This window comes from Anser anser (genome assembly GCF_964211835.1).
Source record: "Anser anser genome assembly, chromosome: 29".
NCBI lineage: Eukaryota > Metazoa > Chordata > Aves > Anseriformes > Anatidae > Anser > Anser anser.
The window spans coordinates 1,455,718-1,525,905 of NC_139750.1; the positions used below are offsets into that span (position 1 = coordinate 1,455,718).

Below are 70,188 nucleotides of genomic sequence, written 5' to 3' on the forward strand. Positions count from 1 at the left end.
GGCTGTGGGGCAAGACTGATTCCTGCATTGCCCACAGCAGAATCCCTGCTCACAGGGACACCCTCAGGCAGCATCAAGCAGAGCACATGAAAGCAATCTGCTAAAAATCTGCCTGAAAGGGGAAAATTTTTTTCAGGGGAGTTATATGAGAAATGGAAAAGTTTTTCTCAGGTATGTCTTCTTGTTTATTAAAGCTTTTTTTTTTTTTTTTTTTTTTTTCCCAGGTATGTTGACTTTATTAATGTTTTTTCCTCGTTGGGAAGGACCCCATGCCCAACATCAGCTCAGTGAGCGAGTTCCTCCTCCTGCCATTCGCAGATACACGCGAGCTGCAGCTTCTGCACTTTGGGCTCTTCCTGGGCATCTATATGGCTGCCTTCCTGGGCAACAGCCTCATCCTCACAGCCGTAGCCTGTGACTACCGCCTCCACACCCCCATGTACTTCTTCCTCCTCAATCTCACCCTCCTCGACCTGGGCACGATTACCACCACTTTCCCCAAAGCCATGGCCAATTCCCTCTGGGACAACAGGGCCATCTCCTATTCGGGATGTGCTGCCCAGGTCTTCTTTTTATTCTTCTTGCTTGGAGCAGAGTATTCCCTCCTCACTGTCATGGCCTACGACCGCTACGTTGCCATCTGCAAACCCCTGCACTACGGGAGTCTCCTGGGCAGCAGAGTTTGTGCCCAGATGGCAGCAGCTGCCTGTGGCCGTGGCTTTCTCAATGCTGTCCTGCACATGGCCAATACATTTTCCCTGCCCCTCTGCCAAGGCAATGCAGTGGACCAGTTCTTCTGTGAAATCCCCCAGATCCTCAAGCTCACTTGTTCACATGCCTACCTCAGGGAAGTTGGACTACTCGTCTTTAGTCTTTCTTTAACATTTGGTTGTTTTGTTTTCATTGTGGTGTCTTATGTGCAAATCTTCAAGGCCGTGCTGAGGATGCCCTCTGAGCAGGGCCGGTACAAAGCCTTTTCCATGTGCCTCCCTCACCTGGCCGTGGTCTCTCTCTTTGTGAGTACTGGCTTCTTTGCCTACCTGAAGCCACCCTCTATCTCCTCCCCATCCATGGACCTGCTGGTGTCATTTCTGTACTCGGTGGTGCCTCCAGCAGTGAACCCCCTCATCTATAGCATGAGGAACCAGGAACTGAAGAATGCAGTAAGGAAACTATTTGCATACATGCTTCTTCAGCATTGGTAATATGCCCATCATGTTAACAGTAGTAACAGGGTTTCTCACAAAATGTTAGGAAAATATTTTGAAATTGTCTTTATTATTACTTTTTCAAACATGTGATAGTATTATTTTTATTTAAAGAAGTTTCTTCTTATCCTCCTACCTGTTGATTTTTGTTTTGACCCAGTCGTCTGTGCTACTTTAAGAACCAATCTTCCTGTGCAGAGAAAGTCAATAAAGAAGCCATGAGAGGTTCACTGGTCTCAGGGCCTGTCTCTTCCCATCTCCTCTGCAGCAGGGGGAGCAACTCCAGCATGGAGGAGGGGCTCAGGGCCAAGAGCCCAGCTGCCACATTAGAAGAAGGTGGCCTTTGGGGCTGCCTCTCACTACTCGGTGGGGCAGTCTGCAGCTTCACTGACCTCCATTTCCTGTGGTATGGCTAGCCCCAGTCTGGGGGCTGCGGGGGAGGCCCAGAGCCTCCCTTGTCCCAGCAGCTGGGGTGCCTTGAGAGGGGATGGGACTGTGGTGGCCGTGCCCAGAGCCCTGCAGCAGCCTGCGGTGGGCACTGCCCTGGGGCCAGCCCAGCCTGGGCTGCTGGGCTGGGCTGGGCTGGGCTGTGTTGGGGAGAGGGCACAGAGGTGGGGAGAGGTGGGCAGGGGTTGGGCTGGGCTGGGCAGTGCCTGGCAGAGGGCAACAGCAGCATCAGGGAGCGGTGGGAGCATGCAGGGGAGGGCTCCCAGCAGGGCTTGGTGCTGCAGAGCCAGGGCTGGGGAAGGGGAGAGGAGGCCGCTCTGGGCCCTTGCTGGCCTGGGCAGAGCAGGAAGGGGGCCCAGGGCATTCGTCCCCTCACCGCAGCCTGCCAGGACCTGCAAGGCGGTCATGGAGTGTCCAGGGCCAGGCTCTGCCCCGTGGCCACGAGCCCTGCCTGCCCTCCTCCTGCCACGCTCTGTGGCAGCAGCAGAGGGGACCCCCAGACAGCCCCTGCATGGGGCTCTGCCACCCACCTCACCCCAGCCCTCTCTGGCACCCTCCTTGCTGCTCTCTGATGCACGCCAGGACCTCCCAGTGCGTGCTGATCAGCACATCTGCTGAGGCCCAGTGAGGCTGCTGCAGGGGCAGGGAGCTCAGCAGCGCCTTTGCAGCCCCCTGCCCTGGGCCTGCCTCTCCCCTTGCCCTCAGCCCCAGCCTTGTCTCTGCTGGCAGGAGCGCTCTTGGCATGCGCTTCCTGGCCTCCCCTCGCCTCCGGACTGCTGCTGCCCACTCAGGCTGCTGGCACAAATGTGTGCTCACAAGCAGCACCACCCCTTGGGCTGCTTCTCCTGGCCTCCCCCACCCCACTGCCTTGACTCCTTGTCTCTGCCGGGCCCCACCTTCCACACCCACATGTGTCCCTTGGCTGTCAGCTCCTTCTCCCCTGCCCCACAGGATGACAAAGATGGGGTGGGACGTATTACCGTTATGTGTGGAAGTGTTTTTGTAATCCGCATTGGTGATGGCACAAAAAGACAGTTCTTCACCAGTGATCTACATCCTTCTTCAGGTGAATTTTCAGGATCTATATTCATCACAGGAGAAGAAATACTGATGGTCACCTGTACTTGTATTGTCATCGCTTTGTCTACCAGGGGGTACTCCCTCATCTTCCAGGTACTTCCACCCATCTTGAATAAACAATCCCTGTTGAATGTCCTCTTTCCAGCTACCTGTCTGGACCTATGCACTTCCCATGGTTCTCCTGCGTTGCCCTCCCCTTACTCTGATCATTCAGACCGCTCTCACTGACCCAGTTGCTGCTTTGAGCTTCATTGAGTTCAAGCTTGCCCATCATTTAGCAGTCTGCCTAATTGTTTCTGTAGCAAGCTCCTCATCATTTCTCCTTGAATTAGGATCATACGGAATAATACTTATCTTAATACTTATAATTTCCTATCAATCAGTATAAAATACTAAATTTACAGTCATCCTTTTGGGAAGGTAAACCTCACTGGAGACATTCAAGATGAGGACCTTGTTTGCTGTTTGGAAAATTGCTGCATGTTTTCCTGTTGTTTGTTTTAAAATAAGGAAAACCCCTTCTGTGTCTGTGTGCAGCCAGGTCTCTAAGGAAAGCAGGTGGGAGCTGGTGCAAAGGGGCTGTAACATCCAGCTGCAGACTTCAGTGCAGAAGGCTGGTGTAAGGAAAAGTGATGCAAGTGCCATGTGGCCAATGAGAGAAATGTCAGGGTTGGGGTGGTGAGGAGCAAGGTTGTCCATGCACTGTCAGACCTCAAGAGTCTGCTTTTCCTCCCTATGGACATCTCCATAGGAGAAGCCCTGGATTAATATCAATTGAAGAAAGATGCTCAAAACTGAAATGCAACAAAATCCACGCTTTAAAATGAGAAAAGATTTTTATTAGGTGCTTTTTGAAATCTTCCTCCTTAACTACACCATGAAAGCTCTCCAATTAGCTATCCAAGTCTTGAAGACTTGATTAAAACTATGGAAGACATGTTTCCTTAAGTGTTTCTGCATTTTAATGAATTCCATGGTGAATTTTCGTGCTCAGTCTGTAAACCTCAGGTACTGAGAGGAGAATGATGCAATTGCTTGAGAAAGTAAAGTCAGAAGGAAAAGTTGAAGTGACTTGGAGTATTAATGGGCCCCACTGAGGGCTGTAGCCAAAGATTCTCCTCAGGGACTTGTTAGGGCAGATAATTGGAGGCCATGATTACAGACAGGCACTGTGCTGAGAAAACTCTGGGTTTGTTGTGGTGAAGTAAAAGGGCCAGGTCCTGACTCCAGCCACTGGGAGGGAAGATCCTGCACCCCCATGTCTGGCTCAGGGCTCTTCCTGTCGGTCTGTGGGATGTGGTGGGCAGTGTGATGCCATGAGAACAATGGCATGACACCTCCCTGCCTCTGCACAGGGTCTCAAGAAAATAATGAGGCCCCCTTGCAATGACTATATCTCATCTCCTCAGAAACTCTATGCAAGGGGACAAAAATGTCAGGGCTGTTGGGGCCTTCTCTTCTTGCCGGCACCCACCTCTTTGTCCCCTCCAGACTTCCCTATGCTGCCCCACACTTTGCCTTATTTCCTTGAAGGCTGCAGACACCCATCTCTGTTCACCACCATGTTTTCATGCCGGCATTTCTGTGGTTTCACCAATGTGTCGTCAACTCTCACCAGCTGTTCCCTGAAAAACAAAGCCATGTTCTGATCACAGACACTCTTTGGGTGACCTCTAGCACCACAGCACAACCCTTTGAGGGACATTTCTTCCTCTTCATGGCCAGTGTCAACCTTCCAATGTGCACTTTGCAGCAGTTTTTTTCTCTCCTGCTCTTTCCTACTACCAAAGAAAGCTCCATCAGGGTGGAAACCACTCCTAAAGTAGGCATCCCAACCCACTGGCCTTCTAGTGGCCTGTCAGCCAACCAGACAGAAGTCATCTCACCAGCATGTTCCAAACCATGGGCCTGCTGCTGGCCTTGCAGCTTCTTGTGTAGACACAACCAAGCCTTGCGCCGGCTGCTGTCCACTCATGTACTCAAGCAGAAGGGACAGGACAACCCATATTCAGGCCTTCTTTCTGTCTGGGTCCTCCTGGGCATGTAGGCAGAGGGGATCCCACAGTCAGCATGCTAACCACGTGCCTTCTGCTGGCCTAGCAGGGCCACTGGCAGATGTCAGCTGAAAAGCACAGATCCTAGGTAGAAGTGTGACCTGTCAGCTACTTCAGACAGAAGTGACCTCACAGTCCCTTTCCGTGACACGTTCCTGCTGCTGCCCTATCAACTGCAGAGAGAGATGTGACCTCACAGTCCCTTCCACAGTCACTTTCCTCCTGCTGGGGAATGAGATCCTGGGGTAGAGCTGAGCTCATCAGAGTATTTCCTCCCATCTCCTCCTTGTGACCTACAAGCTGCTTAGATCCATGGCCCTTCACGTTGACCTTCGAATGCCATGTGACTGCACAGCAATCTCACAGTTCCTGGCCTGCCCAAGGGGAAGAAGAACCTAAAGTTAAGGGTCAGGAAAAGGGTTAAAGGTGAGAAGGTTAATGCACAGGAAGACAGGCTTTGGATAATAGTTGTTCATGTATGGCGTTAGGGACTACGGCGAACCTTTCTGGGTGAGAGATTAAGCAGATGTTTAGCGGGAGGGCTTGGTGTTCTGTTTGTGGTGTCAGGTCTGTGGTTAGGGTAAGGGGAAGCTCGTTGGTTAAGGGTTTTCTTTAGGTCTGCAAGAAGACTAGGGTTAAACAGAGCATTTTAATGTTAGGGTTAACGGCAGAGATCAGGGTAAGCAAGAGAGTAAAGGTAATGGAAAGGGGTTATGGACTAATTTTGGCTTCAAGGGATATTGTGGTCAAAAGTTAGAGCAGTGGATTCCTGTCAGGGTGTGGAGTGGCGTTTAGATTTAGGTATTAACGTAACAGGTTAAAATAGGGTCAGGGCCTCACATGACTGCTTTAAGTCAGCTTTATGGTGGGATCAACATTACCTGAATATTCTTACCTCTCCAAAATCATTAGCTTCTGTTGTCCAAGCTCCTCTTTCCTCCCTCAAATCTCACATCTCTCCTGGCCACGCTCCTCCTGCCTTCCCCATATCAGTCATCTTCTTACGGGCAGCTTTTTGATGGCTTTCATGAACTCAGAGTATGTGTCTCACCTCTGTTGGCTGCTCTGTTCCTGAGAAAGAAGCAGCTCCTAAGCCAGCATGGAGAAGGACACAAAGGCTGTCGGAGCACCCTGCAGAATGTGCCCAGCAGCTCTGCAACACCACAAAAGTGCGCTTCCTGCCTACACGTTTTGGTTCCAGAATGGCTCCTATGGACCCAGGGTAACTTTTCCATGGCCTCATGAAGGCTTTGTGTTCCCCCAGGCATCTGGGAGGCAGTGGCCCCCTCTGTGTAGAAAACTGAAAGCAGCCCTGAAGGATGAATGAGGCAAAAGCTGAAACCTCTGACATGCCAACACCTGTGCAAGACCTCTTCCTCAATGGGGCCTACCAGGTACTTAGGGAGAGAGGATCTCACAAACTATGTGCAAAGCAGGTGCATCTGCTGGCCTGTCATGGAGACCAGCAGATGTGAGCCTAAAGGCACAGATCCCAGCCGGGATTCAAGGGATGACCTGTCAGCTACTTCAGAAAGAAGTCAACTCACAGGCTGTTTAACAGCCATTCGCTTCCTCCTGGACTTAGAGCTTCTGAGGCACCACTGCCCTCCTAATACCATACCTACAAAACACCCCCTTCTTGGGCCAGAATCTGCCCAGGTAGAAGTGAGCTGGTTGCGATCCTTCAAGCCCATGGCACTGCTGCTGGACTCCCAGCCTCTCTGATGCACAGCAGCCAGTTCTGTGTCACTCCTGTGAGGTGCTAGGGCAGGAGGGACCTTGCAGGCAATGTTCCAGCCCCGTGCCTGTTTGTGGTCTCTCAGCTCCTTGTGCACAGTGAAGATCATGCTCACATCCAGAAGCCATGTGCCTGAAGCTGGCCTAGAAGACATTCAAGGGAAGCGCTCTCCCAGCCCCAGCCCCAGCTGGCGGTGCTGCTCTGCAGAGCGAGGGGGCTGTGGTGCCCGGGCCACAGGGGCACTCTGCAGGGCTGTGCTGGTCAGGCTGGGAGGCAGACCCAGCTTATGGGGTCACTGCCATTGCCCCAGGGCTGCAAGGAATCACTCGCCAGACTCCTTTGCTGGGGCTGCTGCATGCCCTGGGGCTGCAGAGCTCTCCTCTGCCTGCTCACACCAGATTGAGCACCTGAGCTCTGGTCAGTCCACCTTGGACAGGCTCACACTCTGCGGTTGTCTCCCAGCCTCATATTGCCCCTGCAAATCACCTGGGCTCTCCTGGAAGATCCTGGATCCCTCCAGGACCAAAATAAATAAATAAATAAATAAATAAATAAATAGATAGATAGATAAAAATAAGGACAACATATTCCTCTGCGATCAGCGTCTTCATGTTCTGTGAAGCCCGAGTGTATGGCCACTAGCAACAAACAGGGAACTTGTGAACCAGCCCCAGATCCCTAAACTCCATGCTGGGACTCTGCTCTCACCACACCAAGCCCTTGTGGAAAGCAGCAAAGCACAGAGCCTCTTTGGAGTCTCTTCCTTGGACTTGTTCTTGACAGCAACTTTGCAGGAAGGCCTCAGCCTTCAGGCAGTGCCCGGAGGAGATCCCCTCTTAGGAGGGAAGTGCTGCAGCAAGTGGAGGCCAGCTGTGCCACTGCCGTGCCCACTGCCTGTCCCTGCCTGCAGTCCCAGCACAGCCCCACAGCAGCACTGGCACCAAGCTACAGGAGCAGCCGGGCCTGACCCCACCAGCAGGGCTCAGCAGGAGAGGGCGGCAGTGGCAAGAGAGCAGCTCTGCAGGCACCAAGTGCTGCTGCTCCCTGGCTGTGCTGCTGGGATGGGGCTCTTTTCCTCTTCACCCCTGCACATGGGGACTTCCCCTGCAGATCCAGACCAGGTCTCAGAGGAAGGACGTCAGACAAAGAAGGCAGTGCAGGCTCCTTTCTTTTGTTTATATTCACAGAGAGCCTGGCTCGTTGAGTGCAGAGACTTTGAACTACGCTCAACAAGTAGATACTGAAATGGAAATGGGATGAATAATACAATTTTAAACTGCAAAATGAGCCAAATTAAAAAAAAAAAAAAAGTTGAAATAAACATACACACACACACAGAATATTGACCATTCCTGTAATAATTGACATTACCACAGACTCACAGAATCCTCTAGGTTGGAAGACACCTCCAAGATCACCTAGTCCAACCTATGTCCTAACACTAACAAGTCCTACACTAAACTGTATCACTAAGCTCTGTATCTGAACGTCTTTTAAATACCTCCAGGGATGGTGACTCAACCACTTCCCCGGGCAGCCCATTCCAATGCCTAACAACACTTTCAGTAAAGAAGTTCTTCCTAAAATCCAACCTAAAACTCCCCTGGCACAAATTTCGCCCATTGCCCCTCATCCTGTCACCAGGCATGTGGGAGAACAGACCAACCCCCACCTCACTACAGCCTCCTTTAAGATATCTGTAGAGTGCAATAAGATCTCCCCTGAGCCTTCTCTTTTCCAGGCTGAACAGTAACAGCTCCCCCAGCCACTCCTCGTAAGACTTGTTCTCCAGACCCCTCAACAGCTTCGTTGCCCTTCTCTGGACATGCTCCAGACCTCGATGTCCTTCTTGTAGTGAGGGGCCTAAAACTGAACACAGTACTCGAGGGACAGCCTCACCAGAGCTGAGTACAGGGGGACAATCACCTCCCTAGACTTGCTGGCCACAATGTTTCTGATACAAGCCAGGATGCTGTTGGCCTTCTTGGCCACCTGAGCACACTGCTGGCTCATATTCAGCTGGCTATCAACCAATACTCCCAGGTCCTTCTCTGCCAGGCAGCTTTCCAACCACTCACCTCCCAGCCTGTAGCGCTGCTTGGGGTTGTTGCACCCCAGCTGCAGGACCCAGAACTTGGCCTTGTTGAACTTCATACAGTTGGCCTCAGCCCATCGCTCCAGCCTATGCAGATCTTCCTGCAGAGCCTTCCTACCCTCGAGCAGATCGACACATGCACTTAACTTGGTGTCGTCTGCAAACTTACTGAGGGTGCACTCAATCCCCTCATCCAGATCATTGATAAAGGTATTAAAAAGAACTGGCCCTAATACTGAGCCCTTGGGGACTTCACTAGTGACCGGCCTCCAACTGCTGGTCACTAGTGGAGTCCTCCATTCACAACACTTTGGGCCCAGCTACCCAGCCAGTTTCTAACCCAACGCGTGATGACACTCAAGAGAACCTGTTCAATAAGCTTCCCTGGTACTGCAGTCAAACTAACAGGCCTATCATTTCCCAGGTCCACCCTCAGGCCCTTCTTGTAGATTGGCATCACGTTTGCTAGCTGCCAGTTGACTGGGACCTCCCCTGATAGCCAGGACTGCGGATAAATGACAGAAAATGGCTTCGTCAGCTCTTCTGCCAGTCCTCTCAGTACCCTTCGGTGGTTTCCATCCATCCCCACTGATTTGCATACATCTAAGTGCTTTAGAAGGTCGCCAAACATTTCCTCTTGGATTATGAGGGCCACATTCTGCTCCCCATCCCCTTCCACCAGCTCAGGGGGCTGGGTAGCCAGAGAACAACTGCTCTTTCTCCTAAAAACTGAGGCAAAGAAGACATTAAGCACCTCAGCCTTCTCCTCATCTCTGGACACTAAGTTTCCCCTCGCATCCAGTCAAGGATGGAGATTCTCCTTTGTCCTCCTTTTTGTGGTTATGTGGTTATCCACGCCGGGTCATCTTTGGGCACGTGGAGACAGACTGCTCCTGAGCCATTAAGGTTTCCTTCTTCAAGAGTGCCCAGCCTTGCTGGACTACTCTGTCCTTCAGAACTGCCTCCCAAGGTGCCAACCAGTGTCCTGAACAGCTCAAAGTCTGCCCTCCAGAAGTCCAAGACAGCACTTTTACTGATCCCCCTCCTGACTTCTCCAAGAATAGAGAACTCTACCATTTCAGGGTCACTCTGCCCAAGACAGCTCCCGACCAGCACATCTCCCACCAGTCCCTCTCTGTTTGTGAACAGAAAGTCTAACTGGGCACTGTCCCGGTAGGTTCAGTAACCAGTTTTGTCAGGAAGCTATCTTCCACACTCTCCAGGAACCTCCTAGACTGCTTCTTCTGAGCCGTACTGTATTTCCAGCAGATACCTGGGAAGTTGAGGTGCCCCACGAGAACAAGTTCTGGCAATTGTGCAACTTCTGCCAGCTGCTTGTAGAACGCCTCATTTGTCTCTTCATCCTGGTGTGGTGGTCTATCGATAAGATAAGGCATTCCTTCTTGGCCTTCCCAATGACCCTAACCCATAAGGACTCAACATTATCATTCCCAGACTCGAGTTCTACAACATCAAAACACTCTCTAATATAGACAGCCACACCACCACCCGTTCTGTGCTGCCTGTCTCTTCTGAAGAGCCTACAGCCAGTCATTGCAGCACTCCAGTCATGGGAGTGGTCCCACCATGTTTCGGTGATGGCAACCAGGTCATAGCTTGCCTTTTATTTCTTTGCTATTGAACAATGGCTACAGTTATATTATATTGGACATGCATCAATAAAGTCTCTGTTTATGACCCAGAGGAATTCAGCATGTCAAATTTCACTCAAATGTCACTCTGGCATCTCCAATGTCACCTAGTGTCTGCATCTGAACAGCTCCCTCCTGGCCTCTGCGTCCATTCTGCGTCCATGTGCTGGGAGCTGAGACAAGCAGCTGACATACAGCTGCCTGATTTCTGCCCACCTGAACCAAAGCAAGAGGAATCCCAACTCCTGTGGGCTTCTGTGAGGCATGGGAGAGGCAGCTAAGCCCCCTTCCAACCTCTGGACTGCAAATAAAATATGAGATGCCTGGTTTGACTCAGCTGAAATCCTTCCCTCAGCAGGGGGAAAGAGATCCTGGGGTGGGTGTTCTGCCTGAAACCAGGACCTGGAAAGGTGATCCTTGGACATCATACCTCTTCTGAAATGAGGAAGGGCAGTGGTCCCTCTCCAGTGGAGTGAAGAAACATAAATGATTACTTCAGTCTGTTTCAAAGTTGATTCCCCTGGAGGCCCAGGGACTTGTCAAGAGCTCCCTGTGCTGCTGAGCTGGGACGGGCTCCTGGGCCCAAGGGGAGCTCCTGGCAAGCGGGCAGCGCTGCAGAGAGACAGCTCTGCCCAGGAGCAGCTCCTCTGCACAGCGCAGCAGGGCTGGGGGCACTGCGTGCAGGGGACAAGGGTGGCTGAGAGAAGGGAGGGAGATGTTAAAGGCAGTGTGGAGGGGGGCTGCTGAGAGCTCACTGCGGGAGAAATCTTCCCAGCACTGAACAGGGTAAGTCTCTGGCTGCAGGGCAGCATAGCTGTTGTTCCTGGTGCCATCTCCATATTTGCTGACAAATCCTGCAGCCTATGGGGATTTTTCAGAAGAACCCTCAGAGTTTCTTTGTATAAGAGGGGAGTGAAAACCTCCAGAGCAGGGATTACCTGCCAAAGCTGTCAGAGGGACAGGACATGAGGGTTTCTTCTTGTGGGTCTGGCTGCAGGCTGTGCAGCCGGGGTGCAGGCAGGGGTGCCCAGGGCTGTGGTGCAGAGCAGGGTCCCTGCTGTGCCCCAGGGGCTGTGTGCCGGGGCAGGGCCTCTGCCGCCTGCCAGGCTCAACACTCAGCAAGCCTGGGGAGCTGCCCTGGGTGCTGTGGGGAGAAACTGTGGGTGGAAGGAGCCCCCTGGCAGGGCAGGGCAGGGTCCTGGTGATGCCCAGAGGCTGGTGCCTGGGGCAGGCTGCTCACAGCTCCACAGCACCCTGAGGACAACATTGAGGGAGAAGACCAACTTGAAGAAGACCCTCTTGAGAGGGAAGACCAACGCCTACAGTACCTGAATGAAAAGCACTCTCTGGAGTACCTGCTTTCATTTTGCTACCATGGAGGACAGGAAGAACAAGGAAAATGGATCAGTCCTGTTGACCTTTACCATGTACCTAAAAGGCAGTACTGACCCTTCCAGAGAATGAGGTTGATTAACCTCGTCTCTGTGGCACTCTTAGGAAACCAAGACAAGAGCTCCAGGCAGGAGCATGTATTCTTCCCTGGAAGAGGCAGTGTGTCTTGTTGAGGATGTTTCAGTGAAATCTGGTTTAGGTTTTGCTCAGAAAACACTATCTAACTTGTCTCTTTCAATTCCTCCATGAACAGCCAAGCATACCCAGAGGCAGCAAATGTCCAACAGCAGCTTCCCCAACGAGTTCCTCCTCCTGCCATTCGCAGATACACGCGAGCTGCAGCTCCTGCACTTCGGGCTCTTCCTGGGCATCTACCTGGCTGCCCTCCTGGGCAACGGCCTCATCCTCACAGCCGTAGCCTGCGACCACCGCCTCCACACCCCCATGTACTTCTTCCTCCTCAACCTCGCCCTCCTCGACCTGGGCACTATTACCACCACTGTCCCCAAAGCCATGACCAACTCCCTTTGGGACACTATGGCCATTTCCTATGCAGGCTGTGCTACCCAGGTCTTTTTCTTTATTCTCTTTCTCACAGCAGAGTTTTGTCTTCTCACCATCATGGCCTATGACCGCTACATTGCCATCTGCAAACCCCTGCACTATGGGACAATAATGGACAGCAGAACTTGTGTCAACATGGCAGCAGCTGTCTGGGGCAGTACTTTTCTCTATGCTGTGCTGCACACTGCCAATACCTTTTCCCTCCCCCTCTGCCAAGGCAATGCCCTGGACCAGTTCTTCTGTGAAATTCCCCAGACCCTCAAGCTCTCCTGCTCAGATACCTTCCTCAGAGAAGTTGGTCTTGTTGTGGTTAGTGCCTGTTTATTATTTGCATGTTTTGTTTTCCTTGTGCTGTCCTATGTGCAGATCTTCAGGGCAGTGCTGAGGATCCCCTTGGAGCAGGGCCGGCACAAAGCCTTTTCCACGTGCCTCCCTCACCTGGCTGTTGTCTCCCTGTTCATCACCACTGCAATATTTTCCTACCTGAAGCCCCCCTCCATGTCCTCCTCATCCCTGAATCTTTTGCTGGCAGTTCTGTACTCGGTGATGCCTCCAACAGTGAACCCCCTCATCTACAGCATGAGGAACCAGGAGCTGAAGAATGCAGTGTGGAAACTGATGATGGGATGTTTTTCAGAAGCAGTAAACTGCCTGTCTTCTGCATATCATTCATAAAATAACTTAGTAAAGGCGAAGGCGTATTTCGTGTGCATTTTCATTTTCTTTTTGCTTTACTTAAATTGTGATATATTTTGTCTATGAAAAAATCCTGTTTCTTCCCCTTCGATTTCTCTATCTAATGTTTCATGTGACTCTGAGACTTGGTGTAAACAAGGTTCATTTAAAGGACATATAAAAGGATGGCTCCTGCAGTGACGAGTTTGCCTGGGATGCTTTCTTGGAGACCTGTGGTGGAGCTGCAGGGGGACTTGTCTGTGTGCAGAGGTGGAGGGAAAAAGATTCCTGGCACAGCAGCACTGCCAGGGAGCCAAACAGCTGGGTCTTTCCTAAGTCGCCCTCTTTCACCTCCCACGCTCTCCTTCAGAGCCCTTGTTTTACTGTGAGGACTGATTGCTCTTGTCACTTGCTCACCGTGCTGCTGTTTGGCAGTCCTGTGTCCACAGGCAGGGACAGGCCAGGGGCACTTCTCTAATACAGCTGGCTCCGTAGCAGCATCACCAGCATAAAAGGGGATCTGCTGAGGGCAGTGCCTGAAGGCTCAGCTCTTCTCCCAAAGCTGCTCTCATGGATATTGCAAAGAGATGGACTTGTCATGGCGGTATGGTCCCCCAGGAAAACAGCTGAATAAAGGAATGCTAGGCATTACGACTTTCACAGCAACAACTTCTCTGTAGAGTTCTCAACTTGTTCTGAAAATATATTTTCAGTTCTTTAATAATTTTTCCACACCAGAGTGGCCATTTTCTTCAGGATACCCTGGAGTTGCTAAAGGGTGCATGAGGAAGAATGAGTCTGGACATGTGGGAGGCCTTCTGAAGCATGAGCTGGTTGGCAGGCAGAGTACCTGAGGGATTGTGCAGGGCATCCCCTGCACCTGGTGCTAATTGGGGGTGGGGGGGAGAGGGGGGAGAGAGGATGCCTCCAGAGCACAACAGCTCCTTGTGGCCCTGTGGATGCTGGCTGCGAGGTCACCTGACAGGGTGACACATTTGGGGAGGTCACGGGAAAGCCAGAAGAATAAACATGGGTGACCTGGGGAAGAGAAGAGAATCTTGGCTAACAGAAGGAAAGATTTTGAAGAGGTGAGAAGGGTTCAGGTAAGGCTGATGCTTCTGCAACACTCACCGCGAAAATATTCATGTTATGTCCTGGCTATATTTCTAACCAGGAACCTGAAAAGTGGATTGAAGGAATCCACTTCTCTAATCTCCAGCCTCAAATCCTACTTTGCAGTCCAGCCCCATCCACATCACCTGTTTCCATTATTTTTAACCTATTGCTCTCGCTAATCCATATACCTTAATCCCTAGCATTAAATTGCCAGCCTTAACAACAACCCCCATGCCATAAAAAAGCATTTAATACATTCCTAACCAAAAATTTAGATGCTACCCTAAACCCTGGCTGGGTATCCAAAGCAGAACACCCAACTCTCTCTCTAAGACTCTACCCAGTCCCTAAACCTGGAACGCAAGATCTAATCCCTAAACTCGAACTTGAACAACTAATCCTCAAATCTCTCATTCCTACACTCCTATCATGTCAGTGATGGGTTTTGGCCCCATGAGGCTGGGAAGGGCTTAGGATGTCCTGCAGCAATCACTTGGTCTTGGAGGAGGCAGGTGAGGTGACATGGATCTGGTCAGGTCATAGGACTCAAGGAGGAGATGGGTGGGGATGCTCTGCTGAGGTCAGATGTGCCTCAGGACCTCAGAAGGCAGCAGGAGTCCCATGGCTGTGCAGGTGGGTGTCAGGGCACTTCTGCCTGAGGATCTGATAAGCCACCTCCAGGCACATGGCTGCTCTATGAGGGTGTCATGTTAGCTATCATAAGGAACTGGGGAACCACTGACATGCAAAGAGTGTAAATCTATTTCAAAGTCAATCCTGCCCTTGTACCTAATAGACCTTGTACATTGGTCTATCCTGTCCACCAGAGAAGCTGAAAGGCCATGAGAAGGTGCATGGGAGTGGGAGATCCCATCTTTCTGAAGTAGCTGCCAGGTCAGCCCTTGCCTCCTTGCTGGCAGATGGGCTTTTAGGCTCATATTTACCAGCATCTCTCACAGGCCAGCAGAAGGCACCTGGTTGGCATGGTGCTTGTGTGATGCCCTCTGCCCAAGTACCTGAAATGCCCATGAAATACTGGCGTTGACTGTGGGTTGTCAAGTCTCTTGTGCCTGAGTACATGACTGGGGAGCAGCAGGCATGTGGCTTAGTTGTTTCTTTCTGAGGAGCTGAAAGGTCAGCAGGAAGGACGCATGGCCTGGAAGATCATGGTGATGTTCCTTCTGTCTGGTCAGCTGACAGGCCCCAGGAAGGCTGATGGGTGTGGATGCCTGTGTGAAGGATGGTTTCTGAGATGTTGGAACTTTCCTTGCTCATGGGAAACAGCATGTGAGAGGAAACCTGACTCAAAGTGAAGCTTCGGTGATGGGGGGTGGATGTGAGAGGGAAGATAAGTGAGTGGAAGGGATGTGCAATATTGTGTCAGAGGACACCTGGAAGGAATCTATAATCAGTCCATGGGTTTGTGTTTCAGGGCACAGCTGGAGAGGATATAGACATCAATAAAGGCACAGCAATTCCCATGTGAGTGCCAGGTAGGAAAGCAAGATGGATGTTTGTAGCTTGCATGGTAAAAGGGAAAGGTGTGGGACAACACAGGACAGCCAGTGGTGGCAATGGACAAGGGCACTAGCAAGGCTAGACATAGCCAAGAAAGCCAAGGTCTTGTCCCCTGGGCTATGGCAGGTCTCTCTGCCATCAAGGCCTAGGAGGAGACATTGTTTTTTAACGAGATGATACAACTGGGGCCTCATCTCCTCTTTGCAACTCCTGACAGAGGCCAGGGGATGTCACACCACTGTCTTTCACTTGTCACTGCTAACCCCACGTGCCACTGCCTGAGGAAGAGCCCAGAGCCCCACATGAAGGACAGAACCGCTCTGCCCAGAGCTTCAAGCAAGGCTTGGCCTTTCTGCTTGATGAAACAAAGCCAGCATTTTCTCAGCCTCACAGCCACCTGCACAGAGCCTTGGCCTACCTGTAATCATGGCCTCCAATTACCTGCCCTAAGGAGTCCATGGGGCTTTGTCAGTAATGGCCCTCAGCAGGACCAATCAATGCTTTGAAGGACTTTGGGTTTGGCTTCTGACTTGGGTTTTCTGAGAGATTTCATCAGTCTCCTCTCAGGAGCTGATGTTGATAAACTTGTCTGCAACTACACCTTGGGGCTTATTAAGACACAGAAAGCCTTTCTTAAGACACAGAGTCTCTGAAAGAGGTCCGGACAGGTAGGAGAAGTTTGACACTGTACAGACAACCTTGCTCCTCACCTCCCAGTCTCGCACCATTTCTCTCATTGATCCCCTAGGACTTGCATCACTTCTCCTGACATCAGACTTCTCCAGTCAAGTCTGCAGTTGCACCTTGTAGTTCTCTGTCCCAACTCCCTCCTGCTTTCCTTAGAGAACAGGCTGCACACAGGTAGAGAAGGATGATTCTTAATTGCAAGCAAACTAATAAAGTATGAGAAAGCTTAATAATCAATAAAGCACACTCTCTTAAGTGTTTGCTAGTTCCATGATGTACCCAATGAAGCTCATCTCCCACAACTTATAACCATTTTTTTTATTTGTTTGTTTTTTGTTTTCCCTAGTCTGTAGACATGAAAGATTATGTAAAAATAAAGTTTAGGAGTTTCCTAAATATACTTCTAGTCTACATACAGAAATGGAAACTTTGGACTCCCTGAAACTCCAAGCAATGACTAGATCATGGAATAGTAGAATCAAAGAATGAAAGAATCTTGGAAAGGTTTGTGCTGGAACAGGACTCTAAGATCATCCAATCCAATCCCTCTGTCATGGGCAGGGGCATCTGTCACTACATCACGTTGTTCAAAGGCCCTTCCAACCTGACTTTGAACACTTCTAGTGATGGGGAATCCACAGCTTCTCTGGGAAATGTTCTAATGTCTAACTACTCTCACTGTAAAAGTATCTCCTTATATCCAATCTAAATCAGCTTTTACAGCTCAAAAGCATGACGCCTTGTCTTGTCACTACGGACCCTCATAAGGCTCTGGGGGGAACTCATTGCAGCTTTCTGTACTTGAAAGGGACTTATAAAAAAGATGGGGAACAACACTTTGCTCAATTGGATAATGACAGGACAAAGGGGAATGGCTTCAAACTAAAAGAGGGGAAATTTAGATTAGAGGTTAGGAGGAAATTCTCCACTCAGAGGGTGATGAGGCACTGGAACAGGTTGCCCAGAGAGCTTGTGTATGCCTTGTTCGTAGAGGTGTTCAAGACGAGGTTAGATGAGGCCCTGGGCAACCTGGTCTAATGGGTAGCATCCTTTCCTATTGCAGGGGGATTGGAACTAGATGAAACCCTTTCCAAACCAAGCCATTCTGTGATTGTATGAAAAGGCAGCAATAAGGCAGCAATAAGGCCTCCGTTATTGCTGAAGGCGCCTTCTCTAGGTTAAACAACCCCAACTCTCTCAGCTTTTCTTTGCATGGGAAATCTTCCAGCTCTCTGATCATTTTCATGGCCTTCCTCTTCAGCCACCCTAACAGCTCTATGTCTTTTTTTTTGCACTGGGGATCCCAGAACTGGATGCAGTACTGCTGGTGGGGACTCTCTAGGAAAGAGACAAATAAAGCAATCACCCCCCTCGACCTGCTGGTCTCTCTTCTTCTCATGCAATGCATGATGTTCGCTTTCTGGGCTGCAAGTGCACACTGCCAGCTGATAGCCAGATCTTTGTCTTTTGGAGTACACCAGTACAAGTCCCTCTCAGCAGGCAGTCTCACAATCTATTCATCCTCAAATTTATATGGAGAGTGGGGCTTTCCATTACCCATTACATTACAAGTGTAGCACCTTGCACTTGGCCTTGCTGAATTTCAGGAGTTTCTCATGAGTAAGCTTGTCAAGTGTGTCTAGGTCCCTGTGGATGGCATTCCTTCCCACTTGCATGTCAGCTGCACCACTCAGCCTGGTGTCAACTGAAAACTTGTTGAGGGTGTACTCAATCTCACTCTGCATGGTGGTAATGATGGTATTAATAGTAGGTCTCTGCATGAACCCTTAAGTGATACCACTCCTCACTGGTTTCCGCTTGGTTATTAAAACATTGAATATAACTCTTTGGATGAGGCCGTTTATTCAGTTCTTTTCTCCCTCTAACAGTCAGTCCACCAAACCTGTATTCCTCCAGTTTAATGGAGTATGTTGTAGGAGACCATATCAAAAGCCTTACACAAGTCCACGTAGATGGCATCGGTAGCTCTTCTCTTATCTGATGACGAACTTTAAAGAATGTAATAAAACCAAGGAAATCTTTTAGATATATAAACATATGTAATGCTTTTAATTATATATCTATTTCTTGCTATAACATCAAGGAGCACGCTTAAAATATAGAATAGTTTGCTCAGTGCCAGCTGGCAAAATCCTTCCTCCATGGAGAGAGGAGAATTGAAACACAGGGCTGTTTTAGCCCACTGGAGAGCACAATTTTAGTACTCTGTTTCCCAAATTTCAACAAACACAACCCATGCAGATCTTTGCTGGATGAACTCTTTGGCTGATGAGAATCTTTCTCTGGAGACACAAGATTTTTCTCTGGCCTGCAGCTCATCAGCCGAAGTTTCATCCAGATGAAGCAGCCAGGTGGGAGGCAAGAAGAGGAAAGGAGCTTCTCTCCATCCCCACCAGGGCAAATGGCCCAAATGAAACATGGACAAACAAGTTTCCAAAGCAGTGAGCTGATGCAGCCCACCGAGACCTTCTATGGCAATGCAATTATCTGGGATGGGTGGAGTCCAGCTGGAGGAGAGGTACCATGCAGATGAGAGTCTGTGAATAAAAATGGATGGGATAGCCTGGACAATGGTTTCTGGGGACATTTCTGGTGCCTCTGGGTATCTGAAACCTCTGCATGGATCAGAAGAGCATGACATAGGCCTTTAAGGTGACTGTCCCTCATTGACAGTGGCTGCAGGATGTAGAAAAGACAGGGACCGGGACAGCTGCTGTGCACTGCCTCCCAGAGTGCTGACAAAAGAGTGCTCCTCATCCCTGAGTATCACCACCAGGATAAGGAGTTCATGTATCAGGCTTGGATGTGAACCCCGTGCACCTACATTTCAGTGTGAGGCTCCTGAGACAGATCGGGATCCATATCTCTTGTCCTTAGCAGCAGCAGCACAAACAGCTGTGCCCATTGGGTCTCCCCATCCTGCATTTCCAGTCAGAGCAGAGGTAGCTTTTAAACTAAAAGAGGGTAGATTTAGATTGGATATTCAGAAGAAATTATTTTCTCTGAGGGTGGTGAGGCACTAGAACTGATTGATCAGAGGAGGTGTGGGTGCCCTACCCCTGGAATTCATCAAGGCCAGGTTGGATGGGGCTTTGAATAACCTGGTCTAGTGGAAGTTGTCCCTGCCTATAGCAGGGAAATTGGAAATAGATGATCTTTAAGGTCCCTTCAAACCCAAATCTTTTTGTTTTTGTGATTCTGTGATTGATGTGACTGACCAGACTTGTTTCCTATCAGTGCCTCCCATTCTTATTTTAACTCATTGCATGGGAAATGGTCTTTGATCAGATCCCCTCAGTGCTTAGCTGATTGTCAGGACTAAACCACAACATACTGCTGTTGGTGACTGGACTTGAGCTTTTGCTAAAACAATTACAGCTAATGGGTTAATCTCAACAAGTTTTCCAGATGAAGCCAGTGCAGAGATTTCCCTTTGCCAGTCTAGAGGCAAAGAGCAAGGAGGGGCACTTGGGGTCTAAGAGCAGCCCAAGTCCCAGGCTGAAATGTCCATGCAAACATGGAGTACTCCCCGTTTCTGAGCTTCCCATTTTACTGCCTAAATGGACCCATTCTGTCCTGGGACAGGTTCTGAGGGGACAATACAGCCCACAGAGAAACCACTTCACGGCTTCTAACCCATCATCTCCTCCTCCACCTTTACATTTTGAGGTGTTCTCTTTTTATAGTCATCTGCTCTGATCCTTTCTATGTCTAAACACATAGGGAAAGGTGAAGGGGAAAATTTCCATCTTTATTAAATAAATTTCTCTTGTGGTTTTTGTTTTAATTTTCTTTATGTTCCTGTTAGAGGAGTAGTTTGATTTACAGAAGAGAATAATTTACTAAAATAATCAGAGACTTGAGACTTGAGTAATGAGTTTCATCTACTTCATTCCTGGTGCCTGTGAGAACTTGTTCTCCCAAGGCTCCCCCAACAGTCAATGGAGACAAGAGAAAGTGCTCGTGGCTGGGTCGTCCCAGCCTAGAACTGCCATGCAAAATAAAGGTGAGGGATCTCTTTCAGATGCTCTTCTCTCTCTCAGCATTGACAGGATGGGAGTAAGGTAAATTGCTCAGCCTCCAGGATATGACTTTTAGACAACTGAAATATAAGCCTACACAATAGTACTTGGCACTTTGCTTTTTTTAGGCGCTTCCTCTTTGTACAACAAGGACCATCCTTAAACTTTTGAAGATGACAAGATTTTTCCAGCTCTCAGAAAAGTAAGGCATTTAGGTGAGGACATTTGATAGTAGGAGAGAAGAGCAACTGTTTGGAAACAACTGCATTTTGGTACAGAATGAGGTCAGATGAGATTGTGTGACAGATCCGTTTCCACTGACTTGGTGGGACCATATGAATTTTGGCCTTAATTAAGAGTACTAAAAAATGTAAGCCACACTTGGTCCCCATTTTCCCTCTTTCCTAAAGAAACAAGGGAAGATGACATAGAAGTAATCAGGGCATTACAAAAGATGTACTTGAAATTTTCTTATTTTGAAATCAAGCAAGGGATCCCCAGCTGTTGCTAGTCCAAAAGGGCAAGTACTGAAGAGGAGAGAGAATAACTTTCAATGTACATATTCGAATCGATGGTTTAGCACCTATGTTATAGAAGGTATTTGCGCAGTACGTGAGATTTCCTTTTGAAACATTGTTATGATGGATGTTTGCAATTGTTCTGAGTGAATGTGGACTTTCCCAGGAACAGGGTGCAATCACTAACAACCCCTTGTTAGCCCTGTGTTCTTGAGAAAGAACCATTTGTGGCTGATGGACAAAGTTGGAAAGAAGACAAGAAATTCCCAGAGTACTCTAGCTGATATGTGAAACAGGAAAGCCAGTCTCTCTCTGTTGTATGGGAAGCCTGCAAGCAAGGAAAGAGAGAAGGAAGGAGATAGCCTTCTGTCCAGACCATGAAATTACTGTACTTGGTTTTGCCATGTTTCTGCCTCAGCAGGATGAATGGAAATTGGGCATGGGAGTAGGCAATGGAACTGTCATTTCTGAATTCATCCTCTCAGGCTTCTCAGGGCTTGATCAAAGGCTACAGCTATTTCTCTGCCTGGTACTTCTACTCATGTACCTGACAATGGTGATGGGGAATGCAGCCATCATTTTCCTGGTGTGTGTGGATAACCACCTGCAAACCCCCATGTACTTTTTCATTGGCAATCTGGCATTCCTGGAAATCTGGTTTACGTCCTCCACAAGCACCAAACTGTTGGTGATTCTGAGCTCTGGCAGGAGAACAATCTCAGTAGGTGGCTGCTTTGCCCAGTCCTCTTTCTATTTTGCCCCGGGTGCTGCAGAGTTTGCTCTCCTTGTTGTCATATCCTTTGACCGTTACGTTGCCATCTGCCAGCCTTTGCGCTATGCTGCCATCATGAAACATTGGCTCTGCATCCACCTGGTTGCTGCTGTTTGGGTCACGGGCTTCACATTCTTGAGTTACCGCCTGGTGCTGCTCTCAAAGCTCACTTTCTGTGATTTGAACAAGACTCAGCATTTTTTTTGTGACAACACCCCCTTATTCCAACTTTCCTGCTCTGACACCAGCCTGCTTTGGAAAATAGACTCGATTTTCATGTTGTTTATCGTGCTGTCTTCCTTGTGTTTAACTCTGGCATCTTACACAAGCATCTTTCTCTGTATTCTACAAATGCCAGCAGCCTCTGGGAGGAAAAAAGCTTTTGCTACATGCTCTTCCCATCTCACCACCTTGGCCATTGCCTATGGAAGCTGCATTGCTCTCTACGCACGTCCCACAGGACATGTTTCTTTGGAGACCAACAGAAGTGTAGCTTTGCTGAACACTGTCCTGTACCCATTCTTAAACCCAATCATCTACAGTCTTAGAAACAAGGCTGTGATGCTGGCTCTGAAGGAAGTCATTGCCCGTGCAACAGCACAGCTTTTCCCCTAATCGTGATGCATTTCTGAAGAGCAATTTGAGTTCTCTCCTGCCATATCTTACGTAATACCACCATCACTGTTGTGGTTTAATCCGGCTGGCAGCTAAACACCACACAGCCGTTCACTCACCCTCCCCCCTCCTTCTCTGGGATGGGGGAGAGAAACGGGAAAGTGAAGCCTGTGAGTTGAGATAAAGACAGTTTATTAAGACAGGAATATAATAATAACAATAATAATAATAATAGTGATAATGATAATAGTATTAATAATAATAATGTGTAAGAAAACAAGTGATGCACAATGCAATTGCTCACCACCCGCTGACCGATCCCCAGCCTATCCCCGAGCAGCCGGCCCCCCCACCCCAGCCAGCCACCCCTTAATATTGTTTAGCATGACGTCAGATGGTATGGAATACCCCTTTGGCCAGTTTGGGTCAGCTGTCCTGGGTCCGTCCCCTCCCAGCTCCTGCTGCACCCCCAGCCTGCTCGCTGGCAGGACAGAGCGAGAAGCCGAAAAGTCCTTGGCCTGGTGTAAACACTGCTCTGCAACAATTAAAACATCAGCATGTTATCAGCGCTCTTCTCATCCTAATCCAAAACATAGCACCCTACCAGCTACTATGAGGAAAAATTAACTCTGTCCTAGCTGGAACCAGGACAATCACATATATGTGACCTCCACATGAAGATGCCTCTGGAGGTTTATGTTCCTTCTGGATTGTGTTAGGCTGCATGATAAGAAGCACATCTGCATGCAAAAGGAAGGCCCAGGGAAGCGGTGGCAGGACGAGTAATTCAGTTCATGCCCTGCCCTGGCTGCTTCCAGGCCCAGCACAGGAGAGCCCCCAGCTCAACAAGAGCCCATCTCCATGAGCCCAGAAGAGCACAAAGCACAATGGCAGGTGGGAACCCAAGTCACAGGCTCCTGCGGAACCAAGATCTTGTCCCAGCTCCTTCCAGGACTGCCTTGGGTAGACCACCACCCCAATGTCCAGGAAGGAAACCCATGAAGGTGAGCCACTGGCAGCAGCTCTCTGCATCACAATATACTAAGAGGGTTGCTGCCAAGGGCTGTAGGGACACATGGTGTGTGTACATGGGGCTGAGTGCAGCAACTGGACTAGAACCAGGGTGTCAGAGGGCCTGTTCAGATGCCCTCGAGTGGCGAGAATGGGAGCCAGGGACATGTCCTGGGGAGGCTGAGTGTCTGAGCCCAGCTGCTGGAGGGATCCACCTTGCACACACACACACACAAGCATGCACACATACACAAAACCACTTTACGTTTCCCACTAATGTGTCTCCGTCCTGCTCAGCCGGAGAGGCTTGTGTGTGTGCCTTCCAGGAGTATATGCTCTGCCCTGCTCGGGTTGAACCCAGGGACATGGAGCTGCAACAGCCTCAGCTCTCTCGGGCTGCCAGAGTGTGTGCCTGCTGGGCACAAAACCATCTCTGTATATGACATAGGTGCAGCAAGGCTGAAAAGAGTGGAAAGACAAAAGGGCAAGAGAAAACTGACCGAAGTGCACATTATTGCCAACACAGGTGAGATCTACTGCCAAAAAATAAATGGATTAAGAGGGAAAAGTACCAGGAAAAGAGAGAACCTGAATATTGAAGTGGAAGAGATCTGAGCCATGAAAACAGATTACTAATGTCAACTGTCCTGCTGTACAGGTCAAACCCAGGATGCTGAGAAACAGATAGGAACCCTGAAAGCACAGTATGAAAAAGATAGAAGGATATTAAAAACTAGAAAGGCACCGTATCTTCAAGCTTCAAAACTCTTGCAAAAGCTGGAGATATTCAATGCGGTGGTCAAAACCTTAAATTAAGATGGAAAACTGAAGGAAAAGAGACAGTTCAGGCTTAAGACTTGAATATAACTTTTAGAGCTCTTAAGAGAAGCGATCCCATCTCTCCTGCATAACTTCTGGAAAAGTACTCTAAAAGTATAATAAATTGGATCTCCTGTACAGGTTTGTATTGTGTTTTGTATTTGATTGTATTTTGTTTTAAGGCAAAAGTGATTTTCAGAAGGATTCGGATTATTCTCTTTGTTTCCTCAAAAACTTCTGCTCCTGTGTCATCTCACACTACGTTATCATCAATATAGTGCAGGTATTCAGGATCTTCCCCCTGTTCAGTGCAGTCTGGATCAGTCCATGGCAAATGGTAGAGCTGTGTTTCCACCCCTGGAACAGTCAATTCCAGGTGGATTGGATGGCCCTACAAGGTAAAGCAAACTCTCTCTTTCACTCTGATATCAAAGAGATTGAGAAAAAACACATTAGTGATATCACTCGTATCGTACTGCTTGGCTTTCTGTGATTCAAGTTCGTATGGAAGTTCTACCATGTCTGGCACTGCAGCACTCAGTGGTGGCATGATTTCATTCAGGCCATGATAGTCCACTGTTAGTCTCCACTCTCCCTCAGCCATTCACACTGGCCATATGGGACTATTAAAGGGTGAGCGAGTCTTGCTGCTGATCACCTGTTGTGATTTAACCCGGTCAGCAGCTAAACACCACACAGTCGTTCGCTCACCCACCCCCCTCCCTCTCTGGGATGGGGAAGAGAAACAGGAAAGTGAAGCCTATGGGTTGAGATAAAGACAGTTTATTAAGACAGGAAAATAATAATAATAATAGTACTAATAATAATAATGTGTACGAAACAAGTGATGCACAATGCAATTGCTCACCATCCGCTGACAGATGCCCAGCCTATCCCTGAGGAGTTGCCCCCCCACCCCAGCTAGCTACCCCTATATATTGTTTAGCTTGACGTCAGATGGTATGGAATACTCCTTTGGCCTGTTTGGGTCAGCTGTCCTGGGTGTGTCCCCTCCCAGCTCCTGCTGCACCCCTAGCTTGCCCGCTGGCAGGACAGAGCAAGAAGCTGAAAAGTCCTTGGCTTAGTGTAAGCACTGCTCTGCAACAATTAAAACATCGGCATGTTATCAGCACTCTTCTCATCCTAATCCAAAACATAGCACCCTACCAGCTACTAGGAGGAAAATTAACTCTATCTTAGCTGTAACCAGAACATCACCCCTTGGCTCTCCACTTCAATCAGCTCATGGATGGGAATCAGGGAATCTCAGTTAGTGAGATGTTGCCTCCAGTGCACCACTGGGGTAGCCATCAGTACCTGCTGTTCTTTGATCCTCATCAGCTCCACAAAGGAATGGTCCTGAGAGGGACCAGGTCAAGGTAGACAGCTATTTAATGTCCTCCATCTCCAAGGAAGATATGCCAAAAACCCACTGGAACCCTTTTGGATCTTTGAAGTACCCTCCCTCATCCTATTCCAAGGATGCATGGAGCCTCCAGGCCAGTCCCAATGGGGTCCTTTTGCCACTCCTTCCCAGTGAGACTCACTTCAGCCTCCAATACAGTTACCAGCTGGGAACCCCCTGTCACTCCAGAAATACAAATAGGTTCTGCCCCTTTATAGCTTGATGCCGTTAGGATACACTTTGCACTGGTGTCCATTAGAGCCTTATACTCTTGTGGATCTGATGTGTCAGGCCATCAAATCCACACAGTCCAATAAAGCTGGTTGTCCCTCCACCTAGCTGGAGGCAGGGCCCTTCTAGTTCTGGTCATGGTATTCATGGAAATAGGAGCAGCAATTTTCCTGGAAGAACCCCCGTTTTGTGATTGTTTTTCCTTGCAACACACGTACCCGTGCCTCTAGGGTCGAGGTAGATTTCCCATCCCCTTTTCTCATTTCCTCGACATGGTCACATAGGGAAAAATCACAGGGTGGCATAGCATGTGTATCCACCATATCCCCTTTCTTGAGCAGACGGATGCTTACTCCTAATAGTTGAGATATTGGTTCATGCAGGTGTGGAGGAAGGAATACTCTTTTTAAGTTGGTGGACCTTTTGGGAAAGTTTCTCCACAGCCAAGACTCAGGCCTATAATGAAGAAGGAACATTTGCCATGACGAAGTTGCATCTAAAGGGATCTATTTTCTGCTAGAGTTATTTGCACAAGAGAAGTCTTAGAAAAAGAGACAGAAAAGAATGAACACGGTTAAGGAGTTGACTAAAGCTTGTTGGACTTTTGGGAGACGGGGAAATTCTTTAATTCCCTGAAGCTCATGGAGGAGCCAGGTAGTTGAGAAGTATCTGACTGAAGAAAAAGCAAGGGGAGGGAGAAATCTGGAGAGCAATTGGAACGGCACATATCCAGGTAGTCTACTGAAAAGACGCCCTTAGCCATGGTCATTTATTCAGGGGAGCCAACAGCACCTGAAAGATGAGGCAGATTAAAAATGTAGCAGGGTTGAGCAGAGGTCGTGGAAGTACAGGGGAAAAATCAATATTTCTCCACCTGCAATTAGTGCGCTTCCTGGAAATTGACGTTCTTCCATGGTGGGTAAACATCGCTGTATTATTAAAGGCACTCAATTAGTTCAGCTGATGAAAATGTTCATATGTTTTTAAAATGTTGAGAAGGTTATTCATGGTTCCAGGCAGACCTTGGATGTCTGACCAGAGACATGCAGTGCCTGTTTCCAAAGCAACACTGTACATGAAGTGTTTGCCCAGGACTGGTCGCTGTCACGGAGGATCTGTGGGAGACCAGATCCTGCTGGAGCTGCAGGTGGAAGCTGGTCAGGGGTGCCAGGGTATGGGCACTGGCAGGAGGTGTCTGTGATCCTGTAGCTGAAGGCATTTGTGTCCCCCATAGAACCCCAGTTCTGGGAAACACTGACCTTTAACAAGAAAGAAAGAAATTAACAAACAAAACTCCAATAGACACAGAATCCCCTCAATGACTACTGTATTAAACCAAGAGAACCCCTCCCCCCTCCCAAGAATTGTAGAATATGCAAAGTGTGCGGACACATTTTCTTAGATTTAGATCTTTCAGTTCCTTGTTTCGTTTTTACTGATATTAATTGATATAAATTGGCATCTTTCAGGCCTAGAGCTTGAAAGAAAAAGATGGATAGGAGTCTTGCACAGAGCCTGGTACCCCCAGGCAACCAGAATTCACTCAGAGCTGACTTTTATTGAACACAGCAAGAATTTAATGGTAGCCATATATCAGCTTGAGCTGGGTGCTTCCAAGGAGGGACCTTGCTCAAAGCTTTCCCTGGCTTCTCCTACCTGTACAAGCTTAATTTCCTCTGCTAGAGTCCAATCAGTTCTTAACATGTACACGTTATGTTCCTTCAGACTGGTGGTTCTCTGTTGCAGGGCAGGATGGCTGATGTTATCTCCCAGGGCAGGCTCCCCTCTGGCACCTCCATGGTCAGCACATCCCCCGTCCCTCATCGGTGCCACCCAGAGCCCCACACAATGCCGCTCACTGTTGCTCAGTCACCACTACATGCCACGTTCAGGCAAGGCAGAGCTCATGCTATGGCCTGAGGCTTCACTACGTTTCCTCTACTAATGTCAGACAATAGATAGCCCAGCTCCTGCCATATCAGTGGCTTCTTTCCCTTTCAATGAGCTCCTCTTAGGTCCTGGCAGGTTCCAGGAGATCCCCTTCAGCCCTCCCTGCCCCAGGCTGGACAAGCCCGGCTCTCCCAGCCTCTCCTCAGAGGTGAAGTGCTCTGGGCCCCAACCATCCTGGCAGCCCCTCCCAAACCCACTCCAGCTTGCCGACATCTTCCCTGGCTTTGGGATTTAAAATCTGGATGCAGTATTCTGGATAATGCCCTGCCTCCATCTCCTGGCCAGGGTCCTGCTCACACAGCCCAGGACGCTGCTGGCCTCCCTTGCAGCCAGGGCACTTGTCTGCCTCCTGCCCAGTCCCTTGCACACCAAGACCTTTCCCATGGGGCTGCTCCCCACCAGGCAGCCCCCAGCCTGTGTCTTTGCCGAGGTTAGTCCCCTGCAGGGGCAGAAACTGGCATTTATCCTGTGGGATTTCATGAAATTTCTGTCCATCCCTGTTCTCCTCTTCCTTGGTCCCTCTCCTGAAGCACAGAGGACTGAAGACCTGTGGAGTGAGAAGTGAAAACTAAGGTAAAGAAGGCACTGAGTGCCTCCAGACCCATCAGGGTCTGCTCTTATGTAGTCACCCCCCCCTTTCAACAGCAGCCCTGCTTTTGTCTTGTCCATGCTTGGGCTCTAATGCAGTCACTGAAGCTTGGATTTTTACTCTTGACTTTTACTGCAGCTACAAGCTCTAGGTGAGCACTGCCTTTCCCCCAATCATACCTGCATAACAAAGGAATCGTCCATTAATTCCTTGTTTATCCCCTTCCTTTCTGTCACCTCTTGGCAGAGGCTTCATGGCCCATGTCTGGGTTCTGTCCGTGCACCAGCCCAGCCCTGTTGCCCTGTACATGGCCCCATGGCCCCATTGTTCAGACACAGCACAGGGAAGGGTGTGTTCAGGGTGGGCAATGGTCCCCCAGCATGATCCCCACTGCAGCCCTTGCTGCCCTCTCCCTATGGCTCTCCCCTTCCCCCTGTGCCTGGAGCCTGCCTTGCCCTGACAATGTCCCACAGGGGGCTTCACAGACATCCCTGCTCTGGGGTTTGAAGGGGTCTCATCCAGGGAAGAGGTTGTACAGGGCTTGCCATTGCCCTGACACTGGCAGGGAGCTGAAGGTGAGGATGTGGGTGGCCTGGCAGCAAACCTCAGCCACAAACCAGAATGAGCAACTAGTGCTAGGAATAGCCATCGCCAGAGGCTGGGGATGACGAATGTCTTGGGCCACCTTCCCATGCTAATCATTCCACCAATGGCCCAGACTGGCCACCTGCCTCCTGCACTTGCATGTTACTCCTGTCCACGAGTCCTGGCTCTGCACCACAAATCCCCTGCTGTGAGTCCTCACCCAGCACGGCCACACAACTCAGACAACACCTGAGTTTTCCTCTGGCAGGACAGGACCTGCCACTCCTGTCCCCTCCCTGTGCTCCCTGCAGTGCCCAGAGCTGGTGGTGATGCTCTGCAGAGTGAGGGGCCTAGTTTAAAACCATTTCCTCTTGTCCTGTCAATTATGGCCTGAGGAAAATGTTGTTCTCCATCTTTTTTATAAGCCCCCTTTAAGCACTGAAAAGCTTCAGTGAGGTCACCCCAGAGCCTTCTATTCTCCAGGCTGAACAGCCCCAGCTCTCTCAGCCTTTCTTCACAGGAGATGTGTTCCAGCCCTCTGATCAGCTATGTGGCCCTCCTCTGGACCTGCTCTAACAGATCAACATCCTTCTTGTGCTAGAGACCCCACACTCCAAATGAGGCCTCACAAGGGCAGACCAGAGGGGCACAATCACCTCCCTTGACCTGCTGGCTACTCCTCTGTTGATGCAGCCCAGGGTGCATTTTGCCTCCTGGGCTGCAAGTGCACACTGCTGGCTCATGTCAAACTTTTTGTCCACCAGAACCTACAAGTCCTTCTCAGTAGGGCTGCTCTCAATGAGTTCTTCTCCCAGTCTGTACTCCTGTCTGGGATTGCCCCAGCCCGGTACACTTAGACTTGTTGAACATCATTAGCTTCACATGGGTGCATTTCTCAAGCTGTCCAGGTCCCTTTGGACAGCATCCCTTCCATCTGCTCTATCAACTGCACCACTCAGCTTGGTATCATCTGCAAACTTGTTGAGGGTGCACGTAATCCCACTGTCTATGTCAATGATAAAAATATTAAACAGTACTGGTCCCAAGACAGGCCCCCGAGGGAAACCACTCATCACTGACCTCCACCTGGACATGGAGCCATTGAGAGCAATTTCATAGAGCAATGTCCTCCCCCTCAAGATAAAACAATTTCTTCAACCTCTTCCTGACCTCAGATTTGGAAGAAGAACCCAACGTCCAGGCACCAGCAGTGAGGAAATCCCCTTTTATTAATGAGATGTGACAGAGCTGTACCATAACACTAGACTCATACGCAAGCATCTCAACATACGACAGAATGGGTTCAGGCCTCTGCAGAACTGGAGTGAATGCAGGTATTTCTGGACAAACAAGATCATCACAGACAAAAAGCTCAAAGACCAGGAGTTTCCTGAGACCAATTGGAACTCCCTTGTGAAGAGACATGGGAGTCACTGTCCATTGGGGTGTTCAAGGAAACGTTGGACTTGGTGCTTAGGGACAAGGTTTAGTGTGTGTCATTGGTAGTAGGTCAATGGTTGGACCAGATGATCTTGGAGGTCTTTTCCAACCTTAATGCTTCTATGGGCAGCTTATTGCCGCTGAAGGACTACTGCCTGAGTAAGCTTCGTCAGTGCATCTTTGAGCTCCTGGTTCCTCATGCTATAGATGAGGGGGTTCACTGCTGGAGGCACCACTGAGTACAGAACTGTCACCACCAGGTCAAGGGATGGGGAGGAGATGGAAGGGGGTTTCAGGTAGACAAACATGGCAGTGCAGGAAAAGATGGAGATAACAACCAAGTGGGGAAGGCATGTGGAAAAGGCTTTGTGCCGGCCCGGCTCAGAGGGCATCCTCAGCACTGATCTGATGATCTCCACGTAGGAGAAAAGAATGAAAACAAAACACCCTGAGGCTAAAGACAAACTAATCACAACAAGCCCAGCTTCTCTGAGGTAAGCATCTGAGCAGGAGAGCTTGAGGATCTGGGGAACTTCACAGAAGAACTGGTCCAGGGCATTGCCTTGGCAGAGGGGGAGGGAAAAGGTATTGGAAGTGTGCAGGACAGCATTGAGAAAGCCACTGCCCCAGGCAGCTGCTGCCATGTTGACACAAGTCCTGCTGGTCATTATTGTCCTGTAGTGCAGGGGTTTGCAGATGGCAACATAGCGGTCATAGGCCATGATCGTGAGAAGACAATACTCTCCTCCAATCAAGAAGAAAAAGAAAAGGACCTGGGCGGCACATCCAGAGTAGGAGATGGCTGTGGTGTCCCAGAGGGAGTTAGCCATGGCTTTGGGGACAGTGGTGGTAATAGTGCCCAGGTCGAGGAGGGCGAGGTTGAGGAGGAAGAAGTACATGGGGGTGTGGAGGCGGTGGTCGCAGGCTACGGCTGTGAGGATGAGGCCGTTGCCCAGGAGGGCAGCCAGGTAGATGCCCAGGAAGAGCCCGAAGTGCAGGAGCTGCAGCTCGCGTGTGTCTGCGAATGGCAGGAGGAGGAACTCGTTGGGGAAGCTGCTGTTGGACATTTGCAGCCTCAGGGCATGGTTGCCTGTCCAAGGAGGGAAATACAGTCAGGACAGGGTCTCTGAACAAAATCCACTCTGTTTCTCACAGACTCCTTGAACACTCACTTTCATTCTCCCCAGGTCGGATGGCGTACTTCCTGCTCCCAGGCTGGCACTCTGACCTGTGCTAGGTGAGTGCACTCTAAGAAAAACAATTCTCTGCTTGGGGGATCCTTCACAGGATGCTGAGTGCCAACATCTGATCCTCAGTTTACCCCCACCCTGTTGCCCCAAAGAGCTGACATACCCAATGGCCCCAGCGTAAGAGAAAGAGCAACACAGAGAGGTGGAGGGAAAAGGACAAGTACTATGACCGAGAGACGGGAGGGACAGATGAGCAAGCAGAAAGGGGTCACCCTGCCCAGCCATGCCTGCTGCCTGCCAGGCAGCACCATGGCAGAGCAGCGGCTCTCAGCCCTTTGCCGGGCAGTGGGACAGGGCACATAACTGGAGAGGCAGACCTTCCTTCCTCTGGGGCTCTGGCTATCCAGGAGGCAGCTCCTGCCCAGGACCCCCCAGCCCAGAGGGCAGAGGCTCTGCTGGGTGGGAGAGGAGAGCTGAGGGGGGTTGCTCAGGGACACCACCTGCACTGCAAGGGATGGCAGGAGGTGCCTGTCTATCCTCTGCAGCAGGGTTTCCCTTTGCAGTTCCCTTTCTTCCTGACCATTTCTGCTGTCTGCAGGAGTCTTTTCCAGGAGCTGCTTCTCTGTCCCCACGTCTGTGCCCTGCCAGTGCTCACACACCGCGTCCCATCTGGTATGCTCAGCTCTGCCCTGCACCCTCTCAGTGTGTGCAGGTGCTGAAGAGCAGGTCACACAAGCCCTGATGAAACTTGGAAGGTGATGCTGCTGCTGCCTTCTGAAGGCTTGTGGTGCTGAAGGCAATTTCTGAGGTTCTTCTTAAAATCTGGGGTGACAGAAACTCAAAATCTTCTCTAGTCTGTACAGCTCTGTTTCCATTCCTATCCTGATGAACCAAAGAAAGCTGAAAGCAGAGCTTCAGGAAAGCCCAGACTGCAGCAAGCAGCTTTAGCCTCGACCTTCCTTCTGAAGAGTCCCATCTGACAAGGTCTGCGGGGGGTTGTGGAGCTGTGAGCAGCCTGACCCAGGCAGCAGCCTCTGGGCACGAGCAGGACCCTGCTCTGCCCTGACTGGGGGGCTCCTTCCACTGACAGTTTCTTGCTGCATTGCCCTGGGCAGCTCCCTGGGCAGGCTGAGTGCTGAGCCTGGCAGGCGGCAAAGGCCCTGCCCCGGCACACAGCCCCTGGGGCACAGCAGGGACCCTGCTCTGCACCACAGCCCTGGGCACCCCTGCCCGCACCCCAGCTGCACAGCCTGTACCCAGCCCCTCCAGGAGGAACCATTGTGTCCTCTCCCTCTGACAGCTGTGGCACATAATCCCTGCTCTGGACCTTGTTCTCCTCTTATCCAAAGAAGCTCTGTGAGTCCTCCTGAAAGATGCCATAGGCTGTGGGATTTGCCAGCAAATCTGGAGATGGCACCAGGAACAACAGCTGTGCTGCCCTGCAGCCAGAGACTTACCCTGTTCAGGGCTGAGAAGATTTCTCCAACACTGAGCTCTCAGCATCCCCCCTCCACACTGCCTTTAACATCTCCCTCCCTTCTCTCAGCCGCCCTTGTCCCCTGCAGGCAGTGCCCCCAGCCCTGCTGCGCTGTGCAGAGGAGCTGCTCGTGGGCAAAGCTGTCTCTCTGCAGCGCTGCCCGCTTGCCAGGAGCTCCCATTGGTCCCAGGAGCCCGGCCCAGCTCAGCAGCACAGGGAGCTCTTGACAAGTCCTTCGGCCTCCAGGGGAACCGACTTTGAATCAGACTGATGCGATCACTGTTCTTCCTTCTGTCAGCTAGAGACAGACGCCTGTTTCCAGTGCTATCTTTTCTCCTATATCACAGTAGGAGTTCCTTATGGGAATCATCTTTTCCTGTCCTTTTATCAGTTAGGACCCCCACAAATTGACACAGGTGTATTCCATTTCTTTCAAGCACTTGTTAATATTCAGGAGAAGGAATTTTTTCACAGCAAATGAAATCCCTCTGTCTACACAGACTACACAACCAATTGTTGGCCAGAAGGCTCATAGAAATATAGAAGTTATGGGGTTGGAAGGGACCTTAAGGTCTAATTCCAGTCACTGTGAAAGGGGCAGAGTCACCTCCCGCTAGACCAGTTCGCTCAAGGTCCCATCCAACCTTACCTTGGACACTACCAGGGATGAGGCAACCACCACTTCTCTGGGCAACCTGTTCCAGGGCCTCACCACCCGCTGCATGAAGAATTTTTTCCTTAGATCTGATCTAAATCTACTCTCTTCTAGCTTAAAAGCACTGCCCCTTGTCCTATCACTACACTCCCTGATACAGTCTCTCCACATCTTTCTCCTATGTCTCTCCTCCTCTTCTGTTAAGAATGGGGAGGGAGAGAGCTTCTGGGTGGTGCTTGGCTACCTCCTGGGGATAAAGCACAACACAGCCAGGGACACAAACCTGATCAACAAGTGATAAAGGAGGCAGTGAGGGAGCCAGACCTGGTCAGTCACACTGCCTGGTGAGAGCATGAGAGAGAGACAAAATGTTTCTTCCAGCAAGGTTATCTGACCAGGAACCTTGTCGGTTGGGAGACCAAGGGAAAGGGGGAATACTGGTAATAGGGGATGTCCTATGAGGAGAGGTTGAGGACACTTTGGGTTGTCTTGTCTGGAGAAAAGAAGGCTGAGGGGCGACCTCATTGCTCTCAGCAACTTCCTCAGGAGGGCAAGTGGAAAGGGAGGTGATGATCTTTTCTCCCTGGTAACTGATCACAGAACATGTGGGAATGGAACATAGCTGCGTCAGGGGATATTCAGAGTGGACAGCAGGACATATTTTCTGTACTGTGAGGGTGGTCAAACACTGGAACAGGCTTCCTTGAGACCCGGTTTTTGTTCCAGGCCTGTCAACGTTCAAGAAGCATTTGGACATTGCCCTCATTAATATGCTGTAACTTTTGTTTAGCCCTGAAGAGGTCAGGCAGTTGGACTAGACAATCGTTGAAGGTCCCTTCTAACTCTTCTGCTCTGTTCTGCTCTCTTCTCTTCTCTTCTCTTCTCTTCTCTTCTCTTCTCTTCTCTTCTCTTCTCTTCTCTTCTCTTCTCTTCTCTTCTCTTCTCTTCTCTTCTCTTCTCTTCTCTTCTCTTCTCTTCTCTTCCTACACACATGGGCAGTTCCCATTTATGTACTGGAAGGTTACAATAATTTCTCATGGAGTCTTGTCTTCTTGATACCTAGCAATCCCAATTCTCTCAGCCACTCTTCACAGGAGGTGTATTTGGTGTGCATGGCATGCTTTTGGTAGTGGGGTGGTGGGCCCTGGTTGTTGTTTCAGGCCTGTCAGTGTTCAAGAAGCATTTGGACATTGTCCTCATTAATATGCTGTAACTTTTCTTTAGTCCTGAAGAGATCAGGTAGCTGGAATAGATGATCTTTGAACATCTCTTCCAACTGAGCTATTCTGTTCTAGTCTAGCCTTGTCTAGTCTAGTCACTACACATGTGGGTAGGCCCCATTTACATATTGGAAGGCCACAATAATGTCTCCTGGAGTCTTCTTTTCTTCAGGCTAATCCCAACTCTCTCAGCCGCTCTTCACAGGACATGTATTTGGTGTGCATGGCATGCTTTTGGTAGTCAGGTGGTAGGCTTCAGGGGGTGCTGGATGGTGAGGAACATCAATTTGAACACTTTGGGTTAGCTCTCCTGGCTGTGTCCCATCACAATGTCCTGCACACCTCCAACATACATGGCGTTGGGGGCAGTATGAGAAACATAAACATTTCATGCTGTGCAGACACACTCCATGACTGTTTATAAACCCTCTCAAAGCCAGTTTCCCCTGCACTAAAACACTTCTGCCCTGGAGAACCCCTGTGCAACAGCTGTCTTGAAGAGAGTTTGTTCTGTTTTCATCTTTCCTTTAACATGTGACCAAGTCTTGGAAGACAGAAGATGCTCCAAAAGACTTTGTCTGGAAGGCAAAGTTGAGGCTGAGCTGAGAAATAAGTAAAAAATATTCATTTATTGAGTTATTTAAACAACACTGAAAAAAATGCATTTTTCTTTTATAGATGGTGTGGGGAATGTTAGGAAATATGGCATTTGCCTTTGCAAGTAATGCTTCTTGGAGCTAGGAGGGACATTCTGGTACTCACCAGGGCTGATCCAAGATGACCAAGAGTGGCCGTGCAAGGACATCAGCCAGCTCCCTCTGCTGTCTTGGGTAAATCCCATCAGGTCCAATAGACCTGTGTATCCCATTTGGTCAAGTGTGCCCTGACCTGACCCACTCCCACCAAGTGTACATCTTCCTTGCCCCAGACTTTACCCCCGTTCTCTGTGACCTGGGATTCCCAAAGGCCAGACTTGCCAGTACTGACTGAGGTGAAGAAGGAAGTCAGCATTTCAGCCTTTTCCCTGTCCTGTGTCAACAGATCTTGGTCCTCATTCAGCAGTGAGTCCATATTCCCGAACCTTCCTTTTGCCACCTATGTACTTCTAGAAGCCCTTCTTACTGCCTTAGACATCCTTGGCCAAATTCCATTAGAGTCGGGCTTTAGCTCTCTGATATTCCTCCTTACATGCTCAGACAAGGCCTCTGTAATCCTCCCAGGTTATCTGTTCTTGTTTCGACCATCTCTATGCTTCTTTTCTGTGTTGGAGTTTGGCCAGAATCTTCTGGTTCATCCATGCAGGTCTCTTGCCATTTTTGCCTGACTTTGTCTTTCTTGGGATGGACTGCTCTTGACGTTGGAGGAGGTGACCCTGGAATATTAACAAGCTTTCTGAGACTGCTCTTCTCTCCAGGACCTTATCCCACAGTGTTCTTCCAAGCAGATTGTTGAATAGGCCAAAGACTGCTCTCCTGAAGACCAGAGTTGTGAGCTTGCTTTTTCTGAGCCACGCGGTCCTCCCACAGGATCAACTCCACCATCTCCTGGTCACTGCAGGGAACATTGTTGACTCTTCCTGAACTTACCATGAACCACAACCCCCAGATCCCTTTCTGCAGGGTTATGCTCCATCCACATGTCCTCCAGTCTGTACGTACATCCAGAAATACACTGTTTCAGGTGCAGAATCTGGCATTAGTTCTTGTTAATTTTTATATGGTAGGCAACTGACCAGTGTTCAAATCTATCAAGATGCCTCTGTAAGGCCCCTATACCGTCAAAAGAATTGATGGAGCTTCCTAATTTAGTAGATGTAGGGCACTCCACTCATGTGCCTATGCACTCAAACACCTATTTTTTTCTCTCCTCCATTCTTTACTTATCCCTTGATGTATCTGTCAAGGAACAGACCAACCATTTCCAGAGTGTGCCTCTCAGCAGTACCATGAGTTTCTTGGAGAGCTGCATAACCTCCACCAGTGGACCTCAGGGGCTGCAGAGATAGACTGAAAGCAAACCTATTTCTTCCCAGGGTGATTTCTTCCCTGGCCTGGCAGATGAGGGCAGAAGAATTTTCTTCCCACTGTCCATCCCAGTTCTGTTTCTCACTGTCATTGCAGAGAGCATTAAGTTTTTGGCATGGTCTGAGGTGTAACATTTCAAAGATGTACCAACGTCCTCAGCCAGGAGTTGGACCAGGACAAGCTGGAGCCTGTGATTTCTGTCATCCATGGAGTCACTGCCAAGGCATGGTGGGACAGGACATGCAGTTATGGGACACTTCAGTGGATGGATACAGACTTCAGGACAGACAGGCTGGAATGCTCCAGAGTTGGATTTCCTCACTGAAGCTGCTTGGATATAGGGAGCTCCTCTATGTGACCTGTGAAACGTTCTGTGAGCCCTTGTGGGTGCCAATCAGAGAGGGGGTCACTAAGGGTGCAATCATAATGGGAGAAAAAGAACCTGCAGCCAGGGCGAGGAAGTGGACATAGTCATTGTTAAGCACCCCAAAGAAGTCTCTGGATGTATGAGTCTGGGTCTCCCTGAGGGCTTTTTAACGTCCCTGTCATTTTCCAGAAGGGGAACAGAGCTGAGTGCAAACAGTCCAGGTAGTTTCTAGAGCGTCTTGGGACAGCATCTTGGTCCAGCTGCCAGATGGGCCAACAGAGGTAATACAAACCTGGATCTGATACCTGCATGCCAGAAAGAGCTGGTCAGGGATGTGAAGATCCGTGTCAGCCCTGACTGTCATGACCCTGAAATTGTGGGGTCCCAGATCCCAAGGAGTGTGAGGAAGGAAATAAAAGACTTTGAGTGGGGATCCCAGGTGAGCAGCCCACAAGTGCAGAACAGTGGTTGGACACCTCACGAGTTCTGTGCAGGGCTGAGGAGGCAACGAGGCCCTGGGGCTGGTGTCCTCTCGTGGTCTTCGGTGGAAGAGATGGCAGCCCTAGATAGCTGAGAGGACAAGGACCTCAGTTCTGTTGGTGGAGATCTCAGCCACACCAGAGCCCTCAGCTATTCCCACCACAAGCTGTCCAATGCTTTTGCATGTCTGTGCTTGTTTCTCTGCAGGTAACTCCTATGTCACTTCAGAATAAGTGATAATACACCTTTTAGAAAGTACAGTCCCTAAATTACCTCTTCTCCATTAATTTTCTCCCAGTTTTGGGGAGGAGAGAGGGATGTTATAGGGGAGGTTTATATGATTTAGCCCACTGCCACCGGACAGCTCCCAGGTTAGTGACAAGGTGCAAAGGAAGGAAACATTTTTAGGCGGTATACACTGACAAAATGCAAATACCTATATAACCAATCTCTAAAGTCCTAATGACTGCTAACTTGGACAACCTCTGTCACTTCAAATGTCAAATGGAATTTGCATTTGAACAACTCACTGCTCTTCTCAATCTCCTGTAATTACCATAATTAACTCAGAATGATATTCATCAATTGAGTCCTTGTGATCTCTTGCCTCAGCTTGGGAAAACGTGATTCCTGCCAGTCACTGTCTGGGTGTCCTGCCTAAAACTGAAAGAGGACAAGGTGATTTTTTGATGCAACTTCTCCTGACAGGAGAAATGGCACTGCTGGAAGTAAGTGTAGCTCCCCAGGTGTGGGAAGAAACATAAGGGATAGCTTCAGTGAGTTTCAAAGTCCATTCCCCTGGAGGCCTGGGGACTTGTCAAGAGCTCCTTGTGCTGCTGAGCTGGGCTGGGCTCCTGGGCCCAAGGGGAGCTCCTGGCAAGCGGGCAGTGCTGCAGAGAGACAGCTCTGCCCAGGAGCAGCTCCTCTGCACAGCGCAGCAGGGCTGGGGGCACTGCCTGCAGGGGACAAGGGCGGCTGAGAGAAGGGAGGGAGATGTTAAAGGCAGTGTGGAGGGTGGCTGCTGAGAGCTCAGTGTTGGAGAAATCTTCCCAGCCCTGAACAGGGTAAGTGTCTGTGTAAGGGTAAGGCAGATGCAGTATCCTACAGGTTCTTCTACAGCTGCCACTTCCCATGGCTGGTAGGACATGTCACAGTGTCTGTCCTGGCTTCTCTAGTGCAGAGGATGGGGATGATTCCTGGGTCAATGATTATCTGCCTGATTAACTGTCAAAGGGACAGGACATGAGGGTTTCTTCTCACAGGGCCAGCTTCGGGCTGTGCAGCCGGGGTGCAGGCAGGGGTGCCCAGGGCTGTGGTGCAGAACAGGGTCCCTGCTGTGCCTCAGGGACTCTGTGCAGGGGCAGGGCCTCTGTTGCATGCCAGGATCAGCACTCAGCCTGCCCAGGGAGCTGCCCAGGGCATTGCAGGGAGAAGCTGTGGGTGGAAGGAGCCCCCTCAGCAGGGCAGGGCAGGTCTTGCTGGTGCCCAGAGGCTTCTGCCTAGGGCAGGCTGCTCACAGGTCCATGGCACCCCCAGACCATGTCAGAGGGGACTCTTCAAAAGGAAGGTCAAGGCTTTCCTGAAGTTGTGCTTTCACCTTTCTTTGGTTTATCAGGATTGGAATGGAAATAGATCTGTACAGAGTAGAGAAGGTTTTATGTCACCCCGAATTTTATGAGGAACCTCAGAAAGTGCCTTCTGCACCCACAAGCCTTTAGAAGGCAGCAGCATCACCTTCCCAGTTTCATCAAGGCATATGTGACCTGCTCTTAAGCACTTGCACACACTGAGAGGGTGCAGGACAAAGCTGAGCACACAGCAGATGGGATGGGTTCTGGGAGCACTGGCAGGGCACAGACGTGGGGACAGAGAAGCAGCTCCTGGCAGGGATGGCTGCATGCAGCAGAGATCAGCATGGAGGGAGGGAACTGCAAAGGGAAAGCCTGCTGCAGAGGATAGACTGGCACCCTGCCTGTCTCCTAGCCTCTGCCCTCTGGGCTGGGGGTTCCTGGGCAGGAGCTGCCTCCTGGGTAGCCAGAGCCCCAGAAGAAGGCAGATCTTCCTTTCCTGTTATGTGCCTTGTCCTACTGCCCAGCAAAGGGCTGACAGCCACTGCTCTGCCATGGTGCTGCCTGGCAGGCAGCAGGCATGGCTGGGCAGGGTGACCCCTTTCTGCTTGCTCATCTGTCTCTCCGCTCTCTCGGTCATCCTGCTTGTCCTTTTCCCTCCACCTGTTTCAGTCTTTCTCTTATGCTGGGGCTCTTGGGTATGTCAGCTCCTTGGAGTGATGGGGAGGAATTCAGCTGAGGATCAGGCACTGGTGCTCAGCATCCTGCAGAGGAGGTGTCTGCAGGGGAACTAGCTGCCAAAGGGCCTTTCTAACCTGTGGAACTCCCGGCAGGGCAGTCAGCAGTTTCAGCTGCAGAGTCAGGCACTAACCTTGTGGCTTCTACCCCAGCCATGTGGCCATGGGGCTGTGGTGTCCCAGCACTCCTGGGTGCAGATACTGACAAGCTCTTCAGTGTTCAGAGGGGTTTTACCTGAGAGATCCTGAAAATCGGACCTGGCCCCTGCATCCCCCCCTGCTCCCAGATACCACAGAATTAGAGCATGACCTACTCCTCGGGAGTCTATGGGCAGAGGTCCTGCCCCTCATGGCGTACTCAGACAGCAGAAAGCAGAGCTCCCAGCAGAGAACTGCAGCAAGGTCCTGCCAAATAGGACAGAGGATAGGCGTGTTGTGGGGGAGAGTCTATGAGAAACAGCTTTGGTTTTGCGCAGAGATATCCGTTCTAACTCTTCACCGTCTTTTTCTCTTGGGACAGTTGTCAGGGCCCAGAGAGAAAATGTCCAACAGCAGCTTCCCCACAGAATTCCTCCTCCTGTCATTCGCAGACACACGCAAGCTGCAGCTCCTGCACTTCGGGCTCTTCCTGGGCATCTACCTGGCTGCCCTCCTGGGCAACGGCCTCATCCTCATAGCCGTAGCCTGTGACCACTGCCTCCACACCCCCATGTACTTCTTCCTCCTCAACCTCGCCCTCCTCGACCTGGGCTCCATCTCCACCATTCTCCCCAAGCCCATGGTCAACTCTCTGTGGGACACCAGGACCATCTCCTACTTTGGATGTGCTGCACAAGTCTTTCTGCTAGTTTTTTTACTTGGAGGCGAGTATTTGCTTCTCATTGTCATGGCCTATGACCGCTATGTTGCCATCTGCAAACCCCTGCACTACGGGACCCTCATAGGTGGTAGAAGTTGTGTCAAAATGGCAGCAGCTGCCTGGGGCAGTGGCTTTCTCAATGCTGTGCTGCACACTGCCAATACCTTTTCCCTCCCCCTCTGCCAAGGCAATGCCCTGGACCAGTTCTTCTGTGAAATTCCCCAGATCCTCAAGCTCTCCTGCTCTGATGCCTATCTCAGGGAATTTGGCCTCGTTGGGTTTTCAGCGTGTTTACTCTTTGCATGTTTTGTTTTCCTTGTGCTGTCCTATGTGCAGATCTTCAGGGCTGTGCTGAGGATCCCCTCGGAGCAGGGCCGCCACAAAGCTTTTTCCACATGCCTCCCTCACCTGGCCGTTGTCTCCCTGTTTATCAGCACTATCATGTGTGCCTACTTGAAGCCCCCTTCCACCTCTTCCCTATCCCTGAACGTGGTGGTGACAGTTTTGTACTCGGTGATGCCTCCAGCTGTGAACCCCCTCATCTACAGCATGAGGAACCAGGACATCAAAGGGGCACTGAAGGAACTGATCCTACTGGTGGTAATTAAGAAAGAATAAGCTGTCTGTCTTTCTTCACAAGAAATCTCCAGTTGATCACAGACAAATGTTGTGCTTTGGAGTATTCTGTCATTGGTAACCATGGTTGTACACAAGTGCTTGCATTCATTCTACTTCTGCAGGAACACGAACACAGTCAGACTCACTCAGAGTCCTTCTGTAACTGTGCCTATTGTCACACGACAGGTGGTCTTCTGTGTTTCTTCTATTCATTTAAAAAGGATTTTTTTTTTTTTCAGTGCAGGGCCCTGGCGTCAATGCAGAGCATTTTCCCTATGCCTCCAGCACCTCATTTTTTCCTCCCTGAAGGCCCTCTCCATCTGCTTCCCATCATCAGATTGGGTGCTGGCAGTTCTGTACTCGGTGATGTCTCTGACATTGAACTCCCTCATCTGCAGTATGAGGAACTATGAGTTCCAGAAGGCACTGAGAAATTGACCACAAGGAACCTTGTACCATCAACAAGAACTTGCTTCCTCTTCTATGCACAGATCTCAGAGTCTGTCTTTTCCTGTAGATAATCGTACTAACATGTTATTCTTTAGGTTTACACCACTTCTCTTGAGGCTTCATCCAATCATCTCTGAATCTGTCACAAATGCTTTGAATGCTGTACAAGACCTGACCTCCCTACCAGCATCTCTGGAAAAAAACAGCATCCTGAATGCACTGCCAGTGTCTCCTGGGGCAGTGAAGAAACGAGGCAAGGGAGGCAGGAGACCATTGTCTGAGTCAGGATGTCATAATCAAACTAAAGCATAGAAAGGAAAAGCAAAGGCAGTGGAGGTAGGGACAAACAAATTGGAAAGTTTATAGCGATATGGCCCAGGAGTTTAGGGATGGGATCAGGAAAGCCAAGGCACAGCTGGAGAGAAACTTGGCTAGGGATGCAAAGAATAGCAAGAAGGGTTTCTGCAGATACATAAGGCAACAAAGAAATTGTATCCTCCGTAAAAAGGGTCACAGGGGACCTGACTAAAACTGACATGGAAAAGGCTGAGGTGCTCAACACCATTTTGGACTTTCTCACCAGCCCATTCCACACCTCCCAAGTCACAAAATGTCAACGCAGGGACGGAGGAGATGAAGTCCACTCACTGCAGAGAGAGAACAGGTTTGAAACTACCTGAGGAACCTGAGGGTGCAAACTCCATGAGACCCAATCAGGTGCATGCCAGGGTTCTGAGGGAACGGGCAGATTAAGTTCCTAAGCCGCTATCCATCATATTGGAAAAGTTGTTGGGGTCAGGTGCTGTCCCAGAAAGTCTGAAAATATAACACCTATATTTTAAATGGCTAAAAATGACAACCCAGGGACCTACAGACTGGCCAGCCTCACCTCTGTGCCTGGGAAGATGTTGGAGCAGAACCTCCTGGAAAGCATGCTAAGGTTCATGGAAGACAGGGAGGGGATCTGAGATAGCCAGAAGTGCAGTTGATACAGAAAAGGGAAGGGACGCCATGCAGAGGAACCTAGACAGCCTTGAGGAGTGGGCTCATGTGAACCTCCTGCAGTTCAACAAGGCCAAGCACAAGGTCCTGCTCCTGGGTCAGGACATTCCCCAGCATCAATGCAGATTGGGTGATGACTGGTTTGAGAGCAGACCTGCAGAGAAGCACTTGGGGATATTAGTAGACGGAAACCTGGATATGGGCTGGCAATGTTCACTTGCAGCCCAGAAAGCCAATCGTATCCTGGACTGCATCATAATACCATAGGTGGCAGGTCTAGGGAAGTGATTCTCCTCCTCTTCTCCACGTGTGAGACCCCACCTGCATCCTGCTTTAGGGCCCTAGTGTAAGAAAGAAGTAGACTTATGATAGAAGGTCGCAAAAATTATCACAGGACTGGAAAAACCTGTCCTATCAAGAAAGCTTATGAGAGCTGGAGTTCTTCAGAGTATAGAAGAAAGGCCTCTGAGGATACCTTACTGAGGCCTTCCAATACATAAAGGGAATGGAATGTTGTGGAGAGATGCTTTAACAGGATGTATAGTGACAGGACAAGAGGTAACATTTTCAAACTACCAGAGGGTAGATTTTGATCTCCTGTAAGGTAGAAATTCTTTACTGTGATGGTAGCTAGATACAGGACAAGGTTGCCTGTAGAAGTTGAGGATGCCCCCTCCCTTAAAGCATTGAAGCTCAACTTGGATGGGGCTCTGAGCAACTTCCACTACTGGAAGAGAAGGTACCCCTTCCCATGTCAGGGGAAGATGGAATTAGATGCTCATAGAATGATTGAATATTAGAATGGTTTGGCTTGGAAGGCACCTTAAATATCATCCAGTTCCAACTCCCCTGCCATTAAAAGGGACACCTCTTACCAGACCAGATTGCTCAAAACCCCACACAACCTAGCCTTGAACACCTCCAGGAATGGGGCATCCACAGCTTCTCTAAACAACATGTTCCAGTGTCCCAGCATCCTCAGAGTAAATAATTTCTTCCTTATACCTAATCTAACCATACTCTCTTTTAGGTTAAAGCCATTACTCCTTGTCCTGTTACTACACTCCCTGACAAAGAGTCTCTCCCCAGCTTTTCTGTAGTCCCCCTTTAGGTACTGAAAGGCTGCTAGAAGGTCTCCCCAGAGCCTTCCCTTCTGCAAGCTGAACAACCACAACTCTCTCAGCCTGTCTTCATAGGAGAGGTCCTTGAGCCCTATGATCATCTTTGTGGCCCTCCTCTGGACTCATTCTAATATTCCCACTTCCTTCTTTTGCTGGGGGCCCCAGAGCTGAACAAAGCACTCTGGGTGGGGTCTCATGAAAACAGAGTAGAGGGGAAGAATCTCCTCCCCTGCCCTGCTGGCCATGCTTCTTTTGATGTAGCCCAGGATACGGTTGGCTTTCTGGGCTGCAAGCACACACTGCCGGCTCATGGTGAGATTTGCATCCACCAGCACCCCCACCTTCTTCTCCTCAGGGCTGCTTTCAATCCATTCTCTGCCCAGCCTGTATTTGTCCTTAGGATTGCCCCACACCACATGCGGGACCATGAACTTTTCCTGGTTGAACTCCATGAGGTTTGCACAGGCCCATGTCTCAAGCCTGTCAAGGTACTTCTGGATGGCTTCCCTTCTCCCCCCGTCGTGTCAACTGCACCGCACTGCTTGGTGTCATCGGCAAACCTGACGAGGGTGCACTTGATCCCACTGTCCATGTAACCAACAAAGATGGTAAACAGTGCTGGTCCCAATACTTACCCCTGAGGAATACCACTCCTTACTGATCTCCAGTTTGGTGTTGATACAGTGACTGCAACCCTTTGAGTATGATCATCCAGCCAATTCCTTACCCGGTGAGTGGTCCGCCCATCAAATCCATGTCTCTCCAATTTAGAGATGAGAATATCATGGGGGCCATTGTCAAATGCATTGTACAAGTTCAGGTAGATGATGTCAGTTACTCTTCCCCTATCTACCAATGCTGTAACCTTATCGTAGAAGACCATCAGATTTGTCAGGCATGATATGCCCTTAGTGAAGACATGTTGGCTGTCACCAATCACCGCCTCATTTTCTCTGTGTATGATCTTTCCTGGAGTGCTGCAAAGGATGGCTATAAGCTCTTCAGAAGGGACAGGCAACAACAGAGGGGCAGTGGTGTGGCTCTTCATATTAGAGAGTGTTTCGATGTTGTAGAGCTCAGGGCTGGGCTCAGAGACTTTCTTCTCCGAGACTGCAGAGTCACAGGTTCCCTGAGAATACCTGGCTTTAGTTCTTTCCCTGTGGCTGAGCCCACAGTGAGAGGTCGCTCACTTTCAGAGGGGCTGCGGTCATTGCCCAAGCCAGGCTCTGCTACCCCTGGAAGTACCCTGGGCTCTGCAGGTAGCTCCGGATTCCTCTCCTGAAGGACATCATCTACGGGTCACATGTGGGAACAGCCCTGGCTATGTAATGCAGTGACCATTTGCTGTCTTTGCTGTCAGCAGACACCCATGGGTGAGTCTTAAATCTAGCCCTTGGTCTCTGACAGGTCACAGTGCAACAATGAGCCATTCCCTTCTGAACCAAAACAGGGACAGACATTTGTGGGGAGCAGTTCTTTGGGCCTATTCTTGGCGCTGGCTTGGGTAGGAAATTCCAGCTTTCAGGCAGTGCACACAAGTTATCCTGTTTATTACAAAGGTGTTGCGAGAGTCTTCACTGACTCACAGTTACTTGTACATGTATAAAGCATTTATATGAGACGGAGCGGTTTCACTCATTCATTGCAGTGGGAGGAATCCAAAGATTTATGTGGGAATGCATGAAGCAAAAGCAGTCAAAATGACAATAAGGAAAAAGCAATTTTATTAATACTGATAAAAACAAAGAAGCAAAAAATGTGTTGGAATGGGATGCACAATTTTCACTTCTGGAGAGTGAAAAAGACTTTACGAGTCCTGAAAAACATCCCCCAAATCAGTTTACTACCAGCATCCTTGAGCTCCTTGTTCCTCATGCTGTAGATGAGGGGGTTGAGTGTTGGAGGCACCACTGAGTAGAGAACTGCGAGCAAAAGGTCAAGGGATGAGGAGGACATGGAGAGGGGCTTCAGATAGGCAAACATGATATTGCTGATGAATAGGGAGACAACAGCCAGGTGAGGGAGGCATGTGGAAAAGGCTTTGTTTTGTCCCTGCTGTGAGGGCATCCTCAGCACTGCCCTGAAGAGCTGCACATAGGACAGCAACAGAAAAGCAAAACATACAGTACCTGAACAAAAGCAGAAGACCAGGAATGCAACTTCTCTGAGGTAGGCATCAGAGCAGGAGAGCTTGAGGATCTGGGGAATTTCACAAAAGAACTGGTCCAGGGCATTGCCTTGGCAGAGGGGGAGGGAAAAGGTATTGGAAGTGTGCAGCACAGCATAGAGAAAAGTACTGGCCCAGGTAGCTGCTGCCATGTTGACACAAGTTCTGCTGGTCATTATTGTCCAATAGTGCAGGGGTTTGCAGACGGAAACGTAGCGGTCGTAGGCCATGATGGTGAGAAGATAAAACTCTGCTGTGACAAATGTGACAAACATAAAGACCTGAGTAACACAGCCAATGAAGGAAATGGCCCTGGTGTCCCACAGGGAATTGGCCATGGCTTTGGGGACAGTGGTGGTAATAGTGCCCAGGTCGAGGAGGGCGAGGTTGAGGAGGAAGAAGTACATGGGGGTGTGGAGGCGGTGGTCGCAGGCTACGGCTGTGAGGATGAGGCCGTTGCCCAGGAGGGCAGCCAGGTGGATGCCCAGGAAGAGCCCAAAGTGCAGGAGCTGCAGCTCGCGTGTGTCTGCAAATGGCAGGAGGAGGAACTCATTGGGGAAGGTGCTGTTGCACATTTGCAGCCTCTTCACATATTTGACTCTCCATGGAGGAAAAGACAGATATATGTTAGAGAGATTTCTCTGAGAAAAACCCACTCCTTGTCTCAGAGGAATCACAGGAAATCACCGTTCCCTGAGTTGAATGAGTCAGCTCATTCTCCAGCTCACTCAACTGAATGACAGCATGCCTGACTTAAAATGGACCTTGGGAATCTTGTTCCCATGAAGACACCCTTGAAGGGGTATGGGGATGAAAGCAGTCTCTGTCAGAACAGAAGATTACACCCACCTGCATACCAGACAGAGTAGGAGAGCCACACACAGGTGGAGAAATAAGAAAGAATACCACAGTGCTCCAACCCACTGACACAGAGAAAGGAAGATGGGCACACAGTGGAGCCTTGAACTTACCAAGCTTGCATGCCACCTATGGAGGTGACACTGCAAGGCAGGTATTCTTAGCCTCAACGTTGTGCATCAACTTGCAGAACATAGGCTCCTCTCCTCTTCTGGAGGTCCAGCTGAGGAGGAGGTGGCTCATGCCCTAAAGCCCCTGAGGGCAGAGGCTGTGCTGGGTGGCAGAGGAGAGCAGGGTGTTGCTGCAGAGAAGCTGCCTGCACTGCTGGCCTGGCAGGGAGTGCCTGAATCCCCCCTCCCTTGGTGTTTCAGGTAGCAGCTCCCTCTCCCACCCTGACCACGTCTCTGCTGCCTGGAGCTGTCCCTGCTGCCAGCTGCTTCCCTGTCCCCACATCTCCTCCCTGCCATTGCTCACAGACCCCGTCCCACCTGCTGTGTGCTCAGCTCTGCCCTGCACACACCTCCTGTCCCAGGGCACTTTTCAGGGACAACTCCCCAAGTTCAGAGTCTAAGGAGCAGCTCTAACCTAATAAATGATAACAAGATCTGGAGACTCAGTGTCTTCATCAAGATGGAGAAATAAATTCCCTTCGTCATCTGCCACCCAGCAAAGCAAGAGGAGAAATCTCAAAGCACAAAATGCTTCTCTTCAAGAATCCCTTGCTCTGAAATTTCTCTTGTGGAGTCCACTCTGACATGTTCTGGGGGTACAGTGGAGCTGGAAGCAACCTGCCCCAGGCAGCCATCTCTAGGCAGCAGAAGGACACTGCAGTGCCCTGCGGGATGGAGGGAAGGCAGGGAGAGGATGGGGAGTGGGGGGAGTGATGCTCCTTCCTCCACAGCTTCTCCCCGCAGTGCCCTGGGCAGCTCCCTGGGCAGGCTGAGTGCTGAGCCTGGCAGGCGGCAGAGGCCCTGCCCCGGCACACAGCCCCTGGGGCACAGCAGGGACCCTGCTCTGCACCAGAGCCCTGGACACCCCTGCCTGCACCCTGGCTGCACAAACTGCAGCCAGCCCTGTGAGAAGGAACCCTCATGTCCTGTCCCTCTGACAGCTTTGGCAGATAATCATTGATGCAGGAATCATCCCCATCCTCTACACTAGAGAAGCCAGGACAGACACTGTGACATGTCCTACCAGCCATGGGAAGTGGCAGCTGTAAAAGAACCTGTAGGATACTGCATCTGCCTGCCCTCACACAGGCACTTACCCTGTTCAGGGCTGGGAAGATTTCTCCCGCAGTGAGCTCTCAGCAGCCCCCCTCCACACTGCCTTTAACATCTCCCTCCCTTCTCTCAGCCGCCCTTGTCCCCTGCAGGCAGTGCCCCCAGCCCTGCTGCGCTGTGCAGAGGAGCTGCTCGTGGGCAGAGCTGTCTCTCTGCAGCACTGTCCGCTTGCCAGGAGCTCCCCTTGGGCCCAGGAGCCTGGCCCAGCTCAGCAGCACAAGGAGCTCTTGACAAGTCCCTGGGCCTCTGGGGGAATCAACTTTGAAACACACTGAAGTAACCATTTATGTTGCTACCCTCCACTGGACAGGGAACACTGTCCTTTTTCATTTCAGAAGAGGTATGATGTCCAAGAATCACTTTCTATGTCCTGGTTTTAGGCAGAACACCCAGGCAAGGACAGGGAGGGATCTCCCTCCCCCTGCAGAGGAAAGGGTTTCATCTGAGTCAACCAAGGCATCTCTTCCTTTATTTGCAGTCCAGAGGCTAGAAGGGGGCTTAGCTGCCTCTCCCATGCCTCACAGAAGCCCACAGGTGTTGGGATTCTGCTTTACTTGGTTTGTGTGTGCACAAACCAGACATCTGCATGTCTGCTGCATGTCTCAGCTCCCAGCACATTGAATGGAGACAGAGGCCAGGAGGGAGCTGTTCAGATGCGGACCCCTGGTGACATTGGAAGTGTCAGAGTGACATTTGAGTGGCATTTGTGGTGTCAGATTTCTCTGGGTCATAAACAGAGATTTTATTGATGCATGTCCAATATAATATAGCTGTAGCCAGTGTCCAATAGCAAAGAAATAAAAGGCAAGCTATGACCTGGTTGCCATCACCGAAACATGGTGGGACCACTCCCATGACTGGAGTGCTGCAATGACTGGCTATAGGCTCTTCAGAAGGGACAGGCAGCGCAGAAGGGGTGGTGGTTTGGTTCTCTGTATTAGAGAGTGTTTTGTGGTTGTGGAACTCGAGTCTGGGAATGATAAGGTTGAGTCCCTATGGGTTAAGATCAGAGAGAAGGCCAGCAAGGCAAGCATCCTGGTGGGGGTCTCTTATAGACCGCCAAAACAGGATGAGGAGACTGATGAGGAGTTCTACAAGCAGCTGGCAGAAGTCACGCAATCGCCAGCACTTGTTCTCATGGGGGACTTCAACTTCCCAGGTATCTGCTGGAAATACAATACAGCTCAGCGGAAGCAGTCTAGGAGGTTCCTGGAGAACATGGAAATAGCTTCGTGACAAAGCTGGTTAGTGAACCTACCGGGACGGTGCCCAGCTAGACTTTCTGTTCACAAACAGAGAGGGACTGGTGGGAGATGTGCTGGTCGGGAGCTATCTTGGGCAGAGTGACCACGAAATGGTAGGGTTTTCTATTCTTGGAGAAGTCAGGAGGGGTATCAGTAAAAGTGCTGTCTTGGACTTCTGGAGGGCAGACTTTGCATTGTTCAGGACACTGGCTGGCACCTTGGGAGGCAGTTCTGAAGGGCAGAGGAGTCCAGAAAGGCTGGGCACTCTTCAAGAAGGAAACCTTAATGGCTCAGGAGCAGTCTGTCCCCATGTGCCCAAAGACGACCTGGCGTGGATAATACATAAACACAGAAAGGAGGACTAAGGAGAATCTCCATCCTTGACAGGATGCGGTGGGAAACTTAGTGACAAGAGATGAGGAGAAGGCTGAGGTGTTTAATGTCTTCTTTGCCTCAGTCTTTAGGAGAAAGAGCAGTTGTTCTCTGGCTACCCAGCCCCCTGAGCTGGTGGAAGGGGATGGGGAGCAGAATGTGGCCCTCATGATCCACGAGGCGACCTACTTCGGCACTTACATGTATGCAAATCTGTGGGGATGGATGGAAGCCACCCAAGGGTACTGAGAGAATTGGCAGAAGAGCTGAGCAAGCCACTTTCCATCATTTATCGGCAGTCCTGGCTATCAGGGGAGGTCCCAGTCAACTGGCGGCTACCAAATGTGATGCCAATCTACAAGAAGGGCTGGAGGGTGGACCTGGGAAACTATAGGCCTCTTAGTTTGACTTGAGTACCAGAGAAGCTCATGGAACAGGTTATCTAGGGTATCATCAGGCGGCACTTGCAGGGCAACCAGGCGATCAGGCCCAGTCAGCATGGGTTTATGAAAGGCAGGTCCTGCTTAATATACCTGATCTCCTTCTATGACCAAGTTACGCGCTTATTGGATGAGGAAAAGGCTGTGGATGTGGTCTACCTTGATTTCAGTAAGGCTTTTGACACCGTTTCCCACAGCATTCTCTTGAAGAAATTTGTTGCTCATGGCTTGGACTGGTGTACGCTTCGTTGGGTTAGAAACTGGCTGGGTAGCTGGCCCCAAAGTGTTGTGGTGAATGAAGGACTCCACTAGTGACCAGCAGTTGGAGGCCGGTCACTAATGGAGTCCTCCAGGGCTCAGTATTAGGGCCAGTTCTCTTTAATATCTTTATCGATGATCTGGATGAGGGGATTGAGTGCACCCTCAGTAAGTTTGCGGATGACACCAAGTTAGGTGCGTGTGTCGATCTGCTTGAGGGTAGGAAGGTTCTGCAGGAGGATCTGCATAGGCTGGACCAATGGGCTGAGGCCAACTGCGTGAAGTTCAACAAGGCCAAGTTCTGGGTCTTGCACTTGGCGCACAACAACCCCAAGCAGTGCTACAGGCTGGGAGATGAGTGGTTGGAAAGCTGCCTGGCAGAGAAGGACCTGGGAGTATTGGTTGATAGTCGACTGAATATGAGCCAGCAGTGTGCTCAGGTGGCCAAGAAGGCCAACAGCGTCCTGGCTTGTATCAGAAACAGTGTGGCCAGCAGGACTAGGGAAGTGATTGTCCCTCTGTACTCGGCTCTGGTGAGGCCGCCCCTCGAGTACTGTGTTCAGTTTTAGGCCCCTCACTACAAGAGGGACATCAAGGTGCTCGAGCGAGTCCAGAGAAGGGCAATGAAGCTGTTGAGGGTTCGGGAGAACAAGTCTTCTCGGATAAGGGGGAATGGGCTAAAATTGCGCCAGGGGAGGTTTAGGTTGGATGTTAGGAAAAACTTCTTTACTGAAGGGGTTGTTAGGCATTACAATGGGCTGCCCAGGGAAGTGGTTGAGTCACCATCCCTGGAGGTATTTAAAAGTCATTCAGATGTAGAGCTTAGTGATATGGTTTAGTGTAGGACTTGTTAGTGTTAGGTTATAGGTTGGACTAGGTGATCTTGGAGGTCTCTTCCAACATAGAGCATTCTGTGATTCTGTGGTTCTGTGATAATGACAATTATTACAGGAATGGTCAATATTCTGTGTGGCCGTGTGTGTGTGTATGTTTATTACAACCTTTCCTAATTTTTAATTTGGCTAATTTTTCACATTAAAATTGTATTATTCTTCCCATTTCCATTTCAGTATCTACTTGTTGAGCATAGTTCAAAGACTCTGCACTCAACGAGCCAGGCTCTCTGTGAATATAAACAAAAGAAAGGAGCCTGCACTGCCTTCTTTGTCTGACATCCTTCCTCTGAGACCTGGTCTGGATCTGCAGGGGCAGTGTCCGTGTGCAGGGGTGCTAAGGAAAAGAGCCCCATCCCAACAGCACGGCCAGGGAACAGCAGCGCTTGGTGCCTGCAGAGCTGCTCTCTTGCCACTGCCGTCCTCTCCTGCTGAGCCCTGCTGGTGGGGTCAGGCCCGGCTGCTCCTGTAGCTTGGTGCCAGTGCTGCTGTGGGGCTGTGCTGGGACTGCAGGCAGGGACAGGCAGTGGGCACGGCAGTGGCACAGCTGGCCTCCACTTGCTGCAGCACTTCCCTCCTAAGAGGGGATCTCCTCCGGGCACTGCCTGAAGGCTGAGGCCTTCCTGCAAAGTTGCTGTCAAGAACAAGCCCAAGGAAGAGACTCCAAAGAGGCTCTGTACTTTGCTGCTTTCCAGATGGGCTCGGGGTGGTGACAGCAGAGTCCCAGAATGGAGTTTGGGGATCTGGGGCTGGTTCACAAGTTCCCTGTTAGTTACTAGTGGCCATGCAGCTGATGAATAGTTCTAATTCCTAGACTATTGGGCTCCACAGAACATGATGGCGCTGATGGCAGATGAGGGTTTTTTGTTTTGTTTTGCTTTGTTTTGTTTTGTATTGTTTTTTCCTGGAGGGAACCAGGAGCTTCCAGGAGAGCCCAGGTGATCTGCAGGGGCAATAAGAGCCTGGGAGACAACCGCACAACCGCAGAGCGTGAGCCTGTCCAAGGTGGACTGACCAGAGCTCAAGTGCTCAATCTGGTGTGAGCAGGCAGAGAAGAGCTCTGCAGCCCCAGGGCACGCAGCAGCCCCAGCAAAGGAGTCTGGCGAGTGATTCCTTGCAGCCCTGGGGCAATGGCAGTGACCCCATGAGCTGTCTCTGCCTCCCAGCCTGCCCAGTACGGCCCTGCAGAGTGCCCCTGTGCACCGGGCACCACAGCCCCCTCGCTCTGCAGAGCAGCACCGCCGGCTGGGGCTGGGGCTGGGGCTGGGAGGGCGCTTCCCCTGAGTGTCTTCTAGGCCAGCTTCAGGCACATGGCTTCTGGACGTGAGCATGATCTTCACTGTGCACAAGGAGCTGAGAGACCACAAACAGGCACGGGGCTGGAACATTGCATGCAAGGTCCCTCCTGGCCTAGCACCTCACAGGACTGGCCCAGAATTGGCTGCTGTGTGTCCGAGAGGCTGTGAGTCCAGCAGCAGTGCCATGGGCTTGAAGGATCACAACCAGCTCACTTCTGTCTGGGCAGACTCTGGCCCAAGAAGGGGGTGTTTTGTAGGTATGGTATTAGGAGGGCAGTGGTGCCTCAGAAGCTCTAAGGCCAGGAGGAAGCGAATGGCTGTTAAACAGCCTGTGAGTTGACTTCTTTCTGAAGTAGCTGACAGGTCATCCCTGGACTCCTGGCTGGGATCTGTGCCTTTAGGCTCACATCTGCTGGTCTCCACGACAGGCCAGCAGATGCACCTGCTTTGCACATAGTTTGTGAGATCCTCTCTTCCTTAGTACCTGGTAGGCCCCATTGAGGAAGAGGTCTTGAACGGGTGTTGTCATGTCACAGGTTTCAGCTTTTGCCTCATTCATTCTTCAGGGCTGATTTCAGTTTTCTACACAGAGGGGGCCACTGCCTCCCAGATGCCTGGGGAACACAAAGCCTTCATGAGACCATGCAAAAGTTACCCTGGGTCCATAGGAGCCATTCTGGAACCAAAACATGTAGGCAGGAAGCGCACTTTTGTGGTGCAGAGCTGCTGGGCACATTGTGCAGGGTGCTCCGACAGCCTTTGTGTCCTTCTCCATGCTGGCTTAGGAGCTGCTTCTTTCTCAGGAACAGAGCAGCCAACAGAGGTGAGACAGATGCTCTGAGTTCATGAAAGCCATCAGAAAGCTGCCCCTAAGTAGATGATTGATATGGGGAAAAAAGAAGAGCCTGGCCAGGAGAGATGTGAGATTTGGGGGAGGAAAGAGGAGCTTGGACAGCAGAAGCTAACGATTTTGGAGAGGTAAGAACATTCAGGTAATGTTGATCCCACCATAAAGCTGACTTAAAGTAGTCCTGTGAGACCCTTACCCTATTTTAACCTGTAACATTAATACCTAAATCTAAATGCCACTCCACACCCTGACAGGAATCCACTGCTCTAACTTTTGACCACAATATCCCTTGAAGTCAAAATTAGTCCATAACCCCTCTCCGTTACCTTTACTCTCTTGCTCACCCTGATCCCTGCCCTTAACACTAGCATTGAAATGCTCTATTTAACCTTAGTCTTCCAGCAGACCTAAACAAAACCCTCAACCAAAGAGCTTGCCCATACCCTAACCACAGACCTGACACCCCAAGCAGAACACCAAACCCTCCCATGAAACATCTGCTTAATCTCTCACCCAGAAAGGTTCGCCGTAGTCCCTAATGCCATACATGAACAACTATCATCCAAAGCCTGTCTTCCTGTGCATTAACCTTCTCACCTTTAACCCTTTTCCTAACCCTTAACTTTAGGTTCTTGTTCCACTGGGGGAGGGCAGGAATTGTGAGATTGCGGTGCATTCAAATGTGAATGTGAGGGGCCATGGATCTGAGCAGCTTGTAGGCCACAAGGAGGAGATGGGTGGGAATGCTCTGATGAGCTCAGCTCTGCCTCACGATCTCCTGCCCCAGCAGGAAGAATGTGACTGTGGAAGGGACTGTGAGGTCACTTCTGTCTCTGCAGTTGATAGGGCAGCAGCAGCAACGTGTCACGGAAAGGGACTGTGAGGTCACTTCTGTCTGAAGTAGCTGACAGGTCACACTTTCACCTAGGATCTCTACTTTTCAGCTGACATCTGCCAGTGGTTGTGCAAGTCCAGCAGAAGGCACCTGGTTGGCATGCTGACTGTGGGATCCCCTCTGCCTACATGCCCAGGAGGACTCATACAGAAAGAAGGCCTGAATATGGGTCGTACTGTCCCTTCTGCTCGAGTACTGAGTGGACAGCAGGTGGCACAAGGCTTGGTTGTGTCTACGCAAGAAGCTGCAAGGCCAGCAGCAGGACCATGATTTGGAAGATGCTGGTGAGGTGACTTCTGTCTGGTTGGCTGACAGGCCACTAGAAGGCTGATGGTTTGGGATGCCTACTTCAGGAGTGGTTTCCACCCTGATGGAGCTTTCTTTGGTAGTAGGAAAGAGCAGGAGAGAAAAAAACGGCCAGAAAGTGCACCTTGGAAGGTTGGCACTGGTCATAAAGAAGGAATGTCCCTCAAAGGGTTGTGCTGTGGTGCTAGAGGTCACCCAAAGAGCGTCTGTGATCAGAACATGGCTTTGTGTTTCAAGGAACAGCTGGTGAGGGTTGACAAGACATCGGTGAAAACACGGAAATGCCAGGCTGAGAGCAAGGTGGTGAACAGAGATGAGTGTCTGCAGCCTTCAAGGAAATAGGGCAAAGTATGGGGCAGCATAGGGAAGTCTGGAGAGGACAAAGAGGTGGGTGCTGGCAAGAAGGGAAGGCCCCAGCAGCCCTGACATTTTTGTCCCCTTGGATAGAGCTTCTGAGGAGATGAGATATAGTCATTGCAAGGGGGGTCATTGCTTTCTTGAGACCCTGTGCAGAGGCAGGGAGGTGTCATACCGCTGTTCTTCTCGTGGCATCACACTGCCCACCACATCCCACAGACCCCCAGGAAGAGCCCTGAGCCAGACATGGGGGTGCAGGATCTTCCCTCCCAGTGGCTGGAGTCAGGACCTGGCCCTTTTACTTCACCACAACAAACCCAGAGTTTTCTCAGCACGGTGCTTTGCCTATCTGTAAGCATGGCCTCCAATTTTCTGCCCTAACAAGTCCCTGAGGAGAATCTCTTGGTAATGGCCCTCAGTGGGGTCCATTAATACTCAAAGTCACTTCAACTTTTCCTTCTGACTTTACTTTCTCAAGCAGTTGCATCATTCTCCTCTCAGTATCTCAGGTTCAGAGACTGAGCACCCAAATCCACCATGGAATTCATTACAATGCAGAAACACTTAAGGAAACATATGTCTTCCATAGTTTTATTCAAGTCTTCAGGACTTGGACAGCTAATTGGAGAGCTTTCATGGTGTAGTTAAGGAGGAAGACTTCAAAAAACACCTCATAAAAATCTTTTCTCGTTTTAAAAGGTGAATTTTGTTGCATTTCAGCTTTGAGCATCTTTCTTCAATTGATATTAATCCAGGGCTTCTCCTATGGAGATGTCCATAGGGAGGAAAAGCAGACTCTTGAGGTCTGACAGTGCATGGACAACCTTGCTCCTCACCACTCCAACCCTGACATTTCTCTCATTGCCACCTGGCACTTGCATCACTTTTCCTTACACCAGACTTCTGCACTGAAGTCTGCAGCTGGATGTTACAGCCCCTTTGCACCAGCTCCCACCTGCTTTCCTTAGAGACCCGGCTGCACACAGCCACAGAAGGGTTTTTCCTTATTTTAAAACAAACAGCAGGAAAACATGCAGCAATTTTCCATACAGCAAAGCAAGCTCCTCATCTGGAATGTCTCCAGTGAGGTTTACCTTCCCCAAAGGATGACTGTGAATTAAGCTTTTTATCCTGATTGATAGGAAATTATAAGTATTAAGATAAGTATTATTCCGTATGATCCTAATTCAATGATAAATGATGAGGAGCTTGCTACAGAAACAATTAGGCAGACTGCTAATAGATGGGCAAGCTTGAACTCAATGAAGCTCAAAGCAGCAACTGGGTCAGTGAGAGCGGTCTGAATGATCAGAGTAAGGGGAGGGCAACGCAGGAGAACCATGGGAAGTGCATAGGTCCAGACAGGTAGCTGGAAAGAGGACATTCAACAGGGATTGTTTATTCAAGATGGGTGGAAGTACCTGGAAGATGAGGGAGTACCCCCTGGTAGACAAAGCGATGACAATGCAGGTACAGGTGACCATCAGTATTTGTTCTCCTGTGATGAATATAGATCCTGAAAATTCACCTGAAGAACGATGTAGATCACTGGTGAAGGAACTGTCTTTTTGTGCCATCACCAATGCGGATTACAAAAACACTTCCACACATAACGGTAATACGTCCCACCCCATCTTTGTCATCCTGTGGGGCAGGGGAGATGGAGCTGACAGCCAAGGGACACATGTGGGTGTGGAAGGTGGGGCCCAGCAGAGACAAGGAGTCAAGGCAGTGGGGTGGGGGAGGCCAGGAGAAGCAGCCCAAAGGGTGGTGCTCTTTGTGAGCACACATTTGTGCCAGCAGCCTGAGTGGGCAGCAGCTGTGCGCAGGTGAGGGGAGGCCAGGAAGCGCATGCCAAGAGCGCTCCTGCCAGCAGAGACAAGGGCAGGGCCGAGGGCAAGGGGAGAGGCAGGCTCAGGGCTGGGGGCTGCAAAGGCGCTGCTGAGCTCCCTGCCCCTGCAGCAGCCGTACTGGGCCTCAGCAGATGTGCTGGCCAGCACGCACTGGGAGGTCCTGGCGTGCATCAGAGAGCAGCAAGGAGGGTGCTGGAGAGGGCTGGGGTGACGTGCTTGGCAGAGCCCCATGCAGGGGCTGGCTGGGGGTCCCCTCTGCTGCAGCCACAGAGCGTGGCAGGAGGAGGGCAGGCAGGGCTCGTGGCCATGGGGCAGAGCCCGGCCCTGGACACTCCATGACCGCCTTGCAGGTCCTGACAGGCTGCGGTGAAGGGACGAATGCCCTGGGCCCCCTTCCTGCTCTGCCCAGGCCAGCAAGGGCCCAGAGCGGCCTCCTCTCCCCTGCCCCAGCCCTGGCTCTGCAGCACCAAGCCCTGCTGGGAGCCCTCCCCTGCATGCTCCCACCACTCCCTGAAGCTGCTGTTGCCCTCTGCCAGGCACTGCCCAGCCCAGCCCAACCCCTGCCCACCTCTCCCCACCTCCCGGACCTCTCCCCAACACAGCCCAGCCCAGACCAGCCCAGCAGCCCAGGCTGGGCTGGCCCCAGGGCAGTGCCCACCGCAGGCTGCTGCAGGGCTCTGGGCACGGCCACCACAGCCCCAGCCCCTCGCAAGGCACCACACCTGCTGGGACAAGGGAGGCTCTGGGGCTCCCCAGCAGCCCCCAGACTGGGGCTAGCCATACCATAGGAAATGGAGGTCAGTGAAGCTGCAGACTGCCCCACCGAGTAGTGAGAGGCAGCCCCAAAGGCCACCTTCTTCTAATGTGGCAGCTGGGCTCTTGGCCCTGAGCCCCTCCTCCATGCTGGAGTTGCTCCCCCTGCTGCAGAGGAGATGGGAAGAGACAGGCCCTGAGACCAGTGAATCTCTCATGGCTTCTTTATTGACTTTCTCTGCACAGGAAGATTGGTTCTTAAAGTAGCACAGACGACTGGGTCAAAACAAAAATCAACAGGTAGGAGGATAAGAAGAAACTTCTTTAAATAAAAATAATACTATCACATGTTTGAAAAAGTAATAATAAAGACAATTTCAAAATATTTTCCTAAACTTTTTGTGAGAAACCCTGTTACTACTGTTAACATGTTGGGCATATTACCAATGCTGAAGAAGCATGTATGCAAATAGTTTCCTTACTGCATTCTTCAGTTCCTGGTTCCTCATGCTATAGATGAGGGGGTTCACTGTTGGAGGCACCACCGAGTACAGAAATGACACCAGCAGGTCCATGGATGGGGAGGAGATAGAGGGTGGCTTCAGGTAGGCAAACAAGCCAGTGCTCACAAAGAGGGAGACCACGGCCAGGTGAGGGAGGCACATGGAAAAGGCTTTGTGCCGGCCCTGCTCAGAGGGCATCCTCAACACTGCCTTGAAGATCTGCACATAGGACACCACAATGAAAACAAAACAACCAAATGTTAAAGAAAGACTAAAGACGAGTAGTCCAACTTCCCTGAGGTAGGCATGTGAACAAGTGAGCTTGAGGATCTGGGGGATTTCACAGAAGAACTGGTCCACAGCATTCCCTTGGCAGAGGGGGAGGAAAAATGTATTGGCCGTGTGCAGGACAGCATCAAGAAAGCCACTGCCCCAGGCAGCTGCTGCCATCTGGGCACAAACTGCTGCCCAGGAGGCTCCCGTAGTGCAGGGGCTTGCAGATGGCAACGTAGCGGTCGTAGGCCATGACAGTGAGGAGGGAAAACTCTGTTCCAAGTAAGAAGAATAAAAAGAAGACCTGGGCAGCACATCCTTCATAGGAGATGGCCCTGTTGTCCCAGAGGGAATTGGCCATGGCTTTGGGGACAGTGGTGGTAATAGTGCCCAGGTCGAGGAGGGCGAGGTTGAGGAGGAAGAAGTACATGGGGGTGTGGAGGCGGTGGTCGCAGGCTACGGCTGTGAGGATGAGGCCGTTGCCCAGGAGGGCAGCCAGGTAGATGCCCAGGAAGAGCCCGAAGTGCAGGAGCTGCAGCTCGCGCATGTCTGCGAATGGCAGGAGGAGGAACTCGCTCACTGAGCTGATGTTGGGCATGGGGTCCTTCCCAAGGAGGAAAAAACATTAATAAAGTCAACATACCTGAAAAACAAACAAACGAACAAACAAACAAACAAACAAAAAGCTTTAATAAAGAAGACATACCTGAGAAAAACTTGTTCCATTTCTCATATAACCCTCCTGAAAACAATTTTCCCCTTTCAGGCAGATATTTAGCAGGTCCCTTCCATGTGCTCTGCTTGATGCTGCCTGAGGGTGTTCCTGGGGGCAGGGATTCTGCTGTGGGCAATGCAGGAATCAGTCTTGCCGCACAGCCAGAGGTAAAGAGGAACATAGGGTAATCTCAGATTCAATCACCTGATAATAAAGAACTTTTCCATATTGTTACTCATAATTCACCCAAATGCAGAGCAGGGCTGTGAGGATTTATTTTTTTGTTTTCTGTCTAGCTGCTCACCCCACTCCTGAGGACTTTTTCTAAGGCATAAATCCTGGGCATTTCAAGTGAAACCTTGTGGATCCTCAGACACAAGGGGATGGAGCCTTCAGTGCAGTGTCCTTCAGAGAGGATAGGCAAAGCTGGTCTCATTTGACCTGTGCTGGCAACACTTTGTGGTGCAGGACAATTGCACTCAGAGGTTCATAGAGGCACAGATTCATAGAATATCCTGACATGGAAAGGACCCACAAGGATAACCAAATCCCACCCCTTAATCGGTACATGAACACCCAAAAACTGGTCCGTATGCCTGAGGGGGTTGTCCAAATGTCTGTTGAATTCTGGCAACCTCAGTGCTGTGACCACTTCCCTGTGGTGCCTGTTCCAGTGCCTACAAAACCATGACAGTGCTGGGAGTAAAGGAATCCAGGTTCAAAGGGCACATCTCCAGACCCCTCACCCTGTCCCTGTATCCCCCTACCAGCCAAGCACACCGAGGGCTCACTCCATGTGCATCTGAAAGCCCCATCCCCTGCCACCTGGAAACAAGAACAGCAGCAGCATGGCCAGGTGGAGAAGCCAGGAGGATTACCAGCGTGCTGCTGCCACAGAAGGCAAGGCCAAGGTGGGACAGACACTCAGCAGACCCTCCTCTGCTGCAGCTCTGCCTGCAGAGGTGGCAGCTCATGCTAGGGACACCCAGGGCTTGAGGGCAGAGGCTCTGCTGGTGGGAGAGGAGATCAAGGGGTGTCCCAGGGAAGGTGCCTGCCCTGCAGGGGATGGCAGGGAGGTGCCTGAGCCCTCTCTTGCACAGCATTTCTGGCAGTAGCTCCCTCTCACCACCTGCTCATGTCCCTGCTGCGTGCCCATGTCCCTGTTGGGAGCTGGTTCTGTGTCCCCATTTATCCTCTCTGTCCGTACTCACAGACCTCATGCCTGCCTCCCCTCCACTGCAGGAATCTGAAAGCTACAGAATGCAGCCATACCCTTCAAGTAGCCCCTGCCTTGGTGTTCCTTTTGAACAAATAAGTTCATAAATTCCATTCTCTGAAGCATCTTCCACTCTGTGCTGGAGTAACAGAGAGAACTATCCAGAAGATGATATCAGGCATCAGATATGCCAGCTGTAGGAGACCTCGCTGGGAACTGCATGTGCATTGCCCTCATGCCAGAGACTCACGGTGCCAACAGCCTGTAGATCTGTCCTGCCACAAGCTGCCCTCTGTTGTTGCGCTCCTCACTGCCTCCAAGCCCTCTCTCCTTCTCTCCTCTCCCTGTGGTACCTGCAGTCAGAGCCCCCAGCCCTGCTGCGCTGTGCAGAGGAGCTGCTCATGGGCAGAGCTGTCGCTCTGCAGCGCTGCCCGCTTGCCAGGAGCTCCCCTTGGTCCCAGGATCCCGGCCCAGCTCAGCAGCACAGCACCTCACCATAACATCACTCGTTGGGCTCCCTCGAGGTGTCCCCAAGGCCTCAGGGCTGACAGCTCCTGAAGGCAGCAGGGTCTCTCCTGGGGTGTGGTGTTTGAAGCAGACTGAAGTCATCACCGACTGCTCCTCGCTGAACATGGGAGAGACGCATTTTAGAAGTGTGATTTGTGCTGTTAGAGTCTGGTTGTCAAGCATGTTGTGCTTTAACCTGGCAGGCAGCTCAGCACCACACAGCTCACCCTCACCCCCCAAAAGCTCACATGTTGAGATAAGGACAGTTTGATAGGACAGAAAAGGAAGAGAGAATAATGATGATGATGATGATAATATGTACAAAGCGAGGATGCACAATGCAATTGCTCACCACCGTGCTGAACGATGCCCAGCCCGTGCCTTTACAGTGACCCCCTTGACCATGGCCAGCCTGCATCAGGATCCAGTGTGCCGGTCTCTTATTTTTTTTTCAGTGCAAAATCATATTTCAGAAGGATTTGGTACATGTTCTTCCCTTTCTCAAGAACAGCCTCTGCTTTCTAACCCCACATAATGATGCCATCAACGTACTGCTGGTATTCAGGAGTTTCCCCCAGTTCCAGGGCGGTCTGAATCAGTCCATGGCAAATGGTAGGGCTGTGTTTCCACCCCGGGGCAGTTGATTTCAGGTGGACTGGACTCCCCTCCAAATTAAAGCAAACTGTGGCCTGCATGCTGCTGGCAAAGGAATGGAGAAAAATGCTTTAGGGATATTAACTGTGGCATAGCAGTAGGCTGCCTTTGACTCCAGTTTGTATCGAACGGGGAGGGAGATATCATCAGGGATGCAGGGGATAAGGTACGGGATGACATGCCATCCCACTCACGCCAGCTGAACACCAGAGCCGGCAAAGGATGCCCAGAGCCTAGAGAGGGAACAGAGCTTAACAGGAGAGCTACCGTAGGCCCACATGGAAGAGTTAAAGTTGCCCCATCCAGAAACGCAGACACACTGGGAGCCCAACTCAAATGTCTCTATGTAAATGCATGCAGCATGGGGAATAACCAAGGGGAACTGGAGGTGTGTGTGCGGTTGCAGGGTTATGATCTCGTTGCAATGACTGAGACATGGTGGGACATCTCCCATGACCAGAATGTGGCCATGGACAGCTTTGTGATTTTAGTGAGGACAGGCCAGGAAGGCGAGGTGGTGGAGTTGCTCTTTATGTCAGTGAGCAACTGGAATCTATGCAGCTCTGCCTAGGGGGGGACAAAGTGCACGTCGAGAACCTATGGGTGAGGATCAAAGGACAGGCCAACAGGGGTGACATTGTGGTGGGTGTTTACTACAGACCACAGGTTCAGGAAGACGAAGTGGATGAGGCCTTCTACAGGCAGCTGCAAGTTGTGTCACGTTCTGAGGCCATGCTTCTTATGGGGAATTTTAACCACCCAGATATTTGCTGGGGAGACAACACAGCTCAGAACAAACGGTCCAGGTGGTTGCTGAAGACCATGGCAGATAACTTCTTGATGCGGGAAGAAAGTAAGCCAACAAGGAGAAGGGTGCTGCTGGACTTGGTGCTAGCAAACAGAGATGGTCTAGTTGGAAACATGAAGGTTGAGGGCAGTCTTGGCTGCAGTGATCATGATATGTTGGAGTTCAAGATCCTGCGAGGAAGAATCAGGGCAAAAGGAGGACTGCAACCCTGGAGTTCAAGAGTTAACTTTGACCTCTTTGGAGACCTAATTGGAAGAATCCTTTGGTCCAGGGCCTGAGGGGAAAGGGTGTCCAGGAGAGCTGGCTGATATTCAAGCACCACTTCCTCCAAGCTCAGGGTTGGTTCATCCTTACAAGAAAGAATTCGAGGAAGGGAACAGGAGAACTGCGTGGATGGGCAAAGAGCTCTTGGGAAAACTTAAACAGAAGAAGAAAACGTACATGATATGGAAGAAGGAACAGACGACTTGGGTGGAATTTAAGAACATTATCAGAGAATGCAGGGATGCAATGAGGAAGGCCAAGGCCCAGTGAGAATTACATTTAGTGAGAGACATCAAGGATAACAGGAAGACCTTCTTCAAATACATCAGCAGCAAAAGGAAGACTGAGGAAAATCTGAGTGCTCAGCTAAAGGAGGTGGGTACCTTGGTGATGGCGGATACAGAGAAGGTGGAATTACTGAATGCCTTTGTTGCTTTGGTCTTCAATGCTAAGGCTAGAACCCAAGCACTACTGAGCCTGGAAACAAGAGGGAAAACCTGGAGGGAAGAAGACTTTCCCCATGTTGAAGGGGATTGTCTTAGAGGTTATTTAGGCAAGGCAGACACCCAGAAAACTGTGGGTCCCAATGGGATGCACCTGAGAGTGCTGAGGGAACTGGCAGGCATTATTGCTAAGCCACTCTCTATCATGTTCAAAATGTCTTGGAGGAGAGGAGAGGTGCCTGAGGACTGGAAGAAAGCCAACATTACTCCAGTCTTCAAGGAGGGCAAGAAGGAAGACCCAGGCAACTACAGGCCAGTCATCCTCACCTCCACCCCTGGAAAAGTGATGGAGCAGCTCATCTTTGAGGCCATCTCTAAGCACATGGAGGAAAAGAAGGTGATCAGAAGCAGTCACCATGGATTCATCAAGGGGAAGTTGGGTTTAACACACCTGGTAGCCTTCTATAATGAGATGACCGGATGGATGGATGGATGGATGGATGGATGAGGGGAGAGCAGTGGATGTTGTCTACCTTGACTTCAGCAAGGTTTTTGACACTGTCTCCCATAACATCCTCCTGGGCAAGCTCCGGAACTGTGGGATCCATGAGTGCACAGTGGGGTGGATCAAGAACTGGCTGGATGGCAGAGCTCTGTGTTGTGCTCAACGGTGTCGCTGGGTCTGTTTAGCCTAGAGAAGAGGAGATTGAGAGGGGAAATTATCAGCCTTTATAAATACTTGAGGGGACAATGTGAAGTGGATGGAGCCAAACTCTTCTCAGTGGTGGTGAGTGATAGGACAAGGGGTAATGGGTATAAATTGAATGACAGGCGATTTCATTGTCATATGAGGAAGAACTTCTTTACAGTCTGGGTGACAGAGCAGTGGAATAGACTGCCCAGAGAGGCTGTGGAGTCTCCCTCTTTGGAGATATTCAAAATCCACCTGGATGTGATCCTGTGTAACATGCTCTAGGTGAGCCAGCATGAGTAGCGGGGTTGGACTAGATGATCTCTGGAGGGCCCTTCCAACCTCAGCCATTTTGTGATTCTGTGATTCTGTGACTCTGTGAAATAAAAAAAAAAAAAAGATGTTTTTCTGTTGTTGTTCTTCTCGGGTTGTAAGAAGTCTTCATTTTCAGAATTTTGTAGCTTGTCTAGAAGATTTATGATTTTTTTCATAAGTCTGGGACATATCCCAGCAAGATGAGGACGTTCCCTCTATGCAAATATAAATTTATATAGATATTTCCAAAAATGCATGTCCTCCCAATAATATAAATGGAGGTATTATATCCCCCAAAAGTATTTGTCTTGGCATATTTCACATCTATGTTTCATATTTAAATGAATTTTGGAGCAATAAAGTCTTTAGGTCCTGCCTTTACTTCTTTCCCATTGGGCTACAGCTGCTAGCAGTTTCCTCATATCATCTCTGTTTATGACCCAGAGAAATCTGACACCACAAATGTCACTCAAATGTCACTCTGGCACCTCCAATGTCACCAGGGGTCTGCATCTGAACATCTCCCTCCTGCCTTCCACCTCCATTAAATGTGCTGGGAGCTGAGACACGCAGCCGACATGCAGATGTCTGGTTTGTGCCCACCTGAACAAAGGCAGGAGGAATCCCAGCTCCTGTGGGCTTGTGTGAGGCATGGGAGAGGCAGCTAAGACCCCTTCTAGCCTGTGGACTGCAAACAAAGAATGAGATGCCTTGGTTGACTCAGATGAAAAACTTTCCTCATCGGGGGAAGGCAGATCCCTCCCTGTCCTTGCCTGGGTGTTCTGCCTAAAACCAGGACATGGAAGGGTGATTCTTGGACCTCACACTTTTTCTGATATGAGGAACGACAGTGCTGGAAATGAGTTTTCTTCTCCAGTGGAGGGAAGGAACATCAGTGGTTGCTTCAGTCTGTTTCAAAGTCCATTTCCCTGGAGGCCCAGGGACTTGTCAAGAGCTCCCTGTACTGCTGAGCTGGGCAGAGCTCCTGGACCCAAGGGGAGCTTCTGGCAAGCGGGCAGCGCTGCAGAGAGACAGCTCTGCCCACGAGCAGCTCCTCTGCACAGCACCGCAGGGCTGGGGGCACTGCCTGCAGGGGACAAGGACAGCTGAGAGAAGGGAGGGAGATGTTAAAGGCAGTGTGGAGGGGGGCTGCTGAGAGCTCACTGCAGGAGGAATCTTCCCAGCCCCGAACAGGGTAAGTCTGTGGCTGCAGGGCAATGCAGCTGTTGTTCCTGATGCCATCTCCAGATTTCCTGGCAAATCCCACAGCCTACGGGATTTTTCAGAAGAACCCTCAGAGTTTCTTTGTATAGGAGGGGAGTGAAAATTCTCCAGAGCAGGGATTACCTGCTAAAGCTGTCAGAGGGACAGGACATGAGGGTTCCTTCTCACAGGGCTGGCCGCAGGCTGTGCAGCCAGGGTGCAGGCAGGGGTGTCCAGGGCTGTGGTGCAGAGCAGGGTCCTTGCTGTGCCCCAGGGTCTGTGTGCCGGGGCAGGGCCTCTGCCGCCTGCCAGGCTCAGCACTCAGCCTGCCCAGGGAGCTGCCCGGGGAGCTGCCCAGGGAGAAGCTGTGGGTGGAAGGAGCCCCCCAGCAGGGCAGGGCAGGGCAGGTCAGAGTCCTGCTGGAGCCCAGATGCTACTGCCTGGGGCAGGCTGCTCAGAGCTCAACAGCACCCCCAGGGCATATCTGGGGGAGATTCTTGAAAGGCAAGAACAACACCTCCTGTACCTGAAGGGAAGGCACTCTCTGAGGTCTCTGCTTTAATCTTCCTGCTTTTCGAGGGCAGTCGGGATGATAATGGTGTTGTCAGGTTTGTAGAAGAGACTGAAACTCAAAGAGCATTACACTGAAAGAGACCTGTAGGTCTTTGAGGAACCTCACAAACTCGCTCCACGCTCTTTAACCTACAGATAGCACCAACACCACCTTCATTGTTTCTTGTGGGATTGTTGGAACTCCCTCTCAGCACCTTTAAATAGGAAGATGCCTCTGGCCAGTGGACGCCTGAGATTCATCCCTGGTGCTCTTTATCATATACTGTATGGCAGTACTGACTCCTGCTGAGTCTACAGAGGATCTGCATGGTCTCTGTGGCACCCTTAGGCAGAGAAACCCAGAGCTCCAGGCAGGAGCAAGTCTTCTTCAGATGAAGATGCAGTGAGGATGCAGTCTTGGTGAGGAGGTTTCTGTGAAATAGGGTTTAGGTTTACCCCGGAAAAGTCTCTCTAACTTGTCACCATCTATTCCCCATGGACAGCCAACCATGCCCTGAGGAAGCAAATGTCCAACATCACCTTCCCCAAGGAGTTCCTCCATCTGCCATTCGCAGACACCCGCGAGCTTCAGCTCCTGCACTTCGGGCTCTTCCTGGGCATCTACCTGGCTGCCCGCCTGGGCAACGGCCTCATCCTCACAGCCGTAGCCTGCGACCACCGCCTCCACACCCCCATGTACCTCTTCCTCCTCAACCTCACTCTCCTTGACCTGGGCACTATTACCACCACTGTCCCCAAAGCCATGGCCAATTCCCTCTGGGACACCAGGACCATCTCCTACTCGGAATGTGCTGCACAGGTTTTTTTCTTTTTCTTTTTCGTCTCAGCAGAGTTTTCCCTTCTCACCATCATGGCCTATGACCGCTACGTTGCCATCTGCAAACCCCTGCACTACGGGACAATAATGGACAGCAGGACTTGTGTCAACATGGCAGCAGCTGTCTGGGGCAGTACTTTTCTCTATGCTGTGCTGCACACTGCCAATACCTTTTCCCTTTCTCTCTGCCAAGGCAATACCCTGGACCAGTTCTTCTGTGAAATTCCCCAGATCCTCAAGCTCTCCTCCTCAGATGCCTACCTCAGAGAACCTGGGCATATTGTTTTTACTGCATGTTCACTTTTAGCGTGTTTTCTTTTCATTCTGTACTCCTACATGCAGATCTTCAGGGCTGTGCTGAGGATATCTTCTGAGCCTGGACGGCACAAAGCCTTTTCCACATGCCTCCCTCACCTTGCCATAGTCTCCCTGTACATCAGCACTGGCACATTTGCCTACTTGAGACCCCCCTCCATGTCCTCCTCATCCCTGAATATTTTGTTGGCAGTTATGTACTCAGTGTTGACTCCAGCAGTGAACCCCCTCATCTACAGCATGAGGAATCAGGTGCTGAAGGATGCAGTGTGGAAACTGTTGTCTGCGTGTTTTTCAGAATCAATAAAATTCCTGTCCTCCGCATATCACTGATAATGCAACTCATTACAGACCGAGATATTGTTTTTGTTTTGTTTTCCTTTTATCTTTACTTTTACATTTTTACTGATGATAAGGTAGTCCAGAGAGAAATATGATCATTATTTGCGTTCCACAGACAAAGCAGAGCTCTGCAACACCAGGAAATGGGAAAAGCACTGGGAAAATTATTAGTTATTCAATCAGTGAAATTTCATAGTCTGGATCGAGTGAATCACCCCAAAACTTCTCCTGACATTGGAAATGAGTTGGACTAGATGATCCTGGTGGGTCCCTTCCAGCTCAGGCTATTCCATAAGTCTTTGACTCTGAAGAAGGCCGGCTATCTGTGCGCACCCTCCATGGCCAAAGAACCACTTGTGTGGGAGGCAGTCAGTGGCAGTGCCCCCCACCACCTGGCTCTGCCTTCCCAGCCTGACCAGCACGGCCCTGCAGAGTGCCCCACGTCCCTGTGCATCACAGCCCCATCGCTCTGCAGAGCAGCACCGCCAGCTTGGGGGCTGTTGGCAGCATGGGCAGGGGCTGTAGGAATGGCTGGCCTGAGCAGATGTGCTGGCCTGGGGCAAGTCTGTGTGGGACATGGGGTGTCCCGGGAGCAGAGCAGAGCACTGTGTGTGTGCAGTGGTGCTGCCTGAGGAGCCCCAGGGCCAGCAGTGTTTTGGTGTGCTGTGCTGGGGAGTGGGGCTGGCCTGGGGGACTGCAGGCTGCCTGGGGGTGGGGAGTCCCCTGCAGATAGCAGCAGCAGAGGCACTGACACTGACCTCCGCTTCTCCATTTGCTGCTTTGGGGCCATCCCAGCCTGGGCTGCTCTGCCGGGCTGGGCTGGGTTGGGGAGAGGACAGGGAGGTGTGGAGAGCTCGGGAGGGGCTGGGCTGGCCTCCTGGGAGAGGCTTGGCGGAATCACAGAGCAGTCTGGGCTGGGCCCTTGTTCACTGGATATGGATATGACCAATGCTAGTCATCATGACTTTCACAGCAACTCCTTCTCTGACGAGTTCTCAACATTTTCCTAAAATATGTATTCAGTTCTTGATTCAATTTTCCACACAGAGGTGGCCATTGCCTTCAGTATGCCCTTGAGTTACTAAAGGCTACATGGGGAAATGTGAGTCTACATATGTGGAAGGCCTCCTGAAGCATGAGCTGGTTGGCAGGCAGACTACCTGAGGGATTGTGCAGGGCATTCCCTGCACCCGGTGCTCCTGGGGGGGCTGGGAAGATGCCTTCTGAGCACAACAGCTCCTTGTAGCCCTGTGGATGCTGGCTATGAGGTCACTCCTGTCCCAGCCCCTGGCTGGCCAACAGCAGGGAGGCAGAGCCCCTGAGGTCATAAAGGCCATCAGAAAGCTGCCCCCAACAGGGTGACACATTAGTTGAGGCCAGGGGAAAGCTGGGTGAATAATGGTGGGAGATTTGGGACAGAGAAGAGGGGCTTTGCTAAGAGAAAGGAAAGATTTGGAAGAGGTAAGAGGGTTTTCAGGTAAGGCTGATGCTTCTTCAACACTCACTGGGAAAATATTTATGTTATGTCCTGGAAATATTTCTATCTAGCAACCCGAAAATCTAGTGCTACCCTAAATGCTCTCTCTCACTCTGAAAAGCATCTGTTGCTCTAATTCCCAACCTCATTTCCTAACTTGAAGTCAAACCCCAAACACATTACTTCTTACCATTAATCATAGAATCATAAGAACACAGGGTTGGAAAGAACCTACAAGATCATCTATTCCAACCATCCTCCTATCACTAATACTGCCCCCTAAGCTACTAAATCATACCTCGTAGCAATTCATACAGGTGCTTCTTGGACACCGCCAGGGACGGGGACTCCACCACCTCCCTAGGCAGGCCGTTCCAGTGCCTGACCACTCTTTGAGAGAAAAAGGTTTTCCTAATATCTAATCTAAATCTTCCCAGGTGCAACTAGTGGCCACTTCCTTGAGTCCTATCATTAGTTATCTGAGAGAAGAGGCTGACCCCTTCTCAGTGGAACAGAGGGCCCTATTTGTCAGCCTGACCCTACCTGTAGAGAAGTCTGTTGCCTCCCTGGGGCCAGGGTCAGGGACATTGCCAGAAAGCTTCCTAACCTGGTTCGCCCCTTTGACTACTATCCTCTTTTGATAGTCCAGGCTGGAAGAGGTGATACTGAAGAGAGAAGCTTGAGGGCTATCAAATGGGACTTTAGGGGACTGCAATGATTAATAGATGGAGCGGGAGTACAGGTCATACTTTCCTCCATCCCTACAGTGGCAGGGAGGGGTACAGAGAGGACCCGGAAAGCCCACCTGAACAGGTGGCTCAGAGGCTGGTGCCAACACAGAAATTTTGGGTTTTTTGACCACAGGACACTTTACTCGGCACCTGGCCCACTAACTGCAGATGGGTCCCACCTGTCTCGAAGGGGAAAACAGACACTAGTGCAGGAGCTGGCAGGGCTCATTGAGATGGCTTTAAACTAGGTAGGCAGGGAGACAGGGAGGGAATAAGAATCATTAGAGGTGTGTCAGAGAGAACAATGTCTGGGCTGGGGGAGAAAGCAATGGCCCAGCTGAAGTGCATCTACACTAATGCGCACAGCATGGGCAACAAACAGGAGGAGCTGGAAGCCATTGTGCACCAGGCTAGGTCTGAGTTGGTTGCTGTCACTGAAACAGGGTGGGACCAATCCCATGACTAGTGTGCGGCAATGACGGGCTATAGGCTCTTCAGAAAGGACAGCCAGCACAAAAGGGGTGGTGGTGTGGTTCTCTATA

The 70,188-nt window shown here is 50.5% G+C and overlaps 5 protein-coding genes and 1 pseudogene across 6 annotated transcripts in view; 4 read left to right on the forward strand and 2 right to left on the reverse strand.

Moving 5' to 3' along the window:
- The window catches only part of LOC310887869 (olfactory receptor 14C36-like), a 2,724-nt gene extending 53 nt beyond the window's left edge, over nt 1-2,671 (forward strand). The window contains exon 1 of the mRNA XM_083814048.1: nt 1-2,671. This exon is cut by the window's left edge and continues 53 nt beyond it. Within this exon, the coding sequence (XP_083670174.1) occupies nt 270-1,205 (936 nt within the window). The 5' untranslated portion in view covers nt 1-269 and the 3' untranslated portion in view covers nt 1,206-2,671.
- Nucleotides 2,672-11,840: 9,169 nt separating this feature from the next.
- Nucleotides 11,841-12,905, forward strand: LOC310887753 (olfactory receptor 14C36-like; the record flags this gene model as incomplete). Its single annotated transcript, XM_083813924.1, has 1 exon — nt 11,841-12,905. Exon 1 carries the CDS (start codon nt 11,943-11,945, stop codon nt 12,903-12,905), a length of 963 nt encoding a protein of 320 aa, XP_083670050.1. The 5' UTR covers nt 11,841-11,942.
- Nucleotides 12,906-21,145: 8,240 nt separating this feature from the next.
- On the forward strand, nt 21,146-22,293 carry LOC310887835 (olfactory receptor 6C3-like). Its single transcript, XM_083814013.1, has one exon. The coding sequence runs from the start codon at nt 21,191-21,193 to the stop codon at nt 22,172-22,174; it is 984 nt and encodes a 327-aa protein (XP_083670139.1). The 5' UTR covers nt 21,146-21,190; the 3' UTR covers nt 22,175-22,293.
- An 8,042-nt stretch (nt 22,294-30,335) lies between these two features.
- LOC310887754 (olfactory receptor 14C36-like) lies at nt 30,336-31,286 on the reverse strand (the record flags this gene model as incomplete). Its single annotated transcript, XM_083813925.1, has 1 exon — nt 30,336-31,286. Exon 1 carries the CDS (start codon nt 31,269-31,271, stop codon nt 30,336-30,338), a length of 936 nt encoding a protein of 311 aa, XP_083670051.1. The 5' UTR covers nt 31,272-31,286.
- Nucleotides 31,287-40,388: 9,102 nt separating this feature from the next.
- LOC310887755 (olfactory receptor 14A16-like) lies at nt 40,389-41,399 on the forward strand (the record flags this gene model as incomplete). Its single annotated transcript, XM_083813926.1, has 1 exon — nt 40,389-41,399. The coding sequence occupies exon 1, from the start codon at nt 40,464-40,466 to the stop codon at nt 41,397-41,399; it is 936 nt and encodes a 311-aa protein (XP_083670052.1). The 5' UTR covers nt 40,389-40,463.
- A 16,703-nt stretch (nt 41,400-58,102) lies between these two features.
- Nucleotides 58,103-59,426, reverse strand: LOC310887872 (olfactory receptor 14A16-like; annotated as a pseudogene). Its single transcript has one exon. The product of its transcript is annotated as an olfactory receptor 14A16-like (transcript).
- Nucleotides 59,427-70,188: the final 10,762 nt, after the last annotated feature.

Excerpts from the sequence above, each read along its gene's own strand:
- LOC310887835 (XM_083814013.1), top strand. The coding sequence starts at position 21,191 with ATGTTTCTGCCTCAGCAGGATGAATGGAAATTGGGCATGGGAGTAGGC.